The 72,089-nt window shown below is 38.8% G+C and overlaps 1 protein-coding gene across 8 annotated transcripts; it reads left to right on the top strand.

Moving 5' to 3' along the window:
• Window positions 1–18,791: 18,791 nt before the first annotated feature.
• LOC116234837 (polycomb group RING finger protein 3) lies at window positions 18,792–70,849 on the top strand. 8 transcript variants are annotated; one of them, XM_090130591.1, is made up of 11 exons: window positions 18,850–18,946; window positions 19,826–19,896; window positions 46,454–46,496; window positions 51,448–51,565; window positions 58,893–58,989; window positions 60,940–60,995; window positions 61,561–61,671; window positions 62,136–62,224; window positions 63,388–63,525; window positions 65,153–65,233; window positions 66,993–70,849. In XM_090130591.1, the coding sequence occupies exons 4-11, from the start codon at window positions 51,457–51,459 to the stop codon at window positions 67,038–67,040; spliced, it is 729 nt and encodes a 242-aa protein (XP_089986717.1). In that variant the 5' UTR covers window positions 18,850–18,946; window positions 19,826–19,896; window positions 46,454–46,496; window positions 51,448–51,456; the 3' UTR covers window positions 67,041–70,849. The 8 variants fall into 8 exon arrangements, with proteins under 8 accessions (XP_031458515.1, XP_089986716.1, XP_089986717.1 ...); XM_090130589.1 differs by lacking the exon at window positions 18,850–18,946 and adding an exon at window positions 18,976–19,304; XM_090130590.1 differs by lacking the exon at window positions 19,826–19,896 and having other exon boundaries at window positions 18,823–18,946.
• The last annotated feature ends 1,240 nt before the right edge of the window (window positions 70,850–72,089 follow it).

Below are 72,089 nucleotides of genomic sequence, written 5' to 3'. Positions count from 1 at the left end.
GGGTCAAGGAGACACCACCTTACTACAGCACTCTTCAGAGATGGAGCTGCAGTCCTTAGCAAACCAGGAGCCAGGGCATGAGAGCCAGGGCTTCACTGGTCTTTTGCTCCTAGTCCTGTCCAGAGAGTGCATGATACTGGAAGGATGGTTTCCACTCCTGCATGTGGTCACTGCAGGAGAGCTTCTAGAAACAACTTTCAGATCTCCAGGGCAGTAAGTTTTTTCCACTAAGACACTTTATTTATTTCTCCTGCACCACAGGGTTCTGTTACAGGACAGATATTACAGGTGTGAAGGAGACTTAAGAGGAGGTAGTTAACAAACATTATACAAGTTTTAGGATTTTCCAATATAAACTACTTTTGAAAAGTTATCTTAGTCATAAACCTGAAAGTACTACAGGGATTTTCACACAGAGCTGGGTAAAGGCTGAAGGCTACCTGTGGGCCCCAGCCTGGAGATTCCTTACACAAAGCTGTTTAAAAGAAATCTGGAAGGAGCTCAACACAGAAATCCCTGGGATTTACAGTGGCTGGCTTGTAGAATAAAGTCTACATGCCAAAATGCCCTTTCAGAGTTGGATGTAAATTTACAACATTGACTGAACCTTAGTGCAGTTCCTGCATGGAAGGCACAAGAGAAAACAGTACATTTGGGTTGGTTTGGAAATGTAATCCAAATTCCACAGGTAAAGTAGCAGCCTTGTGCCTTTGCCATACACTCTCCTTGGATCAAGCCTAAAAGAAGAGAGACCAACCACTGCATTATTACCTAATAAGTGTTAAAATGAGTTCAAGGAAGCAGTGTGTTTGCTATACAGATACCTAGAAGTGATAAATGGGGAACAAGCTTTTTTGTATAGGTACTACATTTTCTGTAAATCTTAAAAAACAAATACAAACCTTACGTCTCCTCCATCTTCCCTCTTCCTTCCCCTTTTTCCTTCCTACTTTCAGAACAGCTCTTCTTCTTCTCCGCAATATTCTTCTTTCCCTTAGTATTAATTTGTGCTTCCCCCCCTCCAGTGCCTTTATCTTTTTATTTGCCCTGCTTAGTTTGTCTCATGTATCCCAGGGTGCATGCATACCAGCCTCCCTTCCCTTTTGAACAGCCCATTGCTTGGTGCACAACTATACCTCTTAACTTCCTTCTTGTTAACAAATGCTTTTTATTTCCCAAGGAGAATCTCAGATCCAACCTACAGAGTTCTTCACCTGCATAAACATGACAAGGTTTTGGTAGCTGGGGGCTGCTAGTGTTAGAAAAGACCAGTGGTGTTCCTGCTTCAGATACCACCAGTTTCGTGGGCTCCAGAAGGGACCCTCTGGGAAAGCTGATTCCCCCAGCAATGCTTATGGCACTTCTGTCGTAACTTATTCAAGAAAAGGTTAAAACTACTGTGCAACAGCAGCTGGGGGACAGGGGTGATAAATGAAAGCAAAGTGGCCCTGTAGACACTGAGGTCAGTGCAGGAGAAGGTGCAACCAGCCTGCTGGCTGTATGACTATATTCCACTTTATTAAGCAGGCTGAATGTCTGTTCTTAAGCTGTAATTTACATGTAAATTTCCAGAACTTGAGTATTCGAATTTGTCATTTGAGATGTGCTATTGTCAGCTGAGCCTGTTAGTATGTCAGAACCTATTTTAGGATATGGTTTCTATTCCCTCTCAACCTTCTGCTTGGTTTAGCATATCATAACCTCAAACTTCCCCATTGGTTCTGGTTAAGTCTATTTTTCTGTGATCTTACTGATTTGTTATTTTTGTAGTGAGGCTCCTCACAGCTATCACTGGAAACATTGATGACTGTCTGCATGGTCACTGATAAATAGTAGAACAGAATAGAAAAGAAGCAGGAAGTCTTGTGGTTGTGGCAGCTTGTCTAAGTAGCCTAGGCTATGCAGTGGAGCTAAATTTCTTCATTAGCTTGAAGATTTGGAGAAACTTGCATTACTAGAACACCTGTTGCCAGTCAGCCTTGGAACTATAAGCAGTGAAGCTGGTGAGGGATCTGAAGCACAAGTCTGATGAGGAGTGGTCAAAGGAACTGCAATTGTTGAGACTCAGGGGAGACACCCTATCACTCTCTAAAATTGCCTGAAGGGATGTCATAGCAAGATGAATGTTGGCCTCTTCTTCCAGTTACCTAGTGATGGGATGAGAAGGAATGGCCTCAAGTTGCACCAGGGGAGATTCTGGATGGATGTTAGAAAAAATTTCTTTTCTGAAAGAGTGATCAGGTGCTGGAATGGGCTGCCCGGCGATGTGGTTGAATCCCTGGAAGTGTTCAAGAAACGGTTAGATGCACTAAGGGACATGATTTAGTGGGGAAATATTGGTGGTAGGTGGATGGTTGAACGAGTTGATCTTCAGTTGATCTGGAGGTCTTTTCCAACCTTAATGATTCTACGGTTCCATGACTCTATACAGCCCCTCATCTGGGGAAGTGTTTTGTGTTCTGAATTGTTTAAAGTCTCATTCAGAGTTGAGAGCTTACAAATTATTTTGATTTGCCTCATTCTTGTTGTCCTAAGGTTAATACCCCAGCCATTTCTGAGGGAAGCCCACCCTACAATTTTCATAGACAAACCTTTTCTCTTGAAATCCTTATCTATTTCACGTGGGACAAAGAAAGTCATTACTTTGCAAATGAGTAAACAAGCTTGGTAGTTACTTGCACTAGATGTAAACATGCACAAGGCACCTGGTTGGTACGTGTGACCAAGGCATTGTTGCATGGGTATAAAAGGTGGTAAGCACACACAATAAAGGTCTTCTTTCTGCACCAGCAACGAGTCCATGACTCTCCTGCCACAATCTGAAGAACTGCAAAGCCTGATCTGGTAGTGACTTGGAGAACAAAACCTCACAAAAATAGACATGTTCTTTTAAACTGAACTGTATACATTGAAATAGATGTCCTTGAAAGACAGTGAGGCTGAAAAACTTTAGCTTCTGTTCTGAGTAGGAATATTTTAAAAGCGTATCTTGTTAAAGCAGATAACTTATATAACTACTTGCCAGTGACCTAACGTGCTGACATTCATGCTCACATTCAAGATGATTAGCAAGTACTGACTTTCCACAACTGCTTCTAAGGCTGAAGCAGCCTTGAGGAGCACGTATGTTGGATGTAGTATATGTGAGTACAGTGGTGATGGAGGGCAGAGAGTGAAATGGAGGAAATTATTGCTGACTTAAAATAGGAACAGCTTAATGAAAGAAAAAAGAACCTCCTCCCAACCCCTCCCCCTAAAAAACAACAACAACAACAACAACAACAAAAAAAAAACCTCAAAAAACACCGAAGTTCACATAGAAGCAAAAAGAAAAAGGAATTATTTTCTACTTCCCATCAGCAAGTGAAGCCCAGCCATCTTCTGGGAGGCAGTGCCTCGTACATGTAGTGATCAGTCAGGAAGACAAAAATACCTTCATAATGATAGCCTCCTTCATTCCTCCAGCTTTTATTGAGTTCAACATCACATGGTATGGGATGTCCTGGTCAGTTAAGTTTTCTGGCATTGTTCCCTCCTGACCTCTTGCTCATCCAGACCTGCTGGTCCTCGGTGGCAGCTAGAAAGCCAATGACAGTGCTTGGCTGTAGGCTCAGCACTGCTCAGTAACAGTGATGTTCTGACTTCGAGCACAAGGCACAGCATTGCATGGGCTGACACAAGGAGGGTGACTCCAGCCCAGTTGGAGCCTGTACAACTTCCACCTCTTATTCATTATAATTTCATACCATCTTTCTAGTTTAGTCTATGGAAGACTTTTGTCACACTTCCTTTAGTATATTTGTATCCTCTGATCATCATAATATCCAATGTAACAGATTTATGCTTTCTCATTACCACTATACCCTGCTCCTTGACAGATACGTAGATATTGTCTGCCCGTTTCATGGGCTACTCCCATTTCCCAAACTGTCCATAAAAACTGTCAATTTTTAGGCCTCTCTTGTGGAGGTGGTCAGTCAGGCCAGGAGAAGCAGCACGCTGGATTGTTGGATGCCAGCTTAGCTTAGCTTGTTTATATTTGCTGCACTCACCCAGTTCCCCACGGAGTTGACTCCTGTTGGTCTGCAGTGCCTTTCCACAACATACATCTTAGATTATAGATTAGTTAAGGTTAAAATCTCCTTGAGACACAGAACTGATCTCCCCATCCTTCTGCATCACCCCCAAGTGCACAGGGGTCTTTAAGCAAAAACAATGCCATTAACAGGGTAATGCCTTTTCCCAGGAGAAAACCAACTCACTCTGCCTTCCCCTGCCATTTCCCTCTTCCCACAGTGTGTTGTTGTGGCTTTTTTTGGGCAGCATCAGGATGGCTGGCAGTTGCTCTGGTGTTAACTGTTCAAGTGGCTTCTTTAGATTCATAGAATTGTTCAGGTTGGAAAAGACCTCGAAGATCATCAGGTCCAACTGCAACCTAACCATACCACCCCAAGTCTAACAACCCCTCCACTAAATCATGTCCCTGAGCACCACATCCAAATGGTTTTTAAACACATCCAGGGATGGTGACTCAGCCACCTCCCTGGGGAGTCCATTCCAGTGCTTAACAACCTTTTCCAACCTAAACCTCCCCTGGTGCAATGCCATGCCCCAGCACCAAATGCCCCTCAGCATAGTTTATTATACCTCCAAACATTTCCAAATATTTATTGCTAATAGGGAATATGAAACATTCAGTCAACTCAATTATTTCTGAGGTACATGATGCCACAAAACTCACTTTTCAAGGTCCAAGATGGCATTTCAAGGGGTGACAAGGTATACTGGCTGTGCTTCCAGCCACCATGTAGTTGCTTCCAGCATAATGAGTATAGTATGTAGCACTTGACTGGTATATTCATGGTAGGGTTCAATGCAGTAAATTTGCCATGCATCACTGTATAAAAATCCTAGCCACCACATTGTATTCCAAAGAGACTTTACTTGCATACCTTGCTTGCTTGCAGCACACTTCACATTCATGGGTGACCTTTGCAATGGTCTGAATTACCAGGTCAACACCTCAACTATGAGCCTGTCTGTATATTGTCTCTCTTCCTAGATGTCTTAAAGTTTTGTGGGCTCACTGACCCACAGATATCTCACCCCTACCTTCCCAGACTGGGTCTACTTAAGCAATTTCTATTTTTGCAGTCTTATCTTCCTGCTCAATGTTTTGATGTGCTTTAGTAGTATATTTCTTGGGCATGCGATCATCTACATGACATATTTTAACATCAATATTTTCCTCCTGGGCTGTGATGGCTTGCCACATAGCAGCAGCCCAGATGAGCCTCTTTGCTGCCACTTGGTTTGCTTCCTCTGCTGTACCCATACCCACAGGGCATTTTCCACTATCGGTGAGTTGGTAGGTCATGCTACATTCAGGAAGACAAGCAAGTGCTGACTCTGCACAACCGTGTTTTGAGTCTGAGGCTGAAAAGTCCTTGAGGAGCATAAATTTTGGATGTAGTACATGTGGATGCAGTGGCAAATGCAACTTACAGAAGCCCTGGCTTCAACCAAACTATTAAGTAAACCCAGCTTTCCCTGGTTTTAGGGCACTGTACGTGTTTCAGTGAAAATACAGAGTGGACTACAAGCCTCCTCCAAAGCAAAATATAAGCATAAGAAGAACAGGGAAGAGCCAAGATGAAAGGAGAAGACAGAAGTTTGAAATAATTTTGAGGAAGAGTAGCATAAACATTGTTTTCTAGGTGTGCATTACTTAACATGGTGCTTGCCTGGTTTATAACATTGCATATTAGTGTTAAGGGAGTGTGGACCACATAACCATGACCTAGGTGGGGACCTACACTTCCAGTGTTGTAGGCAGAAAATGTATTCAATAATTTAAATGTGTTCAATAATTTAAACATAAAACCTGTCATTATTTTTGTTGCCTTGAGTAGTATCTCTCCAGAACTGACACCAACAAGCAGACAGCGCAGATGGCTCTGCCTAGGGCAAGGTTCTGCAAGTGGCAGCAAACACGTGGGAGTCTGGCTATGGGTGTATGCAGGTGAAATGGTGGCCATCCCTGCCTTCCAGCTGTCTGCCATGCTGCTCCAGCAGAGGTCATCTGCCCCTTAGTTGGGGTGGCTGAGGATGCCTGTTTAGTTCTGGCCTCCAATTTCTCTCTGTAGTAACCTAAACTAGAAAGCTGTTCAGTGGGTTGGAAATGTGTACTGCTCCCACTAGTTGTGACTAGGTGCCTATGTATAGTACACTTTAGTATAGAGCTCTTTGTTAGGAGAACAACTTTTTTTTTTTTGTGTGTGTGTGTATGTGTGTGGTTATGCATAACCTTGAGCCATCCTTGTCTCCTAGATACAGACAGAACTGTTATTTTTTATTATGTACTTAAATTTCTGAAGTAATACTATTAAGTAGAGTTCAGAGAGAATAAAAGGGGGCTAAACTGATACTAGCTTGAAAATCAGACTACAGTACCTGAAGTGTATTTGATACTTTTGAAAGCAACTCACTTTATGCTCTTTACAGCCATCAGTTGTTTAGTTTTATTGGTAGATTAGGTGGCAGATAAGAATGTCAATATGTGGTATTTCCCTGTGGTGGTCAGCTGTTTTCTGCTTTTTCCTGTTATTCATAGGAAGAAACATTTTGTGACTTATGAGAAAATTGAAATCCATTTTCAGGTCAGTCACATGTGAAGCTGGTGTTATTTCTACCTCTTGTCTGAGTTCAGAAGAAAATAATTTCTGATGCTTCTGCCAACCATTCTTCCAGAATGACACAAGACATTTGTGGAAAACACAGTTTCACCTTGGGTGTTCCTCAGTTGCTGACCTACTGTTTCTTTCCTCAGGAGAGATTATCCTCTTTCTGCCGCATACATGGCAGCTGGAGTCTGCTTGACACAGCAACCAGACAATATTAATATTAAAATATTAATAATCTCTGAACACAAAACAAAATGTCCTGCTTGTGCTAGGGGTGAAGGTTTTCTCTTTCTCCCTGCCTTCTTTGTTCCCTCAAGACAATAAATATATGGAGAAGGCTCAAATTCTGCAGGACCATATGTTGCAAATATGTTCATAGTTAGCTCCCACTTGTCCCTGTGTTTTCAGTTAATATTTTTCTTAACGAAAAAGTGAAAAATGCTGTTTCCATCTGCCATGAAGTAGCAGATGACAGTGAGGTGGAGGAACCAGGTGAAGACTTATGACTAGGTTCTATGGTAAGAAAGAGCAGTACAGACCAAATACTGTAAGTGAATATCTACAAGAGATTTGCCTTGATTTGAGGTGTCTAAAACCACTCTTAGCCAGTTCTGCATAAATACCAGCTTCAAGACCTATCCCAAATGCACACCACCTTTAGGGGTGGCTTATACGCACCACTATGCATACATTCTTTCATTTGGTCTCCGTCTCTTTCTTCTTCCTATGTGAAGTAGTAAGTACAGACTGTTCCTGCTGCAGAGGCAGGGACTGCACTTTAGTTTTCCTGTGGTGCATGACCACCAATATCAACCAAAAATAAATTGCCTTGCAACAAATTGTAATGCTCTGTCTTCATTAGGGGAAGGTAGAGTTATTTTTCATTGGGGTTTGTTAGTTAACTTGAGGTTAAACTGGAAAAAAAAAAAATCCTAGAAGTGGATATAGGTCTTGACAAGTCAATACAAAACTGGTTTAAGACATTTAGTTTCTCCTTCAGTAATAAATGTCTGAATCTGTTCCAGTCCTGGGAGCTTCTGCCCAAAACTGAGTGTCTTATATGCTCTTGTGGAGGCTGGTGATAATTAAGTGGTGATGTAAGCAGATCCCACTCCAAAAAAAGCTGAGAGACTCATCCTTGTGAGAAAGACTGATCAGTTACCTGGAATTGTCTAGATTAAATCCCCTATATTCTTTCACAAGTAAGATCTTCATTCACTGTACTCCTGAATACCTTTTGTCACTGGGGGAATTAACAGTCCAGCCCATCTAATCTGCTCCACTTCAGGACATAGCTTTCCATGCTTGCAGGTGCCAATGTAACAAGAGAAAATCAGATATTTTCATTTGAAAATTGTGCATTAAAAGATGTTATTAAAAACTGGAAACCAGTTTGACTTTAGAAATGGAGTAACATCCAGCAGATTAAGAATATAGTAAGGAGATAGAACTGGAATAAGATGATCAGATGAATACATAGAGAAAAATGTAGAATTAGAGTGGAAATATATAAGCAATTCCCTCTTCAGTGCAATGATTCACCCTAGACTATGAGAAATTCCAGTACGACCTATCATACTAAATATGAAGCTAAAATTGGACATTTGCAAAAAACAAATCAGAATGTAAAAATCAAACACAGCTGCTGCATCATCAGGAAGAGATGAAGAATTTGAATGGGAGCTGCTAAAGATTATCTCTTTGGTTTACTATGAAATGTCTGGAGGCTAACTAGTTTGAATTGTTCACTGAAAATACTTCATTCCCAGAAGTGCATGCTATAATTGCTAAACAGTTCCTGTATTTGAAATCTACATAGAAGTAGCTGGTGAATATATGAAGTTCACTTAAGGTGAAGTCTTGATGATGGCCCTTTCGAATCAGGACAATTTTAGAGGATATGCTGGAAGGTAGATTCCCAGAAGTAAAAGTAAGTCAAACAAACTACAAGGAAGCCTTCCCGTTTTTTTGGTTGTTTATTAATCTCTTAGGCGATTGGTTGCTTTTTTGTTTGTTGTGTGGGTTTTTTTTTGTTTTTTTTTTGCTTGTTTACTTTTTTGTTTGTTTGTTTGTTTTTTTACATATAGCTTTCCACGGCAACATCAGCTGGATGTACGGACATATTTGTTGTGAGCCTCTGGTAGATGCTTCCTTAGCCTCTTCCTGGCTATCCAAGATACTACACACGTTCTCTGCATCTTCATAGTTGGACAGTGGAAAAATATTTACCCAAGTATCTCAGAACTTTCAGCTATTTTTCACGTGTGTCCCTCAACTGCATTTAGACTAATTCCATTCTCCCCTAGTCATCTTAGATCATATCTTCTAGACCTGTTTATTTCTATGCTCTTCTTCACATTTCTTTCTTCATGTATGACATTTAATCAATAGAACCAACAACTGGAAAACCCGTATCACTGACTCGCAGACTGTGAAATGAGGTTTACTTTTTGCACGAATATAACATGGCATTTCCACCCACAAGATAAAATATTGGGTCCCATATCCTGCTGTCAACCCCTCTGAATCAAAGTTCCACCAGAGTTCAGGACAATGGGCTCTTCTCAGTGACAAAGGTAACAGGCTGGAGCCTGTTTCCCACGCTTCATATAGCCCAGACACTTGTTTGCTTCATAGATACCTCCAAGAATTTTCATCAAGACCAGGTCCAGCTTGAAATTCCCATAGGCAGGATCGACATTTCCACATTGGTCCTGTGTGGACCTGTTCTCCCTCTCCCCCTCCCTTTTTCTTGTCTTATTTAACTGAAGGATCTTTGTTGTCCAAAGAAGGAATGTATTTAATCACTTGGGACATCTCCAGATGATATTAGGAGTGATGTACCGCTTTGTCCTCCACTAATGGTGGTGCATTCCAGCTGGAGTGCTGTCTGAGCACATGCTGTACATAACTCTACTGAAACATATAATACACTGCATGCCTGCTTGCACTCTGCTTGATCTCCAAGATCCCTGATATTCCATTCAGTCAAATGAGTATCCTAAAGGGATACCTGAGTGCGCCTCTTGTCACTCTATCTTCATTAGACAATCCTTTTAGAACTGATGCCTGAAATTTCAGGCAAGATGCACAGAAATGCTAGTCATCAGTGAATAAGAGGTGACTGATACAGCTGACTAAGATAAATAATCAAATATAAAGCTGTAAGTACTTTTAGTATAAACAAACAGTTCACATGTTATGCTTTGTATAAAGGAGTATTTTTTTCTATTACAATATTAGATAGAGGAAAAAAAAAAGCAAATATTAAAAATATATGCAGGCAATATATTTGAACTGAAGACAAATGAATCTTCTCCTTCTCCTTTGTAATTTTAAAACTATGATCTGTCTGCTGATTGGCAGGTTTTATCCCAGACAAAAAAGGAAAAAAAAAAAAAGGAATGAAAAATGGAAATAAGTAGAGCTCTGTATTAGGTTGGTTTTGCTCAGCAGTTTTAGCCAATATCCAAGATATTTCTGCTTGGAAAAGCCCTGGTGAAAACTGATCATATACAGAAAAATAGTTGGAAGTAGCAGGTTGACCATGAATTGCACACTGGCCTATATCCAGTACTGTGACTTGCAACATATATGGATGGTTGAAGCTATGTATGGGACAACATAAACAAAGATGAATTTCAGCAGGGTAAATACATAGCCATGCAGGGCTGCACCCACTGTTTTAGCATGGTTTATAAGCCTGTTAGGCTTATGCATTTGTTTTGAAGCAACCTCTTGGAAAAAGAAGTCATTAACCTGAAGAGAGGTGAGACAAAAAGGACTTGTGTAAAGGGTGCTTTGGCTGATGTAAGTGAGTAATGTCAATGAAAGTGAAAATGAAATGACGTGATAATGAAATGAAAGTGAATTCTGTCAAGTTTCAAGAATCGTAGAATCACAGAGTGGCTTAGGCTGTAAAGGGCCTTAAAGATCATCCAGTTCCAACTTCCTGCAATGGACAGGGCTGCCACCCACCAGATCAGGCTGCCCAGGGCCCTACAACCTGGCCATGAACAGCTCCAGGGATGGGGCATCCACAGCATTTCTCAGCACAGTTTTTCACCACCTCCTGAGCAAAGAATTTCCTTTTAATATCCAATCTAAATGTTACCTGTTTTAGTTTAAAAACATTGCCACTTGTCTTGCCACAATCTACCCATGTAAAAAGTCAATCTCTGCCTTCTTTATTAGCTTCCTTAAAGTACAGAAAGGCTGTAATAATGTTTTCCTGCAGTCTTTTCTTCCTCAAGCTGAACAAGCCCATCTCCCTGAAATTTTCTGCATAGGAGAGGAGCTCCAGCCTTCTGATCATCTCTGTGGCCTTCCTCTTGATCCACTCCAACAGCACCTTACACTTGGCCCTGTTGAACCTCGTTAGTTTCTCAGGGGAGATGCAGATTGGACATTAGGAAATACTTCTTCTCTGAGAGAGTGGTCAGGCACTGGAATGAACTGGCCAGGGGGTGGTGGAGTCACTGTCCCTGTAAAAATGCTTAGCTGTGGTACAGAGGAATATGGTTTAGTGGAAAATATTGGTGGTAGGTGGATGGTTGGACTGGATGATCTTAGAGGTCTTTTCTAATCTTGGATGGATCATGATTCCATGATTCCATTTATCAACTGCTGCCATCACTCCATTATAGAATGCTACCAGATCAGGTGTGATCTACTCATGGTGAGGCTTTGACAACTATCATTGATCACCTCCTCATCTTGCATGCGCCTTAACATCTTCTCCAGGAGGATCTATTTCATGATCTTTCCTGGCACAGAGGTGAGGGTCACCAGCCTCTAATTTCCCAAGTCTTCTCTTTCCCTTTTTTAAAAAATGAGAGTGAAGTTTCCCTTTTTTGCAATCATGGGAGTCTTCACTAGACAGCCATGACTTTTAATATGATGGAGAATGGTTTGGCAGCTGTATCAACTAGTTCCGTTAGAACCCTGCGATGCCTGTCACTGATCCCCTTAGACTTGTACAAGTTCAGTTTCATTGGATGGCCTCAGACTTGCTCTTTGTAGAAGGAATTTTGTTCCACTAGCCCCTTCCTAGAGGTTCAGGGACATGAAAGGTATGAGAAGCCTGACTGTTGCTGAAGACTGAGGAAAAAAACTCATGGAATACCTCAGCATTTTCTGTGTCTGTTGTAGCCAGTCCTCCTTTCTCAGTTATCAGAAGGACTACACTTTCCTTAGCCTGTCTCTTCTGAGCAAAGTACCTGTAGAATTCTTTTCATTCTTCGCATGCCTTGCCAAGTTCAGTTCCATCTGTGCTTTGGCTTTCCTGGTACAATCCCTTCAGAACCAGATGTCAAGTTTCACTGTAGTGTCATTGAATCTTGCATCTCAGCATCATAGCAAAGCTTCAACTTAAATTAAAAGAAAGAAAACCCCGAGGGAAAGGGCATCATGTACTGCATTCTAATAGTCTGTATCCTTCCTGTTTAAGAGACCCTCGCTCCTGCAATTCATGAGTGGCACATGCAGTTAGGATCATTTCTGAAGATTTTTTCAGACTTTTTCTCAAATGTTCACATCCGCTTATAGCTTGCTCCTCTTTCCAATATTTACTTCTGATCTTTCTACCTCTGCTTCTCTGCTTTTGATTTTGTACAGTTTGTCTGGGAGTGCATCTGAAACTGAACTGATGGAATTAATGTGGTGGTGCTAGGGATAATGCATGTGAAGGCAATGAAGAACCTAACCAGTGTTTTGTGTGTGTATAGACTAGGGTGTTAGCGGCCAAATAATAATTGATGGTCATTAAAAATGTAACTCCCTCTACTGAACTGAACCAGTCATAGGGTAGCTTCCTCCTTGGGTTTAATGCAAAAACTACAGCTGAGAGTTGAAGGGTCAGCACAATGCCCTGCACTACGCAGTTGGTTGCAAATAGCCTTTCTCTTACTGGAGAGGCTACATGTTCTGAGAGGGAACAGTCTAGATGCAGAACTTCCAGGAAATGTGTTTAATGTCTATTTGTTTGTTTCTCAGTGTAAACCTCATCATTTGACAGTAAAAATATAGCCAAACTCATTTGTGTTTAAAAAATAAACCCTTGAGGGGAACTGAGCTGTGTGCATGTAATTAGTTAGTGGTAAGAAACAGATATTTTCTGAATCAACAGATCCCTTCTTAATTCCATTCTTCCATCTAATTCTCACTTTTGAGGGATTCTGAGGTCTTTTGGTGAGGAAGAATACATAATCAGAAGCTTCTAGTTGCTAGTTAATGGTTGCAGACATGGTCTGCCATTAGACTTAATCTCACCAGCAGGAATATTTGCAAACCTACAACTCTGTTAAGTGGTTAGTTAAAATCATGTGTTTCATCCTTTCCAAATGAATACTAAATCATCTTGTCTTCTGCAGTTGAGTGCATTTGGCTAAAGGGCTTAATGAACCTGATTTATTTGAATGTGACAACTGAGAGAAAATCAGGACCTGTTCTGCAATGGGAGACAGAGGAATTTAAAGGCAAACAACAGAGGGGACTGCAGAGCTCAGGTGTGTTGAAATGGCCGACAGTATAGTTAAATACACGTCTCTTGGGTTTAAATCCCTTGGAGCTTTATGGTATCCTTCAATCATCAAAAATGCTGCAGATCAGAACAGGGATAAAACTATTCAGCTAGAGGCTGTGACAACATGCCTTGTCAATTCTACAGCAGCGACATCAGGGAGAAAGGTTCAACTCATTAAAAAATAATAATAAAGATTGAAGGTTATTGAAAGAAACAGAAGTATCTTACTGCTCTACACATGATAGAGGTTAAATAACAGAGAGTAAATAACAGGTATGGATTGCATTTGCATTAAATTTATAACAAGATACTAATTAACACTTCAGATCATGTTTGAATTTGTGGAGAAGCAAACTTTCAAGTTCCCTCTGATTTACAGCTCCCCAGCGTAAGATTTGTATGGTAGACTTCCTTGTTTACTGTCATGTTTCTGGGACAGCATAGGTCCCAGGTTGGATCAGTTTTAACAAACAGAACAGTTTGTACATTAGTTAGAGTAAAGCATGTTATGGTTTTATGATTTTTCGTTATCGGTATTCCACATCATAACATCATGTGCACTGGGAGTTAGAGTTAATGCTGCAGTTCCGGGTATCTGTCCCAGAAGAGAAGAAGACCTACATACCCCAGAGGACTTTGTGTTTAGAGAGGAGATATAACCCCTGGCAAGGTCACCTGATGTCTTCCCTTTTCGATTGTCAGGTTCTCCTCCCTGCTGCTCACCCTGACCGCACGCCTCAGCATTAGTGTAAGGCTTTTCAGATTTTTTTGGACACACTTCCTCTCACTGTATTTGATTTAACAGTTCAAATTCTAATTGTATTGTATCATAGTGTGTTATCTTGCATTCCAATATCTTATTTAGTAAATTAGTTTGTTTCTCCTCTGATCATTGCTGCTGTTTAATTTTGGGGCCCATCTTTCTATCCTTTTCCCTCACCCCTTTCCCGGATGTGGATCTGCTGGTCCCTCTGCCCTATTAGCCATGGAACTGGGCCGAACCAGCCCATAAACCAATGATATTCTGTATGGTGAATAAACACCTTGGGTTTTCCTTTCTCCATTTCTTGAATATGAGAGTGATGTTCCCCTTATTTCAGTCACTGAAAATTTCACCTGACAGCCACAACTTTTCAAATGTGATGGATAATGGCTTGGTAACAACTTGGTATTTTGGTGAAACATCCTTGTTTTCACTGTCTGTATGTGTCCTTCTTATCCCTCAGTCAGTTCCTTCAGAACCATGTGTTGCATATCTTCCGTCCTCATAGACTTTTACACATTAAGTCTTACGAGGCGGTTTCAGCCTTGCTCTGCTCTTATAATGGGAGGGATTTTTCTTCCCTCGCTTTCACCATGAGGTTCAGGGATGTGAGATTCAGGAGTGTGAGAGATGCAAGAAGTCTGGCTGCCAGTGAAGATGGGGGCAAAGAACCTGCTCAGTACCTCAGCCTTCTCCATGTCTGTTGTACTCAGTTCTCTCTTTGCATGTATCAGAGGGTGTACACTCTCTACGGCCTGTCTCTTATCCTTTACTGTCATTTTTTACATCCCCTGCTGAGTGCAGTCTTGGCTTTCCTGATCCCTTCTCCGCATGTCCAGACAGCATTCCCGTATTCTTCCCAGATGAAACATCCTTGTTTTCACTGTCTGTATATGTCCTTCTTATTCCTCAGTTTGATCTGCAAGTCTTTGCCAAGCCATGTCAGTTTCTTGCTTCCTGTGCTTGTTTTTCTATACTGATCCATTAAATCTTTGACTTTTAATGAGAGGATTAATAGATTTCATCTCTGAAGCCGGAGTTCACTCGTAAAGGTGAAGTTCAGAACACAGTTCCCAATGGTTCTTGAGTAAGAATCAAACTATAATGCTGACATCCATACATTAGGATAATCACACCAAAATCTGCACTGTCAAAATGACAGTGTTTGATCTAGTTATAAATAGAGGAAGTAACAGAAGTAATATAACGCGCTCTAGTTGACTCTATATGAGCAGGGAGGCTGCTGAGTGTGATTTCCAGGCGTCCCTTCCATCCTCAACCAGTCTGTGACTCTGCTGTAAAAATGCTGTGCACCTTCTCTTTATTGTTAACAGACGTCAGTGGGAAAAAAGGAGGCTTATGGGGCAGAAAACACTACAAATTCAGTGAGAAATGCTGATGATGTCTTCTCAGAGTTTTTAAGAATCATGATTGTATTTCCAAAACATCATGACTGACTTTATGCTAGAACAGGACTTGTATAATTCTGGTGTTGTTAAATGAAGCACATTCAGATTTTCTAAGCATTTTCCTAAAGCAATATGACCTTCTACAAGTCTGTAAAAAAAATTTCAATTTTCTTGCATCTTGTATCTTCAAGAATGGAAACTTTAAATTAAATGCATGCCAGCTTTGCAAAAGTTGGTGGAGGGGGAATGTTTTTATACTCTTGATACACATATTCAGTGAAGTCTGTGAAGAAGAAACCTGATAATGTAAGAGGAAAAGGTGTAAAAGAGATGTCAAAATATGAGATCATATATGTATTTTAATATACATATACAAAATGTATATCAGCCAAGGTGAAGGGTGAATACAGAAAAAGTAGTCAACAGTTTATTGACAAAGTTTAGTCACCCAGGTCAATGAATTCACATGTCATCTAAGACACAATTTTGCTCTTGGGCAGATTGAGAAAGTTGCTGTCTTCCCAGAATGACTTAGCCAATTGAAGTACTCTTTCTTTTCTCTCTGTCTTCTTTTTTTTTTTTTTCAGTTAACCTGAATTTGCCAGGACATTTTTTATTTCTCTGCTTGACAATTAAAATGAGAATTATAGAAACATTCAGGTGGAGAAGTACACCCAGAGGTAAAACTTTTTTCTTAAAGTAGGGCTTTGCCCAGCTTTGTTTCAAAAACCTTGTAAGAGGTTCAAGTTTGTTCAAGTTTATCTGGGAAACCTCTTTGAAAGTTAAGCTGTCCTCAGAGAGATCTTTTTCACTTTCTGTCCCATCAGAATCTCCACTGATTCACTTTATGACCACTGTCTCTCATTCTCCTGCTGTTTATCTCACTAGAGATTATAGCTCTGCTTTTTGTATGTAACTCCCTTGTCAATGCTATTGCAGGTCTAACTGAAGCTCTCTCTTCTCAAGGCAGAACTAGTCTGGTTTCCTCAGCTTCTCCAGTTAGGACATGTTCTTCACACGCTCTCCTGTGTTGGTGGCCTCTGATGGGCTTGCTCAAGTTTATCAATAACTTTTTCACATTGATGCACCCAAAAATGATGTTCTGTGCCAGACTTGTTCTAACAAGTGACAAGTAAGAAGAAGCAATTGCAACTTCCTGTGTACTGACCTACTAATATATTCCAAGATGCTGTTGTTTCTCATCACTGCCAGGACATATTTGTGGCTCACATTTAGTCTGTTGTCTCATAAGAACTCATAAGGTATCTTCAACAGTCTTACTTTCCTGCAAGTCAGACAGACCTCAGCCTGTCCAGTGCAGGGAGTCTGCTTCAGGTGCAGGACTTTGTTCTGTTGAATTTTATTTCTACTGCCCATCTAGGCTCCCGTCATGGTTTTGGTTGAGACAGTTAATTTTAGAGATGCCAGTATGGCGTGGTGTTTTGGAGTTTTGATGAAAATAGCAGTGATAACAAGCAGATGTTTCAGTTACATAGGGTCAAGGACTTCTCTGCTTACACTGCCCTGCCAGTGAGGAGCTGCAGAAGGAGGGAGGGGACAGAGCCAGGTCAGCTGGCCCAAGAAGGCCAAAGGGATGTTGTCCACCACAACATATGGTGTATGGTGTAAAGAAGGAAGAAAGGGACATTTTTGGAGTGACGGCATTTGTCTTCCCAAGAAATCACTACATGTGATGAGCCCTGCTGTCCTGGAAGTGGCTGAACACCTGCCTGCCAATGGGAAGTAGCGATCAAATCCCTTTCTTTGCTTTGCTTGCTCTTGTGGCTTTGGCTTTGAGCAGTAAACTGTCCTTATCTCAATTCAGGAGTTCTCACACTTTTATCTTTTCATTTTTCTTCCTCATCCCACCTGGAGAGAGTGAGTGAGTGTCTGTGTAGGGCTCGGCTGCTTGCCGTTAAACGCACAGGTGCTTTTTGGCCCCACTGTGTGGCACAAAGGGTTGGAGGAGACAAGATTTGATTGGAGCATGGAGTGTGCTAGACTAAATTTATAGATATTATGGCTGTTTAGCTGCAAATTGGTAGGCTGCTGTGCTTGCCATGGGACTTGCTTGCTTTACTATATCTAAGAGTTCAGAGCTTGCTACTGGCTGCCTTCTGCTGTATTCCTTTGCTGTACTCCTTAGCATATTGTTTTGCTGTGCCTGGGATCACTTTGGTAACAGCCATGGCCATGTGCCTGGGCTGGTAGAGAGCCAAAGCACTGCTGCTGTTCCTGTACTGCTGTACTTGGCAGGCTGAAACTCCAGACTGAACTTGAGCTAGTGACTTGTGGATAAGTCCACACAGGAGAGTATAAACCCCAGTGCATTTGTGGCCATGGAAAAGTCTGCAATACAGCAGGTACGCCTTGCAGCATCCTTGTTTGCAGATAAGGCCATGCCCGAGTACCTTGGAGCATCTTGGCCAGGGATGAGACTGCAACACAGCAAGTATCTCAAAAGACTGTGGCCAATTAAAGCTGCTGTGCCAGGGCAGGTACACCTCCGAACAACAGCGGCTATGGATAAGTCCATGCTGCAGCAGGTACAAAGCTGTGGCCCATTAGTAAATCTGCACCTGAGTAGGCAGACCTTGAAGATGTGTGGCTGCGGATAGGTCCATGACACAGCTGGCAGATCTGAGGGGAGCGTGGATAAAGCTGTGCCACAGCAGATACACCTCTAAGGACTACAGCCAACTGGCCAGCTGGAGCAGGGGCGAGAGGAGTTTGCTGATATGCTGCACCTTCTACCCGGTTGGATTGTGACAGATACGCCTTTAAGCTGTTCAAACCCACGGTCTAAGCTGCATGCCATAGGAAGGTCTGCGGTAGGAACACAGGATAAGCCGCACAAGGAGCGGTGCGAGCGCAGCGCGGACCGCAGCTGAGCCGAATTTGGCACCAGGTCACACAACGCACAGTCTCCCTCACACATTCCCCTTTCTCTCCTCCTTCCACGCTTTCCGCACGCTCCACGATGCTTTTCTCCCTCAGCCTCGCATCTCCCGGGGCAACCGGGAGCGGTGACACCGAGGCGTGGCACGGCACGGCACGGCACGGCACGGCACGGCCAGCCCCGCCCCGCCCGACAACCGCCCCCCGGCACGGGGCCCCCCGGCACGCACGCGCGTGGGCCGCCCCTCTCCTCGGGGGAGGGAGCAGCGGGCTCCGAGCCCGGCGCATGCGCCCTGAGCGCGGCGCCCCCACTCGGCTCCTCTCGGGCCGCGCTCGGCTATTTCCGCCTCTTTGTTTTAAACTCCGGGCCGAGCCTTTTAATTTTAAACACCTCCCCCACACACCGTTTTTTTTTTAATTTTTTTTTAATTATTTTTTTTTTTTTAATTTTTCATTTTCCGCGAGGGGGAAGGGGAAGAGGGGCCGGTATCCCGCTCCCCCCCCCCCCCACCCTTTCCCCGCTTGCCCTCCCCTCCTCTCGCCCTCCCTCTCCCCACGAAGGACGGGCAGGGCAGGGCGCCGGCGGCTCGCGGAGCGGCGGACCCCCCCGGCGGCCGGAGACCGCGCCCCTCCCCGCACACGGACACGGCGCCGCCCCCCACCCCGGCAGGTCAGTGGGGCCGGGGCCTGCAGCGTCCCCGGGGCGGGGGGCGGCCTGTGCGTGGGGTTCGTGCGGCCCGCGGGGGGGTGGGAAGGGGCGAGGGAGCGGCCCCGACGCCTCCGTGTGCGTGGGGGCTGCGCGTCAACTTTGTGTGCGCCGTCGCGGGGTGGGGTGGGGTGCGGTGGGGGAAGGAGGGGGAGCGTAGGGCTTGCGTATGGTTATATTGGAACTGTGTGCTGCCATCCCCGCGCAGCCCTTCCCGTAGGCTGGGGGCAGGCAGGCAGGCGTGGGGGAGCCTGAAGCCCCGAGAAACGGGAAATAAAGTCGTGCTGCCGGCGCTGGAGTGGCTGGACGCGCGTAGTCCGAGGTGTGTGGGTGTGCGCGATTCGCGTGGTCAGCTTGCGGTGGTTTTCTGCAAGTTTTGGCGACTTGGGTTGGTTCCTTCAAGACCCAAAGCGAGGGGTGTTCGTTCCTTCGGAGCGAACGTGCCCTGAGCGGAACGAGGCGCGGTGGGGGGCTGCTGCTACCGCAGCCTGGGTCTTCTTTTGCTGCTTCGCAGGTATTTTTGGAAGTATGGAAGTATCGCTGTATGCAGGCTTTGTGTCGAAGCAGCTTAGCCATTTCCTGCCTTCTGCAGGAAATAGATGTGTCTGAGGAGCCAGGACTGAGAAATTCCATTTCATTGTCCCTGTACGCTCTTGAACATCCAAGAAAAACAGCAAATACTTCCAGTATTTCTCCAGATTGCCTTTCACAGTTGCCTTCTGGAGTCTCAGCTAAGGTTGTGGGTGAAAAAATTTGCATTTTGAAACAGAGAAGGAGGGGGGGAGAAAAGTTGAGCTGCTTTTCAAACATAGGTTCATCTTAACTACTTCGTCTCATCCATAGATTGATCTTCTAATGTAAACTGATTCCCTCTCTGAAGCCTGCTAAATTGTTACAGGTCTTCTTGCTACCAGGTACTGTGGCTTTTTTTGTTGTTGTTTTGCTCTTTCTGAACTGTTGTTGCCATTTGGTAGGGCACGTGTGAACTTTACATTTATTTTATTTTATTTTTAGTGGCAGGTCAGATAGGAGTCTGTACTGTGAAGCTCACTGTGTGTGTGTTAATGGATGGTGTGCTGTTTACACAGCCCTTTGGTTGGTGACAAAATGAATAGAAATAGAAGCCTTGCACCCTTCCACTAGTTTTATTCAGCTTGGAGAAGAGAAGGCTCAGGAGAGACCTGATAGTGGCGTTCCAATACTGAAAGAGCTCTTAAGAGGAAAATCAACTTTTTGTACAAGCAGATTGTGATAGGAGAAAGGACGACAGCTTTAAACTAAAAGAGGGGAGATTCAGGTGTTAGGCAGAAACTGTTTACCCAGAGGGCAGTGAGGCCCTGGCACAGCTGCCCAGAGAAGCTGTGGTGCCCCATCCCTGGAGGTGCTCTAGGCTGGGTCGGATGGGGCCCTGGGCAGCTGAGCTGGTTGGGGAGCAGCCCTGCCCATGGCAGAGGACTTGGAAGTAGGTGATACTTGAGGTCCTTAGTAACCCGAACCATTCTATGATTCCTTCAATTTAAGTTGTTCTTACAGCTATCTTACGGTGTCTTTATGAGAATACAGAACTGATCAGAGTAGAACTGAAGGTACTCGGTGAGACCATGTGCCTAGTTAGGAAAACACCTGTCCCTTTTCTAAAGAGATGTGTAAGGATACTGCAGCTGGAAGCTTGGAAGGATGCAGCTTTCAAAGCATTATGTAAAATGTTATATGATGGAAATCTGTTTCAGTTCTGTATGTGGGTTTACGCAGCCAACCTGGTCTGGCGGCTCTAATGTCAGCATAGACAATGAACACAGAATGTTTTTAAAATGTTGTGTTAAAGCCAACTTGTATCAATGTAAGCATAATAACTTCTGCCATTCCAGGTATTGGTAATTACCACGCCTTGAAAGATTTCTGCTCTTAAAAGGCTGTGAAGTACCATCTCCTGAACTTGCTAGTATGGAATTGAATCATAAAATCATGGAATTGTTTGAGTTGTAAGGGATTAAAGGTCTAGTCCAACTCCCCTGCAATGAATACGGACACTTAAAGCTCAGTCAGGTGCTCAGAACCCCGTCCAGCCTGACCTCAAGTGTCACCAGAGGCAGGGGTCATATTTTGTGGCCCTCCTCTGGATACACTCCAACAGGTCCATGTCTCTCCTGTACTGAGGACTCCCTATCTGGATGCAGTACTCCAGGTGAGGCCTCACCAGCACAGAGCAGAGAGGCAGGATCACCTCCCTCACCCTTCTGACCACAGTGGTTTTGGTGCAGCCTATCATACGGTCGGCTTTCTGGGTTGTGAGGGCACATTGCTGGCTCACATCCAGCTTACCTCCACCAATATTCCCAAGTCTTCTGTAGTTGCTGCAGTTGCCCAGCCTACTCACACTAACTATGTAGAATCATTAAGGAAAGGTCACCTCTCAACTTTATATTTGAGACTTAGGTAAAGTTTTTATATTTGCTTCAACAGCTTCCACTTATTTATTTACTTTTTTTTCCCCCCCAAATGACTGTTTATCTAGATTAGCCTTTTTAGATTTTGTCTTTCGTATTGTTTTTTTTTTTTTTCTTACATCTGGGAGATCTCCCAAGACTGAAATAGTTCCAGAATAAAACACTGACTTGTCTGTAAGAAGTAGTGGAAGCACTTCCATTAAAGCTCTCTGGGCTAGATATAACTTGCAAAGTCGTTGTGAATGTAATGTTTTGAAAAGTATGCTTGTTGGTAGCATTTCACTTCTTAGCTACTGTCTTGAGTGACGTTGGCTTACAAATGTAAGGAAAATATAATGATATTCTTCATATGTATTAAACATTTTCTTTGTGATTTTGTTGTTTTGGAAATATTGTCTAGTTGACACACAATGGGAAGTGGAGGTACTAAATAAAAGCTTGTGCTGATAATGGTGCTTGAAGATGCAAAAGAATGTAGTCAGTAGTCTTGACTAGTTCAGTGATTTGAACATGGTTTTGTTTTGTTATTGCTAGTAAGGAGCATAATGATGTTTCAAACCACTCCAACCTGCTAGGTTAGGCACACTGTTGGGTTTAAAGAAAATGCAGAGAGAACTTAGTCAGGACAGCTTGACTGAAGTAAGTTAAAAGCCAGGAAGAAGCTGCCCGTGTCTGGGATCTTTTAATTATGCAAGACATCTTTTGAAGCTCTGTCTTGGAGTAAGTTTATAGTTTCATATTCTTCACACCTGCCTCTTTGAAAACACAAGTTTTGTGTATTAGACTGTAAGTTTAGTTGATACATGGAAGTAAGTGTAATAAAAAGGAGACAAAAGGATTATTCTGCATCAAAAGCAGTCCTTGTTGTTATGATACATAGCACTGCTTCATGTCTGAATGAAGATGTGCTGTAAACACTGGTTTGCTCTGTAATTTACTCTAAGTGGCCAAGAGAAAGATTGCTACTTTTCTCTGAATTAGATTCATGAATTAGTTTTACTGGATATAAGTGCTTCTATATTTGTATCAACAGACTGAAAACAAAATACACAGTGTGGTGAGACCATGTGAGATTGAAAGCCTTATTTGCTACTGAAAGTTTGATTGAAGTTTGTTTCTTCATAGACCTGGAAGTCTTGCAGTCATATTGCAGCATTGTAGGAAGGAATAAAACAGCAGTGGCATATGATCAATGATATTGTTTCTCCACTTTTTTTTTTTTTTTTAATCAGAACAAGTGCTTCAAAATTACGGTGTAGCACAGGTGATCCAAAAGTAGAGGGAGTGACAAACTGGTGAGCTCGAGTTACCTGTTCTTTGTGCTGAAAAGATGACTACTTAACATGTTAATGACTGCCTCTCATTCAAATAGCAGTTAGAAACTGACAGAGCTTGTGGGGGAAAGTGTGTAGGGGAGGTGTGTGTGTGTGTGTGTGTGCATCATCACTGTGCAAGCGAGACTGTAAGGAAGAAATAGGCAAGTGCAACTGGTTCTACCATTACTTTCCCCATCTCTTTAAAATGACAAGAAACAGATATCTTATTATCCCTGTAGACATGTATTTAGGCTATCATTATCAGATACCTACTTCATGTTCTGCCTTTGTGATTGACAGTAATTTAAAATTTTGTCTACGTTAAAAGGGCTTGTGTTTTGGTGGCCATAACCATCCATAATGTTTACAAGTGAGGATGGCCTTGCTTTTGGAATAGCATCATTTCATTTCTGTTTAAGGTGGGAAGCATTCTGTGTGCAATGATATGCTGTGCTGTACTTAATTAAGTAGAGGAAGGTTATATTTTCAGGTCACTGTGATGAATGTCATGTTATTTGCTGACTTGCAAGTGGTCATCAAGTTTTTCTGTTTTACTTAAGAACTCTTCACTCCGTGCATAATCGGACAGTCAGTGCATGATACTATATTCAGAAAATTATTATGTGATTATTACCACTTTACAGATAAAATGCAGATCTTGAGTGCTCAACTAAGAATGACATTATACTTCAGCAGGTCATCTCTGCTATGTTTTCCCATAATGTTCATAAAATGTAACCACAAAAATTGTTTACTGGTGAAAATATATGAGTATGACCAGTGCAGTGTTTGCAGATTTTTTTTTCTACTTTCTCATGTATCATTTTTTTTTTCTTTCCCTAGTTTGTCACCTGAAAGAGCAAACTGAAAGCTACAATACAGCAGACTGACTTCTAAATTCTTTACATATGGAGAATTGGCTCTTACGTTTCCTGGTGTACCTCAACTATCTGTTAATTTAAGTACCTAGACTGACATGATGACTGCTAGAGCTCAGTTGATTACTTACTTGAAGGACAATGCTAAATTTATTTTAACTTACTAGACAACTTGAAAAGTTTATTTTGTTCTACCAAATTTGTTAGTTGTGCTTAACAACGGCTATTAGCAAGCTTTATCTGAAGATTTTTTTATTTTTATTTTTTAAACACAGTGGCAAATTTGCTTCATTCAGAGTGGCTTTGCATGAAAATCATTTGGACACAGAGAAGTTGGAGGTCTAAGTTATGTTCTTTGGATTGAGATCATAACAGCCTGAGATCTTATCTAAATTCCCATATTTCTTATTACTCCCTTTGTGCTGTTCCAGATGTAATAATAACGGAATCAGGCTTACGATCTTTCTTCTTTGATCCTTGCAATAATTCTCTTTGCATCCCTGAGTTATTTCTTCCATTTTGTTTGCATGATCAGTTCTGACTGTGCTTATGAAAGCCACCCAGTTCCACAGTTAGCGACTCCAGTAGTCTTGTCTCACTGTACTGGTTGGTTGATTGTTTACAGACTTGCACATCTTTTCCTATGTACAGTTTTTTGAGCTTAGCTGACTCTCCTTCTCTGGTAAAATCAAGCATAATACTACCACTTGTTGAATGCTAGCTTAGAATTCCTTCCACAAGTGCACGTTGTTCTGGTTCTATGCAAAAGTTTGCATATGAGAAGTTGTTCTTTTTTGTTAGTGTGGAAACAGTATGGTCGGTAATTGTACTCCGTTAAATAAATGCACCAGGTTTAGAGATGAAAGTTTACTCTTCAGAAACAGTTGCATGAATGTATTTCATCTGTTAAGCGAATGACATAACTAAACCACCTTTTCCTGTAACAGTTTCCTAAGACTGACTGCAAAGCTGTCCTGTATCTTTAAACAATTTAAGCTTCATGATCATGCTTTTTGTATTTGATTGCATTAGATGAGAATTTAGACATACCTAGTTAAAACCTTGGTGAAAAAAAGGTCTTTCTGCTATGCTTATATACTATGCCTGTCCTGTTCTGACATTTTTTTTTTCTTCTGGAAAATCCATATATACATTTTTTTTTTCTTCCCAACCCTCTTTTCCTAATGAGTTTGGACCTGATAAAATGGCATTACTTTAATTTGAATCTGCACTTTTAAGGTTTAAATTTTATTGCTACAATCCACATCTATTCCTGCAGTGAAGTACCAAATCTAGCCTATTCAAAATACTGTTCCAATAACTTATTTTACCAAAAATTTGGATCTAACTATTGATCAGGAATAGTTTAACTGTAAGGCATTTTTTAAAAATAACATTTATCTTTGTTAAATATTCTTGGTGGCACCAAATCAAATATTTTGTATACATTCCAATCTATCTTGCCCTTCTAATCTTGTTCATTTTGTTCATATTTTTTCTTCACCAGTTAGAGTGCGGTAGGTGTCACTCCCAAGATCAGTTTATTCCATAATAATTTCACAGAAGGCTTAAGTTTTATATTCCTAAAATGCATTATTCAGGCATCTTATCTTGACCATTGTCCACAAGAAAATGACTGTATGTCCCTATAAGCTGATTTCTAAAGTAGTGTAAAAGGTGCCTGATCATATGAAAAGCTTCTGGATAGCTAGTGAAGCTAATTTTAGTTTACTTTCCTGCACTTCAGATTCTCTAATTTGACAGAAGTCACCAGAAGTCATCTTTGCCTACTGATCCACGTGGTGTTAAGTGATTCTTAGCACCTGGAGGTTTCATTCTTCGAATATCTTGAAACTGGTGGGTGTGGAAAGTTCTGTATTAGTTGCAGTCAGTTTTTTAATGTTATCTTTGAGGCACAAGCATAAATGCTGCCACCAGAAATTGTTTATTAGGAGTATGTTTCCTCTAATATGTAACAGTCAAATTCTGAAAGCGTTACTGTGGCCATGGGTTGTGTAGTTAAGACCTGAAAATGGCTTAAATTTAGAAGTGTCACAGATTCAGAGAGAATATTATTTTGTTTTGCTTTTGTGTTTTGAAAACAAATAAACAAAAACAAAAAACCCATAGCATTTTACCCTAGATTTTTTTTTTTTTTTTTTTTTAAACTGGAATTATTGCAGTGGGACCTAAGTAAGTATTTGGCCAAACTGTATTGTTATAAGCCATTCTGTAATTCAGTACGTAAATAGATTATGGTCTTTAAATGAAGTAGTTTTTGCAGTTTATGTCTGGGAAGCACAAGAAGACATTTTATACCAGTGTTCCATGTCCTCCTTCCATTTCTCCACAGAACGGTTCAAATGACTTGCCTAGTGGAGATAGACTTCTTAAATCACCACTCTGTTAGAGTCCTTATTCAACAGTCACAAACAGAAGTAGTATGAATTGAATTTTTGGAAGTGAATGGAAAGACTCATTGAGATTTGTCTTTAAGATGTAGAAATAAGAAGTATAAGCGTAAGTGTAAATACTTCAGATTCTTCTTCTGTAGCCACCGTTATTAGCTTATTTTCCCCCAGATTCCCTAGCCACGTACTGCTTCCCATGATGAGTAGCCTTTGAGTTAGTCATCTGTTATTACCATCTGCAGAGATTTGGCAGTTTTAACATGCAAACAGTGGGGGGGAGTCGGCTCTCTCCTCTCTTAGCTTTAGCGTAAAGTCAAAGCAATGCACTCATCTTTCCTCAGGAGTTACTTTTTCAAATGGCTGTAATGTACAAAGAGATCTGCATCTGGTGAATCCTGAGACAAAACCTGCTCAGCACTTACAGTGTAGGGATCTGTCGTGAGCACGCTGTGAAGCGGTGTCCCTTCTGTCCTTGTCAGCCCAGCTTTTAGTGTTATGTGTTTCCTATGAGGTATTTCATTAAATTGTGTTCTGAGGAATGGGAGGAGAGAATATCGGTGCAGGTGTCCTGTATTAAACAATTGAGGTGTATTTAATAACTTTAGTAAATTGTTTTGATCGTTCCGTATGCTGTAGTTCAGACTCCAAAAGTAAATCTTGGTGAAGTGCTGATAGGAGCCAAATGCAAGTCTGTAAGTATTGGTGGGATGTTGCAGTAGTTACCATGTTGCATTTAGATACTGTTTCTTCCATTTTTCTACTGTATAGGTCACATACTTGTCTTGTGTTTGAAACATACGGTAGGAAGCAATAATATGATATTAAAATAATTTTGCATTTAAAAGTTCCTGGAGGAGACTTGAGGAATACCTGGAATCTAATTATGATGGCACAGTGAGAACAGTGGTGTTTATTTATTTACTTGATAATATTCCTTGCATGAGATGTTCCTGGTACAGAACATTTTCACAGGGTATTTTCTTCCTGAACTGTTTGAATAGTATGTGTCAACATGTGGCTGTAGACTTCTGTTGATAAAGCCATCGCTCTGAATTTCTTTTACCCATCAATTCTGATAATTCTGAAAGTTAATGATATTTTTATGATGGATAGCTGACAGTTACTCATGTAGAATGAATAAAGGACTGATGTAAAAATGTGAGTCTGTCAGCTAAAACTTTTTACAGGTGCTTTCTTCTTAACTTGTTGCTGTTCAATCTGCTGTTGTGAACTGGAAAGGTTCTGCAGTATATGCACTGTTAAAGTCCACATGAAATGGTGCCGTGCTCCTGACAGCATAACAGCCATTCAGTGATTATTTGCTTTCATACTATTTTCCCACATGACTGTCTCTTTTACTATATTTACTATATATATTTATATATGTTTACTGTGTATATATATATATGTATATATACAGTCCAATTTATATATATATATATATGCTGATCTAGTTTTCTACTGATTTTTGTTTTTTTTTTTTATTAAGCCTGTTATTTTATTTCAGCTGGCTGTTTATGCTGTCTTTGTTGTGCTATCATATATACTTAAAGCCGCAAAGAGATAACCAATAGCTTCACAGCTAGGCATGTGTAAATTTCTTTTTTCACCAGCATTCATCACTTATGTGTGTAAGCTGGCATATGTGCCTTATTGTAAGGGATTCTGAGGAATTTTCTGCAGTGATCTCAGTGCAGAGCATATCTTAAATCATTGATGGACTAAAACTACCCTACCCTAGAACCTGCAGTGTACCAACACCGTGACAAGGTAAGGATGAACAACTTGTGGCTTGTTTTCTAACAAATTGGATTTAAGTATGTGATGCAATAACTATATGGAGCTGAGAAAGGAAATTTCAGGAGGTGGTTAATTCTTTTGCTAGCTGCAGTACGTGAAACTTACTTTAACTGCAACTAGTGCTGAGTAGGGTGTGATAAAGGAAATTTGTTTTATTTTATTTTATTTTTTTAGCCTGAGATTGGGCTAAGCTGTTGGTATTGGGCAATTTAGAAAACATTTTCATGACTACTCTGTTGAAGTGTAAATCTTAATGAGCATAAGTCAGGAAGGGAAATACTGGCTACCGTCTTTGGAGATCTTATATATGCCATTGAAGCATCTGGAGTGTAAGAACAGCCCTAGGGAGTTGTGGCTAACAGGAAGCTGGGGGATCTAGCCCTTATTCCACCTGCATTTTTCTGAAGTTTCCATTTGTTCTTCTGCTACTTTCAGCTTATATTGACAGGCTTAAGGCTGTCTTCATCACTGCGTTGTGCTAGTGCTCTGTACTAGCACAACACAGTAATTAAAATAAGCACCTAAATGATGTGTTAGGATTTTTTTGCCTCAAGGTGGCCTTCTCTAGCAAGGAGTGGGCACTAACTGCCAGTAATTTCTAAAACAGCAGAAAAGCAGCTGCCATATGAAACCAGTCTTCTGTGGAGACACTTTAATTTGTTGCTGTAATGACCTTCAGCTCTTCTGGCTACTCTTAAGCATTAGCTCACTGCATAGCAAAACTTTGCTGCTGTTATTCAAAACAAAACAAGATTCAGGGATTGGGTCATAGAAAAAAATCTGTTTTGTAAGTGTTGAATCCTCTTGTGCCACTGTTTTGCACTGGATTTTTCTGTAAGGACTATGTTTCTTAAACTGGTGTCACATTGCAGTGTTAGGGCTGACAGACAAGATGGTTGTAATGTGATGGTGTTGCTCTTTTCTGTAGTCTGTCTTTCAACATTTGTTGTTGTTGTTGTTGTTTTTAACAGAATTTGCAAAACTACCTGTTGATAATCTCTTTAACACCAAGCTTGGAATGAGTGAATGGTGGTTCATATGTTACATGAAATTCTCTTCGACTGTAACGCATTATTAGATTATGCAGTGAAAAAATGCCTTGACAGTTAACTTTTGGCAATCCTTGCTTGCTGCAAGATGGCCAGGAAAAATAAATGCAGAGCAGTTTGATAATTGCAGACATCCTTCTTTGTGAAATGTTATTTATTTGTGGAAAATAAAGCATGTTTTCAGACTGCTGGACCTTGACCCTCCTCTCCCCCTTCTCTCTCTCATGCAAAACAGTATACCTAACAGTATTCCTTCCTAATAAGGAAATGAAAATCATTGTGATGGCTTTAAGGGTAAAATTCTAATCACGAATGTAAGTTTTCAAGCACTGTTACTCTGCTTATAATGTGAGCTTCTTTGCATAGCAAGATTGAAGAATTTTTTTACTGTTGTGGAAAAAAAAAAAAGGATGTTGAAAGGGAAATTGAAAAAGGTGATTGTTTTCAATCCTTTCAATCCCCCAGAAAAAGGGGGGAAATAAGTAAAATTGCTAAGGTCTTTTATCAGACAGATACGAATGTTGACTTCTATGTCAAAAAGCAGTACTCACTTTACACAAATACATATATCTCTTTATGATTCTTTTAATTTGCTATCAAGCTGGTATAACTGCAATGATTCCATTAAGCCTGCCAAAAGCCTGAGGTACCTTTCCTTTGAGCAATGTGACCAATTCTCAGAACAAACAGTGTGGTATGTCCCCAACTCATGGCCAACTTATGAGGAGCAGGCAGATAAGATGAAATGTAGTTACAAATGTCTTGTGTGCTATGGTAAAAAACAAACAAACAAAAAAATCAACAAAAAAACCTTTAAAATGTCTGTGCTGTTTGCTACATATAGTGATGCACTGAATTGCTGAAAAGCTGTGAAGATGAAAATCTGTTAAAGCGGTTGGGCCAGAATATCAGCAACTCAGGATGCTTTTCATGTTCTCTTTAGTATTTTAATACAACTAAGCCAGTATTGTTAGCATGTCTAATAAGACAACAGCTGGTAAAACTAAAATTAGTGTAGGGACAGAATAGCACTGGACTAAATTTCTTGTGCACTTTGCATGAATGTAGGGATTTTTCTGTTCTTTATTGTTTATGCCATTTTGAGTGCAAAGATTAAAAACAAAACAGAAACAAAACAAAAAACCCCAAACCAAAACAACACAGTAAACCAGATTCCATTTCAGTCTTAAATGATCTCTTTTTCTCCTGGAGAGTAATTTTGTTTCCCTACCTCTTTTTTTTTCACAGAAATCATAGGGGTTGGAAGGGACCTCTGGAGATCATGAAATCCAAACCCTGGCTGGCTAAAGCAGGTTCCCTACAGTATGTTATGTAGGAAAGTGTCCAAGCAGGTTTTGATTATCTTCGGAGAAGGGAACTTCACAGCCTCTCTGAGCAGCCTGTTCCAGTGCTCTGTCACCCTCACAGTAAAGAAGTTTTTTCCCCATGTTCAGAAGGAACATCCTGTGTTCCAGTTTGTGCCCATTGCCTCTTGTCCTGTTACTGGACTCTGTTGAAAAGAGCCTGGCCCTGTCTACTTGACAGCTGTCCTTTAAATATGTGTAAGTACTGATAAGGTCCCCTCTCAGCCTTCTCTTCTCCAGGCTGAACAGTCCCAGGTCTCCCAGCCATTTCTCACACAGGAGATGCTCCAGGCCCCTCGCCCTCTATACAGCTCTCTACTGGATTCTCTCTAGAAGTTTCCTGTTTTTCTTTAACTGGGGAGCCCAGAACTTGTCACAGTACTACAGATGTAAACTCACCAGGGCAGAGCAGAGAGGAGGATCGCCTCCCTCAGCCTGCTGGCCACACTCTTCTTAATGCACCAGCCTTACTATTTCTTTCCTAATTCCTTCAACTGTTTGTTCTCCTACTACAAATATATGTGCTTTTATCACTCAAGTGCCAGTCTTTGGTTTAGGTACTGTTTATGTGGTAGGCTGTTCTCAGTAAGTCTGACTGCAGCTTCACAGGACAGCTGCAGGGTGGGAGTTCAGCTGAGCACTCTGGCTCTGCCCCAGCTGTGCATCCATTTCTGCTCTCCTGGGGATGGCAGGCACTTGCTTATTTTCTTTGCTCTCTACTGGGTAGATAGCCTGCAGACTTCTTTGCCCTGCCATGGGATAGAACATTTTTAGGAGGAAAGCATCATTGCATCTGAATTGAAGAAGACTGAATTGATTACTTCAGATATTGTGCCCTACTCTTCCTGCTTATTGAAAATAATCAAGCCTTTTGCAGGTAAAACACTTTGAATAACAAAACTTATGTTATGCTGGTAGGCAGCCGTGTTACTGCACAGCTGCTTGATCTCTTTCCCCTACTTAGCAAGGTGGGTGGAAATGAGATAAAGGGGAAAAAAGTGAGTTTTTTAGTTTTGCTGCTTAATGAAAAGAAAGTAAAATCCATACAGAACTAAAAGGAGAAAAGTTATTCTCTACTTCCTATCAGCAGATGATGCCCAGCCACCTATCCTGTGAGCCATGGCCTCATGCATGTAGCAGATGTTTGGGAAAACACATCTTCATAGAGGGCATTGCAGCTCCTTCTTCTCTCGTTGCTGAGCATGGCATCACACAGGATGAGGTGTCCCTCTGGTCACTTTATCAGCTGTTGTACCTGTGTTCCCACTGTTCCTGGCCTGCTGGTCTGGAGACACCTGGAGGGCTGAGTGCTGTGCCACACTGCCTGCTGCTCTTGCTTCAAGCACAGGTACTGTGTGGGCTGCTGGAGAAAAGGTAACTCCAGCCCAGCTGGACCCAGTACAGAAGGTTGTCTTGACTTGTGCCATCAGTGTTAGCAAGGAGAAGTAAAATTGTAGTGATGTTTTTTTTTATCATTTGATTAAGTTTTCTGCACATCAGGGTTTCAAGGCAAATACTTATGTCTTGGCATAGTTTTGGACAAAGTCAGTTCTTCAGTGTGGCTCAGTTTGTGCTGAAACCATTGTTTTCTTATTTTTTTCTTGTTTCTTTTTCTTTCTTTCTTTTTTTTTTTTTTTTTTTTTTCAAGAAAGGGGCAGAGAGCAGGGATGCAGGAGGTCAGAACTGAATGACTGTAGGCTGTTGTCTGATTCCTCAGTCAGGCTAGTGGAACTCAGGAAGCAGTCTGCTATAGACTTAAGCACAAGTGCTTTGGCTAGTGTGCTGGAAATAAAAAACTAATAAGGACTTGTCTGGAAAACCGGTGTTACTCAGGCTTTGAAGTGTCCTAAGTGGTGTCAGTGTCACAGCTTTTCCTCCCCTTTTCTTCCGCTGCTGTACTTAAGGTCTTACAGCACTGAGAAGTAGTTACAACAGTTTCCTGTGAGACTTTGAATATGGTCACGGGAAAAAAAAAAATTCTCTGTTTGCATCAACATCTATTAAAAATAAATGTGGTGTATGCTTTGCATTATAATGCCCGAATTCCCTGCTATTTATACTCCCTGTACTTTGTATCTTCTAAACATAAAGTACCTGCAGAACACTGACTGCTGTGAAATTAACAGCAGTATCAGAATTTGGTACAGTGCCTAAAACAAAAAAGACTTTCATGTTAAGAATAGACTCAATTTAAGTAGTGAAGACTCATTCCTGACTGTCATTCTTCAGTTCATGATATGTTGCAGTGCAAACTTGTTTATACTGAACAAAATGAAATGTTCTCAGAGATAATGAGTGGAGATCGCTTAAGTACTTGAAAAACATTCCACAACAGCAAAGTAAAGTAGTAAATTTTAGATGATGAATGCAGCCCTTTGCAGCGTGTGTTGACAGAGAAATAAATACAAGCTATTGGGATGAACTTCGGAGGCTATGAGTTCTTTTTCTCACTGACAGTGACTGACAAGTGTACTTAAACTGTTAATGGGATGATGTATTACTGAAACAGTTGTATGTCACTGTGTTAAGAAAGAAAGCTTTTAGTAACACGTTATTCTGTATTTTTAACAAGGAGAAATCTTTCTGTCCTTGAAGGTGACATGCACAGTCCTCTGTTGCTTTTGTTCTATTGCAGCAGCTGCAAGTCCCACCTTAGATGGTCCTGAATTTCTGCACTTACTGCCTTGATATCTTTCACTCTAACAACTGTATTTCTTTTGGGTCTTAAGTTAATAAACTTGGGTATTTTTTATTTTTTAAAAAGATGAAGCATCTTTCCAAAACTGATGTTTCAAGACTTGAAGTTAAGAATTACCTTGTTAAATACTGAAAGATAAAGAAGGCTGACTCGATGTTGGTGGAAAGGAAGTAGCTTTTCTGCTCTGTTGGTTAAAATTCAGCTGTATAATTTCATGTCAAGGAAATAATGTGTTTTCTGCACATGAAGTCAAACATGAGAGTCGTTTTAATATATGCAGTCACTTGGAAGGTCAGGAGTGTGTCTGCATTAAGTAATCTGCAGCAGTAAGCATTCAAAGGAGAGTCAGTAACTATAAAATGGATGCTACAATTTACTTCTGAAAGAGGTGAATGAGAGCAGAGCACGTTTGTCTATATATCGAGTATCTACTTGTATGTAAGTTACTACGTGTACAGATGAATCCAGGAAAAACACAGAAATACCTGCCATCCATCTTAGTAATCTAGGGACAATTCTAGTAACATTACTCATCTTCATAGCAGCTCAAAGATGATTGTTAGACAGATCAGTGAAGCTGAAAGTTTTGATAAATGAAATTGTTTAGACAAAAGGCATGAATATATAATTTTATCACGTTCTTCCAAATCTTTGTTTGGATTACTTAATGGTTAAGTGCTGTAATCTAGGTTTTATTAAATAACATGAGAACATTAAAAAGAAAAATGGTTGCTTATAAAATGTTTATTTAGTTAAATTGCAGTACCTTCCTATTTCACACCTGCTAGTAACTTCTTGTCACAGATTTCATCCTAAAAGATTGAGTCAAGGACTGAAAACCTGGATTCCTAAAGGCCTTTTACTGAATATCAAATGGAATTTTTTTCAGTTCCTCTATGAAGGAACTTTGTCCTCTCCTTCTTAAAAACAGGCAATATTTGCATGAGATTGGCACACTTGTTTCTAGTAGAGCATGATAACTGCTTTGGATAAAAGGCTTAAAAATACGTTTTTGGGTTACCCAGCAATTACTAACTAGTGATAAACCCTTTCTTTGTCTTTGTTAATAAGTGGTTGGTTTCAGTATTTTAGAAACACACACAACATTACATATAAACTGGATATTTCACTGATACCTAGAATTAAGACCTTTCTACAAAGTAAGTTAAGTTAAGGCTATAAAGAGAAGGAGAAAGGGCAAAATTTTTAAACAATCATCAAAACATAATGTGGTTTGGCTTTTTTTTTTTGGGGGGGGGGGGGGGTTAATGACATGGTCCATTAAGCTTCTTCTGGCTTCACCGTGATGGACTTCTCAAGTTCCTTTCAAGCCTTTATTAGCTCCCACATATAGAGGGAGTTACAGGGCAATCCATGAAAATGCAGCATCAATTCAAGTGACAGCTAAAGATGTTGGTGTTGTAAGTTACTCATTTGTTCTGAAGAGGGCACAATATGAAGATTAAAATCTGTTTCAACTGTGGTTAAGTCATAAATTGCTTTCTCCCATATGCATGGATTTAAAACGTTACAAAAAAGTGATATGTGTTCAGGTGCTCTCTTGTACAGTCTGACTGAAGTTTTTGCTTTGGATCCATGAGATCTGAATGGAAATGAAGTGCCTTTTCAATTGTTTTTGGATCTAAATTTTCAACAAGGTTGTAGTGGTATTCATTAATAAAAGCAAGCTAGTTCCTGACATAATGCTGTGGTTTTTATAGTATTTTTACAGTCTTTAAGGACTTTGATATTTTAAGGCCTCTTCCAAGTTTTATAAGAGATTCTAATGGGCATTGATCAGAAATGACCTTGTACCCTTAGCACTAAATAAAGGAAAAAGCAGAACATAAAGAAGAATTTGTATGTAATTAAGGCAGTGATTCTTTGTCAGAAATGTAAAATTGGTTAGGTAGAATCAAATCTAGCCAGTCAGTGGTTCTTGTACAGAACCAGAAAGGCTGGAAAAGACTTCTAAGATCATCCAGTCCAACTTGGGACGTTGCCCGGTGTTACTGTGGCCAAAGTGTAGGACTCGGCACTTGGTCTTGTTAAACTTCATTCCACTGGCTTCAGCACAGCTATCCAGCCTATCCAGATCACTCTGTAGGGCCTTACTACCCTCAGCAGGATCGACAGTTCCTCCGAAGTTGGTGTCATCTGCAAACTTATTGAGGGTGCCCTCAATCCCCTTGGCTACGTCATCAGTATAGATATTAAGCAGGACTAGCCCCAGTACTGGTTCTTGGGGAACACCATTAGTGACCAATTGCCAAAGGAAAATCACACTTTTCACTGTGCACTACAGACTCTTCCCTTGAGTGCCCCAACTCTCTTTTAACCTTCCCATGAATAAATGGATTTCACCATCCAGCAGAACATTCTATACAGGCTCATGAGTCACTTTCAATGTGTCCCAAAGCCCTGAAGCAACACCATCTACTGTGGAAGGTGCTGTTTTAGGGAGATTCCATTAAGAACTTTGAACAATGTAATTACGAAGTTCTGGAGTTCTGTAGTCAAGAAAGCTAGATATAACAGATCAGGCTAAATATGTTCTTCAAAAGTAGCAGCTTTCAGAAGTTTTTTCTTGCAAGAAAATGTATGGAAGATTGACTTTGTAAGGTTGTAATCGATAAAAAGATGTTCTAAACAAAAGTTTAACTAAAGTTCACTGTAATCATATGCTTCAGTAATCTGCATGAAAGGCTAGTGCATATGCAGACTTCAACAATAAACCATGTATTCAGGCTAGCAAGTCTATCTGATTTAAAAAAAAAAAAATTCTCAAAAGTTAAAAGTAATTTTGATATTGTGGAGCTTTTGAGACATTAAAGCACCTCCTCTAATGGGATTATGTCACTTCTTCAGGTTATCTAGTACCAAATGAAGTCTCTGCTTATGCTGCAGCTGCTCAGAGATGCTTGCTGTTAGTATTTGCATACTTTTACAACTCTCAAAAGCAGTGAAAGCAGTATTGTGGAAGTGGTTTATTGTGGAGAGGAAGGTACTGGCTAAGATAAAATGTAAGCCTGTTGTTTCTGTGATGGTCAGGTATCACTGCATTATCTGTTAACCAATGAGTGCAGAAATTACAAATGATGCTTACATTTCCTATTTTTACTTAATAGTGGTTGTTTTTTGTCGGAGATAGAACTGAATCAACTGGGGTATGTCAAAAGAAGACAGAAAATTCGTAGGTAAGAACTGCAACCTAGCTTTCTCTGAATGGGCTTAACATTACTGCAGTAGATTGCAACATAGCTTAAGTACCACATCTCTAATCTCAGTACAGTTCAGTGTGAGCACAACAGAAATGAGTGCAAGACACCACTCTCTGAAAGAGTTCTGACATTTCCAAAGCCTCCTTGTCTTGCTTTTTCTCTCCCCTAGTCTTTCTGTAGCTGAATCTTATTCTGCCCGTTGTATCACTTGTTTCAGGGTCAAAAGTAATTGGGAAGGGTGGAGTTGGAGGTGAGAAGATGCTGTTTTCCTTTAGCAGCTGGTGCTACAAGAAAAGGAAAACCTACAGTTTTAATGCTGTTGCGTAGGCCAGCTCATATGCTTTTAGCCTGCAAGTCTCCAGAGGCACTGCTGTTCAGTGCAGAGCTTTTTGCAAAGCCATTTTTCCTGCTATGTCTGAAGAATGTCAGTAGAGGATTTGGAAGTTCTGACCCCTGTGGTGGGACCTCCTAATGTCCAGTGTGAGCAGGAAATGTTTACTAACTTTGCCTTGCCTTAAATCACAGAAATTCACAAAATGTCTCAGTATTTTTGTGGTAGTGTTTTATGTGTTCACAGGCTGGCTTTATAATAGTAGGGCACATGACAATGATGCAGTTTAGGAACACTGATTGTAGTGTGTTGCTTTTGAAATGGCTATAATATTTGAAAAATTTGTGTCCTAATACACCTCAAGAAAAGACTAAAAACAGCAGTCATTTTTAACCACTCTGTCCTCTTAGAATTGGATTCATCTTTTGTTTTGTACATTTTTGGTCAATTACATGAATGCATGATTTTTGTTACTGTTGTTTCTTCCTATGAGTGCTCTTGACAGTGGTCAGCTCTTTTTACTTTTTTACTTAGTACACTTTTATAATTTTTTTTCTTGTTTTGTAATATGGAAGTAGTTTCTAAGGATTGTAGCAATGATTTGTGAGTACTGACTTTCAAGATAATGCATCCTTATACAAGGAGATCGTTGCAATCTGTAAGCTCACTGTAAATACACTTAAGGTAGCTTCTGAAAAGAAACTTAAAATTCATATTAAAAAAAGAAAATAATTCATCATGCATACTTTTTCATTCATGATCATGTTTTATTTCTGATAGGAGATACCTGCCATCTGTTGACACTTGAGAAACCTCTTCTTGCTCAATTATAAGAATATGATTCCTTCCATAATTACATTTGCCTACATGTCTTTGAATGTAATACATATTTATCTGTTTTCTGATTGTAAAAAGAGTTAAGGTAGTGGGAAGACTGAGGGAGGACAGATACACGGTATGACACTGGGGCTGGCAGTTGTGATGGGAGGTAGGAAGGAGAAAGGTAGACCGAGTTGCACTTACTGTGTGTATATATATTTTCTGTACTTAAAAATCTGCCTTTCTCTTACTTTTTACTTCTTGTATATAAGTATTATATACTTATTGTTCCTCTTCCTAAACAGATTCCTTTAAAATGCTGTCTTTGATTTAATATTGATTCTTTATCCATATTCATTTGAGGCTATTTTCAATCCTCGTTGTAGATAAGAAGACTTTAGTCTTGTATCTTATCACGCTGTTTGCTTTCACCTTCAGAGCTAAAGTAATTCAATGCTAAAATCTTCCACTGGCTTTTATAGGAGCAGAGTACTTAATTTCTGTGCTCTTTCAAATTACCATTTGTACAGTTTAAGTGTTCTTTCATTCTCTTTCTCTCCCTTCATATGCATGCATCAACATAGACGAATATGTGTACATATATGTGTACACCTGCAAGAATGTTCTGTAGGGTGCTTCATAAAGAAAGATTTAAAGATGCTGAAATGAAATTGAATGTGAATACTATTCTTCTGCAATAATAACATTTTTATAGCATTTAATATGTTGTGAATTTTCTAAAAATGTTAATTACTACAGCAGTTCTGATGTGGTATTTGTTCCTTTTTCCTTTGTATAAAATGAAATGAAAAATGCATTACTGAAGTTTGTGTCAAAGGATACGGGATTCAGTTACAAGTCTTTAACTTGTCTTCAGCAGTATTGCTATTTCTTCTACCTTACTTGAATTCCTTTTTTTTTTCCCCCATGTTGTGTGATTTAACAGTACAGCGCAAGGCAGAAAGTTAGACTGTCATCTCTGTTATGTTGACAACTTATACCAGGGTGTAACTTATTTTGCGTAATCAAAAGCAAATATTTTATGGTAAAGTAAGAAACAGCTTCATCTCTGATTGTAACATGAAGTCTGATAAGTGTGCCAGGTGAATAGGTAGCTTCAGTTCTATGTCCTGATTATTATTTTTCTACATCTCAAACATTTGTTTTACTTTCTACATGTAATTTACTTGCAGTGGGGCCTGGGCAAGTAGTGGATAAACCACAGGGCTGTGCTGCCATCCAGAGGGACCTGGGCAGGCTAGTGAAGAACCAAGCAGAGTTCAACAAGGGGAAATGGTGAAGTCTTGCATCAAGATAAATCCCAGGCACCAGACCTGACTGGAAGGCAACTATGCAGAAAAGTGCCCGGGGGGTCTTGGTGGACACCAAAGTAAACATGATGCAGCACAGTGACCTTGAATGCATCTGAAGGGTGTAAGTCAGGTGGGTGAGGCCAGGTTCCTTTTAGCGGTGTTCAGCAACAGGGCAAGCATCAGTAGACACATATGATGTTCCATCTGAATATGAGAAAAATCTTCTTTACTCTGACGGTGACAGAGCACTGGATCAGGCTGCCCAGAGGGGCTGTGGAGTCTTCCTCTCTGGAGATGCTCAGAACCTCCCTGGATGTTTTCCTGTGCGTTCCTGTAGGGAACCTGCTTTAGCAGGAGGATGGACTTAATCTCCAGAGGTCTCTTTCAACACCTGTGATTATCTGATTCTTTGAGACAAATGTATAAAAAGCAAATGTGTTTCACTGTAGGGTGTACACATCTTAGCCATCTGTGTGCAACTATTAGTAATGGTGCAACTACACCCCAGGTAGTTTCCCTTTACCCTGTTAGTCAGGTCTCCTTAGAAAAGACCAAAGTATATTCTGTTCTCAAGTCTCTATAGTAGATCAAAGAAGTGAATAAAACATAGACTCTAGAAGATACTTTCCAGAAAATGATGTGGTTATCTTTCCCCCCCCTTTTTTAATAATTATCTAATAGCTTACATTAGCATGAGCGTATCATGGTATTTTAGAAAATTTAAATCATGATTCTTTCAAGCAAGTTATCTAAAGCTCATATTTATACTTCGGTTTTTGTGGTCATCTGCTACTCTCTGATTCTTCTTTATATCTTAATTGTTTAAAATTAAGAGTAATGTGAAATGATTAATGAATAGTAAGAATTTCTGACTTAAAAATGTGTTTAGAATAAAACCTACCACTATAATACTGAGAGTAATTTTGAAGATCAGCTTGTGCTTATTCCACAGAGGCAGTTTTACCTCTGAAATATTCAGGCATAGCTTGTTGTGATTGCAGGAAGTTAAAGGAAAAACATTTCACCCATCACTTATGGAAACAAGACAACAGATGAAAGAAAAAAAAAAAATCAGCAGCAAACAAGATCTCTAAATGATAGACTCGCGTAACCAGTTTAAAACTGGGCTCATTTTCTTCCCTCTTCTTATAGAGCTACTTGTGTTTATACATTAATTGAAAATTTCTGGATATCTGTCTTGAAGGGGCTTTTGCTTGCTGACTACAAAATAAGTTTTATTGTTGTTGTTTTTTGCTGGTTCTTCATAAGAACTATTATTTCAGTGCTAGTAGGCTAACGGTTTTGGTTCCGTTGTAGTTGTTCTTCTTTTTCTGCTGTTTTTTACTTAATTATATGACTGGCTTTGTGAATGTCTTCTGTACAGAAAGTATTTTGAAACTGTATTTCTGACACAAACATCAGATAATATTAGATTCTGGGAAGAAATCAGGAACTTGCCTGCAACATAGAAAATTACACCTTCTAAGGAAGGTTTCTGATTGATTAGGGAACAATGAAATGTCTCAAAAATTAAACCCCTAAACCTCTGATGTACTGAAATATGTAAAAGCAAAACTAAATACTGACACTTGATTTTGCTGAGAAAGCTAGCACAATAGCTTTCTGGTCTTTTTGTGAAATTCTTAAAATATAGCTTTATATCTTGCAAGTGAAACTAATTTAAGCCTCTGTTTTAAAGTAGTGATTCTGGAGGAATGGAGATCTGATTGTAATTGGTTTCAAAATGAAATTGTAGAGACCTTTGTGTTAGTTGAAGAAGTCAAGCTGTCAACGTAGTTGTGGGCAGGCAAGTCACGTATGCATCACAAACACATGGGTTGAGGTTGGAAGGGACTTCTGAAGGTCATCTAGTCTGACCAGATCTGGTACCAGATCTGAAAATTAGTGGTCCTGACTGCAGCAGAGGGGTTGGAACTTGATGATCCTTGGGGTGTCTTCCAACCCGAACCATTCTCTGATTCTGTAATTCATTGACCTGCCTCGTTCCAGTGGAGTCAGGACAGATTGCACGGGAACACATCCAGGGAGGTTTTGACTCTCTCTAGAGAGGAAGTGACCACAGTCTCCGGGCAGCTTACTTCAACTTCTCTGTCACCCTCACAGCAGAAAAGCTTTTCTTAAAGCTTATTCCTTAAAAGAATCATAGAGACTATGGATTATCTAATAATTAAGTGCCTGGTGATATGTAATTGGAATCATTAGCTGGTTAAAGTTTGTTTTTCTTCTCATTTCTGAACTGCAGCTCAGGTGTATGCATAGTTGCCACAACTTTACTTTGGTTTAGCATTTATACTCTTCATAAACAGCTGTAAGAGACCTAAGGAGGAAGAAGTATTTCATACTGCTGAGTGGAATGCCTTGTAATGATAGGTCTTGTGTGGAGAAAATACTGCTTGTGAAGAATCCTTGGCCACCTAGGAAATAACTTACTGGAAGAAGATCAGTACTCAGTGACGGTCTGTCCTGTGTTCTGCACCCTCAGTTTCAGTAATACCCTTTTAGAACAGCATTACTTTGCTTCTGTGAACATATTTAATGAGATTTGTTAGGTTGCATGGTATGGCTCATGTCAAGTGGCATTCTTTGGGGAAGCATTGTAACGATGGATTATAGAATCATTTAAAACCATTCTCTAGGATCAATTACATATGAATTTTTGTAGTGTGGTAGCAGCATAGCAGCAGGGCAGATACTCAGAAAAGTGAAGCAAATAGCATCCAATTCTTGCAGGCCATTTTTATCTTTGAGATGCTGAAAAGCATATAGTCCAGTTTCTAATGGAACTCAAGACTCTTGACCTGTCAGGTAGCTTACGTTTGTCCTCAGCAAGTTGCTCAGCATAAAACTGCATACTTCATTTGTGCTCAGTGGTTATTTATTTTGGGAAAGCAGAAACAACAGATCTGTAAGGCGGGGGGAGCTTTTACTTGCTTGTTTTATTTTAGGCATGTCCAACCAGTGGCCTGGCACGGCTCACACTGCCGCTTGCCCTGCATCATCATGGCAGTAACTCTTCCCCTCCACATGGCCTGGCCCAGCCCCTGGATGTGGGGAGAGCACAGAACTCTGCTTCTTGCACCCCTTGTACCCACTCAGTCACACTGAAACCTGTGTGTGTTACTTGTGACGTGCGCTTGTGCTGTTTGCTGAGTAAAACACAGTGATTGCCGTACTTCAGACTGCATATGGGCATCACAGAAGAAAACAGAACCCTCACAAAAGAAGAGTCGTGGATGAAGGAAGAGTGTTCAAGGAAAAATGGACAGATGGGTACTACTTTGTCAAGACAATAATATGGTACTATGCTTAATTTGCAAGGAAATTGTGTCAGTTTTCAAAGATTAGAGTTTACATTATATGCAGAAACATGCTGCCAAATGCAATGTGTATCAAGGAATGTTTCATAAAGACAAAATAGCAGAACTGAAAAAAGTCTGTCATCTTAGTGATATCTTTTTTAAAACTCTAAAATATTCTGTTTTTAAAAACTAGTTATGTGGTAGCAAATCTAATTGCAAAAAAATAAAAAACATTAACTGATGGTGACTTTATTAAGCAATGAATGGAAAGCATGGCAAATATAATGTGTCCTGATTAAAAAAAAAAACAAAAAAAACCCATATTTTTCTAAAATCAGTTTGTGTCACCAGACGGTAGCCAGGTGAGCTGAAGAAATGGGAACATCTGTTGAAAGAAATTTGGAGACTAAAGCTGCTAATTTCAAAATTTTTTGCTTTGGTAATAGATGAAAGTACTGACGCTGCAGATATGGCTCAACTTGCCATTTTCATTAGAGATAATAAAGAAAATGGCTTCTTTGGTGCCATTAAAAGCCACAATAAATAGCTTGATTTGTATGAAGCAGTAAAAAAATATGCTAAAGTGATTTTCTTCAACCTTTGTCAACATGTCTGGTATAGCTAATGATGGTGCCCCAGTGATGGCTGGGAAAAAAGGACTTACAAAATTAATAGAAGAAGATGCAATTGCCACTGACAACTCACATTTGATGAAATATCACTGTGTCATACATCATGAAAATTTATGTGTGAAAGCCTTAAAAATGGATAATGTCATGCAAATCATCATCAAAGCTGTGAATTTTGTAAAATCCAGTGGGTTGAATCATCGCCAATTCCAGGAGTTCCTTAAAAATACGGATGTTGATTATGCAGACACCCATTTACTTTTTTGAAGGAAGGTGGCTAAGTCAGGATAAAATACTAAAAAAAGTCATGATATGCAAATTGAAATCAAGTCCTTTTTGGAGTCAAAATGGAAACTTGTGCCAAAAATGGCTCACAGGTTTAGCATTTTTGGTGGGTTTGACTGCCCATTGAAATGTGCTAAACGTATGTCTTCACGGTGAAAATCAGCTTAATCTGTGCTGTGTTTCAAAGCATGATAGTGTTTGAAATAAAACTTGAATTATAGCAAGCTCAAGTTACAGCAAATAATTTCATACATGAATTAGCTAAACATGGTCCTGTGAAGAGCAAAAAATGTGCAGCCCTGTTTTGTAATTTGATAAAGGGGTTTGAGAATAGGTTTCGGGATTTCCAGAGTCATAAATATTTTTGGTGTATTTGTGACTCCATTTTCAGGTGACATAAATACATTACCTTTGATTTTCCAAATTGAATGTATAGGGTTGCAATCAGATGTTCAACTCAAAAATTTGGTCGTGTCTCTTTACAGGACTTTCATAAAAGAAAAATATCCCATGCTTCACAGTCATGCCTTAATAACATCATCACTTTTTTGGCAGTACATACATTTTTGAACGATTATTGTCAAGGATAAAGTAGAGAAAGAGCAATATTTCATTAAAGATCTGATGAAGGCCTTGAGAGCTCACTAGGAACCGTGGCTACTTCAGTTGAACCAGGCACGGTGCGGACCAGGCAAGCTGAAAGGTTGGGCACTGGTGTTTTATATCCTCAGTGCTGAAGCTAGCAGCAGGTGGACCTGCTCTACGAAGTTAGGGAACCAGTGCCATCTGCTGGTGCTGATGCATTTCTTAAAAGAGGAAAAATGACTTGCCAGGAGACGTGAGGAATTTCTGGCATTATACTAAAAGGAGTGCTTGTACGCATTTGTTACTTTAACATTTAATTATGTGGATAAACTAAGTAATAAAAAAGCTTCTTATCATGTTTATCAGAAGTTGGCTTGCTAAAGCAGATGCGAGCATTGGGCCTGCTTAAGAAAAACATTTGTTTCTGGTAGGTTCTTTTATTAAATAGTGCTTGGCAAATACAACACAAAGAATTTTGTTTACGTCTACAATATTTTATAACTCAGTTTTGAAGAATCTTTTCTACTATCTATGCATTTTTACTAAACTCAGAACCTTCTCACTTCCACTATATCTGCGGATATAGTGGCAGATAAATTGTTTGACATTAAATACTCAATAATAATAAAACTTGAAAACAGTTGAAGCAAATGACTGATATCTGAAGCGAAGACATCTACAAATGCTCTGTTTACTCTGTTTACCAAGGAATGGAATGTCCTTCCATTCCTTGAAGAAAGGTGTCCTGCACCTGAAGTTGTTTACCTGAGGTAATAACCCTGTTACTCTCCAGAGCTCTGTACAGGCTTTTACAATAGCTCTTTGGTCATGCCTGTTCTCCTGCAATAAATGTCTGACTCATAAAATATCTTGTCCTGTGATGGAAACGTTTGTAGAAGTGAAGATGATTAATATTAAACTGGTGTTTTGTCTTCTAAAATTTAAGTGATACTCTTAGAAATAATCTTAGAAAATATCTTTTGTGTGCGTACTGTATTTCATCCTCATGCAGTTTCTAACAAAGCTACTGCAGACTTAAATTTGGAACATTTCTTTACTAAGTTCTGGGTCTGCACAAAGTTCCTTCAATTTAATATTTTGTTCTTACAGCTGTGACTTTCACTTTAATGCCACAGTCCTTGTAACTGAGGTATACCTGCCATTGTTTTCTTTCTGCTTCCAGTGCTATATAACCTTAATGCCTTTCAGTAATTATTCTGCAAAATTAGTAACATCTGCTGTGTACAGCTGCTTCTCGCCAAGCTCTCCACTGTGAGCTCTGTTTTTTCTGCTTTTTAATGAAGTAACATTATGCTATATTTCAGCAGAAGAAAAACAAAATGCTTATGCTTTAAATAGAGTGATGCTGTAATGACTTGTGAATCCTTCAGGCATTCACTTCAGTTTGTAGCTGGTCAAAGCAACTACCTGTTTTGCCTTAAGTGCTGAGTGATATAAAAGAGAATTACGGTTAGATAAACTGTCAAGTTATCAAGAATAGCAGTAGCAGTTTGAAGAAACCTTTAAATAAAACCTTTCTGGAGTAGTAGTGCTCTGTTCTAACACGTTGGTGTCCAGGATCAGCAGATGAGTCTGCCTTCCCAGTTCTCAATGAGTATCTCTAAATGTATGGATGTTCTCTGTATTAAGCATTTGTAGTGCATCACTGTCATTGTGCTACCAGCATCGGAAGCATATGATGGAGTTTTAGGACAAACTTGTCTGCTGGCTCTGCCCATACCACTTACGTACCACTTTCTTCTTCCAGCTTAACTCAGGTATGACCTTGTTCTCTCCTAGCAGCTGTGAGGGAAGGAGGGAAGGTGCACGGCAGTTTCTTTGGAAGACCGTGTTCTTCACAAGTTCATGTTGTTGTGTGCTGTTAGACTGCTGTTAAACCTCTAAGTCCATCTTTAGCAGCTGCGTAGTTGGCTGCAGTGTTCTCCATGTTGTGCTGCAAAGTAAATCTTGCGGCAGATCACAGATACCTCTTTGTTTCTCCTCCTGTCCATATAAGGCTTCTTATTTCTTCTGTGATGATCTTTTTTGTGGGTTGCAATGAAGTAGCATCTGATGCAGCCTTGCCTTGTTTTCAGTTAGCAGTATTTTTTTCTCTGAATGCAGTAAAAGCACCTCATGGTACAATTGTGAAGAGTTTCGTATTTGTTTTGCATCATTGTTTGTGCCTTATGCTACTGTAAATATTTTGTGTCATGGTATTTGTAATTCCTTTAGCAATGTCACACTAAAACCAGCATCTGCAGGCTGTGCTTTGATTTGTGGAACAGGAGGATGGAAGCAGTAGTACTCATTACCTCTCTCTTAACATCTGAGTTTTCCTTGTGTGAATCACTTCATAAGGAAAACTTCCTTCTTTTCTCATACTGTGATATATGTATGAGATTATCCTCTCTCTGGAAGGTGACACAAACATCTTTTTTCTAAATATTTTCCAAAATAAAATTATAGAGATTCTGGAAATATAAAGTATCTCCTCTACAGTATTTTTAGATATTACAGATTACTTGTAAATGCAGCTTGAAAGCTGACAATAATTCTTATCTGGCTGTGGACCACAAATCCAAAATCTTTTTTTTTTTTTCTTTTTCTTTTTTCCAAACTGATCACTATCTAAGTAAGCCATACATTGTGGATCCTTCTGTTTGTTTGTTTTTCCTTCTGTCATTTGTGAAGATAATGTATTTCTCTATATTTTGCCTTCACATGGCAAAAGCTGGACTTTTGTGGTTCCCACAGTATCTGTGTCCTTTTGTGGGACACTGACATCTTCTTCTTTTTAAGTTCCTTTTCCATCTTTCTAATTCTGATAGTCTTTTCCTGCTTTCTTGATCAGATACGAATCATGTGCTCCCCCCCAGCTTGCTATTATCTTAAATTAATTAGGAACTTCTAGTTGAATTTGGTAAGCTAGGTATTTCTACGTGGCAGCTGGATTTTGAGGAACTTTGGATGTTAACTTTCAGACTATTTTTCTGTCTTTTCAGGTCTCTGGATGGCAAACTCTGAAAAGAAATGCTGGTTTGAGAGGTATGCCTCATGTAGGCCCAAATATTCCTGACTAGTATATATACTAATGATAAGGCCAAACTTCTAAGGAATTTCTTTGCATATCCTCTCTTTGAACTTGAGTTAGTATTCGTTTTCAGTGCTGCAATGTCTCTGAAAGGTAAAAGCATATACAAGGGCATTTGGCCATGTTGGAGAGACAGTTTCTGTAATACACTGCCTGATCATCTTAATGGAAAGCTGCCTTAGTGGATGAAACACTAAAGTATCTAAAACCACTTGACTGACACATGCATATTCACTGCCAGCATCTCCTGATTGTGTTCATTTTTGTTTGTTTATATTTATTAATACTAAATAGAAATATAGTGTAGATGTCTTTGTAATTGTCTTCATGTGTTTCCTCCCGTCATGATGTGGTACTTACCAGATAGTCAGAGGCTGATGATGATCTGACAATCTGGTGTCAAATAATGTTAATTGGAACTAAGAGGAAACATGATTCTTGGTTCAAGTGATCTTTTTGGTATGTTGGCAGGATGTATGGAACTTTTTGCTTCACGGAGTCCATGTTCCAGAGCAGTAGACTGCTGCTTCTCTCTCTGTTGTAGATAGGCTGCTTCTAAATAATTCATTAATAATTCATTGTTGCACAGCTGCTAGGAAAGCAATCTCCTCAAAATTGATTTGGATAGCACTCTTATCCATTTCAGGATTCATCAATGGCATATTTTAGGAAAGCAGATTTTGTTAGTTTTTCACAGAGAAAATTCATCTAGCCCAGATTTTTTTGGGGCCCTCATTTTCTTTTCTTTCTTTTTTCTTTTAATCCTGTTTCAGCTTGAACAGAGTTGATTTTCATAGTGGTTTCTACTGTGATGCTGTGTTTTGGCTTTGGAAGAAAAGCAATGTTGGTTACACCATAATGTTTCAGGTGCTGCTGAACAATGCTGCACAGAGCCAAGGACGTTTCAGTGTTTCAACTTCTTGTACTGCCCTGCCAGTGAAGGTGCTGTATGGGGGGAGCACAGAGAGCTGGGAGGGGACAGAACCAGGACAGCTAACCTGATCTGGCCAAAAGGATGTTCTATACCATATGACATCATGTGAAAAAAAAAATATAAAACTGAGGGGAGTTGGCCCAGGGAGCAGCCACTGCTTAGGGACTGGCTGGGGATAAGTTGGTGGGTGATGAGCAATTGCTCGTGCATCACTTGGCTTTGTATATATATGTAATTATGCATACACATTATGATAATTACTGATATTTCTCTCTACGTTTTCTACCTTAATGAATAGTTTTTATCTCATTCCGTGAGTTCTGCTTCTTTCACTTTAGTGAGTGAATGGCTTTGTGGTGTTTAGCTGCCTGCTGGGTTAAACCACAGCGCTTTAAAACAAGACTTCTTTCAAGAATTGATTCAGGTCTCTCAAACTTCAGGTTTCCTATTTCTTTAAATCAGTACACTTCCAATTAATTTTGTCCCGACTCAAAAATATTTTCCAGTGCAAAGTACTAAATATTTGGGTTAACAGTGGTTCTTTGCTATCGTCTGAGATACTGGTGTTGCTGCTTTTATATGCTGTGCGGACAAAGGTTCTAAGTTTTTTGGTTTTTTTTTTCCAAAGTGTAAAGGAAGATGGTGCTGCTATCTTCATATGCTTACGGACAGTAATCAAGAAAATGGAGCCACTCTGTTATCAGAGGTGCACACTGTTGGGATGAGAGGAATTGCACACAAATTACAGTGCAGGACCATTCAATGCCATTAAATAATTGGAGCACTTTTTTGGCAATGACAATTGGTCAGAATTTGGAACAGGTTGCCTAGAGAGACTGTGGAGTATCCATTCCTGGATATGTTCGAATGCAGCAGGACTGTGCCCAGGAGTAATTCACTTTTAAACTGTGTGACTTTGAGTGCAAAGTGGGATTAGAGCTTTTGGGAAGTTACTTCCAATCAGCATGATCCTGTGAATCTTTGTAGCCTGCTGAGTGATCATTTCTCTGTATATTATGTTTCCTGTAAAAGCAGGTGAGATTCAGATTATTAGGAAGCATCTGTTGTTCAGAGTGTTTTGTGATTCTAGGATTGATAACTGTGACTTCTTTCTGTTCCAGCGACAAGATTTTGAGGAAGGAGCATTGTATTTTGATCCTAATGTTCACTTGTTTGCTAGGTGAGGAGTGAAAAGCTTCAATTTTAGATCAAATGTCACTGTTCAGTCTACAGAGGCTCAGGAAGATATTTACACTTCCTTCAGATTGAGATTACTTGCTCTAGTATGTTACAATTTAAGAAGATAACTGTAGGAGAACAACTGAAGCACTGTATTGTACAGATTTGCTTTGTTAATTTTTACAGCAACCTAATATTTGCAGTGTTAAACTGTGAAAAAGCGCTGCTACGTTCTGAGAATGGTGTTTAAAAAATTCAGATTCTGCTCTGTGCTCTGAAATTACAAGATTTCATGTCAGATGATAACTTTCTTTAACATTTCAGTTCATGAGTTTGCCAGATAGGCATGCTTTGGATTCTATTGCACGTGTATTTTTTTGCTTCCCATCCAGTCAGTGGAGTATGTTTCATCCTTTTTTTTTTTTTTTTCCTGGTAAAATTGACTTTATTACACTTTGTAGCATTTTTACCTTTTCTCTGTATGGTTTGTTTGTTGTTTTCTTAATATTTTGTCCCATCTCATTTGGTTTACATTTGCTGCAGGTTTTTTCTAGTGCTGTGTCATGTGATTCATGTAATAACATTGCTTGTCTCTTCTGTAGTGGCAGAAAAGGTTGCATCTAGCTTTTGCTAGAAAATAATTTTTTTTGCTTCAATTTTCCCTGTAACATCTTTGACTTTTCTGCCTCTTTAATGGTTGGAGTCAATCTATGGTAATCCTGAACGCTTCGTTCTGCATTCCTGTCTGTATAAGTAGGGTTGTATTAGTAATGCCTAAGTATACTTGTAGCTTAACTTCTCTTCTACGCATTGTGAATTGATATTACGAAGTGCTCTCTACATGAACAGTCGTTTAAACCCATCTCCTGAACTGTTTGTAAGAATGATGCTAAAAACCTTTTTCCCCGAGTATTAGAAATGTTAAGTAATTCATGGAGTAGCTTCTTTATCTGGATACCTCATAGGCTAGATTTTAAGTGCTGAGTATACACCTACTTTTGAAATAGTTAGAATCAAAACTATAAATTAAGATTTAAAAAAGTAATTAAGTTCGTAGAATAGATGGGTTGGGGTTCTGGAGTTCGTGCTTGTCATTCTTCTGTCAGAAGCTAGTTGCTACCTTAATTAAGAAATCTCAGATGCCATAAAACAAGCTTGATACCTGTCTTTACTTAACCACTGGAATTCTTCCTAGTGCGTTTTGTATAGGACAGTACAGAACTTCATGAGCTTGTGATAAATTATGTGCTTTTCCAATGTTATAATGGAGCATAAAGTACTTTGTCAACTCTAGGTTAGATCAGATTGGTATGGAGGTTTGCTTTATGATGTATAGTCCTTTCTGCTTAATACCACTTCAATAAACAAAGGAAAAAAGATACGATAAACTGAGTTAAAGGTAAAACAAGCTTGTTGAAATATTTCATTGTGAAATTTGGGGAAAATGAGTTACCATAAAAATTCTGAAATGCATTCCCTACTAAACTAGATGAAAACTATTAGTGTTTATGAGCCATGGACTATTACCATAATGGAGAGCAATGTAATAATGTGGTCATATCCGAAGTGCAGGAGGCAAATCTACTGAGTTATAAACCAGTTTAGCCTCCATTAATTGATGCTGTCAACTTATGGTGACAATAAATTCTCTTAGTTTTCTTCTCAGCATATTGAGAAGAACATATATATATATATATGTGTGTGTGTGTGTGTATGTATGTTCTATATCTAGTATATGTGTATGTTCTCTCTATATATAGATTAGATAAAGATACATATGTATATATTTTAAAGGTAACAATGTGCTTCTTAAATAATAGGTTTTGTAAACTGTTTTCCCAGAGCAACTGAGGTTGCTGCCAAATAAGTTAATGAGCTGTTTAATTCTTCATTTTTGCCTGTTTTATAGTAGTTATGCTCTCCTTTGTATTGAAGAGTGAAAAGCTTTCTAGTTCACATTTCTTAGTACAACAAACTGCAGTTCTGCCAAGGTGAAACAGTTTTAATTTGGAACATGTTCTTCTATTAATCCCCATTTAAATAAAATGAAATTCTGGGTTTACTTTTTAGCTGTTACTGAGGTGACTTCAAGATTATGCTTTAATACAGTGAATAAAGGCAGGCGTTAAGTGTAGTTGAACATACTATGCCAAGTCAGAATTTTTTAAAATTCTCAGTTTTAAAAGTACTTTCTAATTGTTCTGAGGATTTTCTCTCTCTTTCTCTCTCTCTCTCTCTCTCTCTCTCTCTTTTTTTTTTAATGGTGAAATTTCTCCTGTGACTAGTGATTGCTTAGATCACAGAATCACAGAATGGCCAGGGTTGGTAGGGACCTCAAGGATCATGAAGCTCCAACCCCCCTGCCACATGCAGGGCCACCACCCTCCTCATTTAATGCTAGACCAGGGCCCCATCCAATCTGGCCTTGAACACTTACAGGGATGGGGCATCCAGATCAGCAGAATGATAGGATTTCACCTTAAATCCAAGTCCTGTGGGCAGTGATGGGTTTATTAATAGTGCGGTAGAAAGACTATTTTTTATGCTAGAGAAACTTTGAAATAATGTGAAATCACCAGTATTTCACACCTTGTATTTCTGTGAAGTTTTCTAAAAGTTAGTGCTGTCATTGTGCGTGTGTATGTACATGCATGTGTGTATACATATAGAGTGTATGAGAACCTTAAGTTGTGTAAACATATCTTTAAGATGAATTCTAGTTAGTAATTTATCACCAAATTACCTTTACTTCATCACTGCAACTGTGTTTCTGTATGATTTCTTTTCTGTAGACACCAAAGATGCTAACAAGAAAGATTAAGCTTTGGGACATTAATGCCCATATAACCTGTCGTCTGTGCAATGGATACCTGATTGATGCTACCACTGTAACAGAATGCTTACATACATGTAAGTATGATTATATTATATTCAAGAGGTTGTTTTTTTTTCCTTGATGTGCAACATGATGTAACAATTTCTAGATGAAATTCAAAAGTCTGTTGTGCAGCAGCCAGAAAAATACGTGCTTTTCTAGACTGGTCTTTTTTTTAAATTAACAATTAAAAAGATGATGATGTTTTTTTTTACAAAGTGAGAGAAGAGAGGATGTTAAAGCTGTAATGCATGAACTTGAAGCCATATAGAAGTGGTAATATGCATATTCAAAAATGCAGCCTGATTTCATGCTGAAAGAATGTGGTATGCATAGTTCTCTCTTCTGTGACATTTGACACAGCGTATGTTCTCTACCTGCAGCCTCCTTGCTCGTGCTCTCCTGTCCCTATGAAGAGAGCAGGCATGTTTGATGAAGAATAAGTAAATTATCTTCTACTCTATAAATAAGTTTTTGTTCTGGAACATTTTACTGAGATTGTTATGTTGCTCTGTGAATTTCAAGTTTCACATCAGTGAATTAGGTCTTAGAACATCACAAAGCCTTAGATTTAAAACAAACAAACAAATAAGGCCACAACAAAAACAAGTAGCAACAACAGAAACCGAAGAGTTTCTCTTGAAGTTATAAATTCATCCCTATATCTTTGTTGCTGACATAATAGGATATAGAGGTGATGAGGTTTGAAAAATGGTGATGAATAAAGGTCCAGAAAGACTCAACACAAATCATTCCTTCTGTGGAGGAGTTTAGTTCAAAGTGGCAGTGCCAGAACTGTTATTTGTTTTGAATCAGAGTTTCCTTTGCCAAGGTAGGTATCATCTGAGGAATTAACCTTCCAATCAAAAGACTCATGGGTAGTAGTTTTAAATGTCCTTTGTAGCTGCCTCATGATGTGTGGAAATCAAACCCTATAGCCTGTAAGGATATAGGGAAGGTATGTTTTATCAGCAGTTGCTCAAAAACCCTGGTGCAAGGGGGATAATTCCTCCAAGCTTGCACACCATCTGGAGAAATTGTGCTACAGATATAGCCAAACTAACACGTAATCAATAGCTTTCTTGGAATTCGGATACATACTCGTTACACCCCCAAGAGTTCATTAGCATGCAGACCCTCCCCTCTTGCATGTGCATAGTGGGTTGTGGGATGAAGATTTGTTGTCTTCCTCACAAAGGCTTCTGACCTTCCTCGTTGTAAACTTCTGACCTTTCAGGGGGGCATCCCCTCAAAACAGTTTCTTCTTGCTCTGCGGACATCTAATCATCTCTCTGCCAAATGTCCCTGGGTTGTTCTCAAACCCTTATCTGTATGGCCTTCATCTCCCTCACTATCTAAGACCCAGTGTCTGCCATCCCTTCTTTTGTAACAAGCTCTACATTCTTGCTTTTGTAAACTATTTCTAACTGTTCCCTTTCGCTCCCTTTATTCTCAGTCACTGTGAAGCCTTCTTGCCTTTTTACTTTCACTTATGGGGACCTTCTCACCTTTCAATTCACCCCTTTTCTTTAGTCTAGCAGGATTTCCACTTGCTAGATTTCTCTTCTTTAGCTGTAAATAGATTTAATGCCATACTGTTTTGGAGTACCACTTTGGACAAAGAGAATACCTCCTCTTGGATTGCTCGTAGTGTGTTTGTTGTGGCATTTTCTACTATTTCTAGAATTGCAGAGATACTCATTATAGCTTTTTCCAGCTGAGCTACTCCTAAGACCAGGATAAGTGCTCTCACGAAGCTATGGTATCCTGTATTATACCTTATCACTTGGTTATTTACCCTTCTAACCCTCCTTGGATTTTGATACTGGCTCCAAATAGTTCTTACTGTGCCTGGTGGGTGAGCTCTCTCATCTCTGCATAGCCACCAGAAACCTTTACCAAATGACACCTGCTCATTGCATTACTTCCTGTATGATGTTCATGTCCACTAATGAAAATGTTATTACTTTAGTTAATAGCAGTATCTGTTAAGTATAGAAAAGTAATGTATTTAATTGATCCCAAAAAGTAAGCCTTTTCTTGTTGGGCATTAGTTCCTGCTACTGTTACAAATTCATTTACAGGTGGTAAGAGCCACTCATATCCACCAAAAGATAATCCTCTCTATTCTGTTCCCCTAGCTGCAATTTAACCAGTGGATCTGCGAGGGTAAAGTTCCCAGGTTCCAATCCTTCAGCTTTGCAACCAGAGACAGTTCCCTCTTTTCTCTGCATACTGCTTTCGTTCCAGGGGCATAGCCCTCCCTGGGCTCTTTCAGACCCCCACCTCTCTCTGGATCTCTGGGTCCTACAGCCCTGCTCTAGTGCCACAACAGTAACAGCTGCTGTTATTCCCAATTTCCTTACTATCTCTGTTTCTCACTCAGTTTTTTTGTTTGTTTTTCCTTCATGTCTCTCACCTCCCTTCAGTCCTGACATCCCTGTCACACCCTGCTGATCTCTGCCTTCCTCAGCCTGTGTCCTTCCCAAACTTTTCACTTTCCAAACTCTCGTCATTATATCAACTACTGACATCATATTTCAGTTTTACCTCCTCCTTTCCAGAGGCTCCCAGTGCTAACACTGGGATTTTGGGTTTCCTAGATCTCTGCAGATGAAGGCTATTCTCACTTCCAGTGCGCTATCCTCTCTACCTCCCCCTTTGCAAGTAATGCTGCTTACAGCAGCAGTCTCCATCCCCGGCTCACTCTCTCACACCAAGTTCTGCTCGGGGTGGAACGGAGCAGGGGGGTTGCTTTCATGCCAGCACAGATAAACTCACTTTTTCTTTAACCCTTTTTCCTTTGTATGTTATTCCACTATTTGTACCCTCAGTTACACTTCCATATACTCAATTCTACTTCCGTATACCATTAACACACTTTCTTATACCATCGAAACAGTTTGTCCTATTTCCTTTCCCAATCCACTTCAGTATTTTACAACTACTAAGATAATAACAACATTTAACGAGACAATTAACGAAACAGATAACAAGACAAAGACAGACTATCGCTTTGTGTGTCCCCGTCCGTTCCCCTCATGGGACAACGGAAGCGCGGGTCGGGACTCCACTCTTACCCCATAGCTTTGCTACGTCTCACTCACACCACGCTCATTCAGGACACGCAAGACTGGTCTTAGCCAAGTTCAAAATTCCTTAGAGGATATTTTGGTGGTACTAATACAATGACTTGTTCAAATACACGGTACCGAATATAGCAACAGATGGTAAATGAGCACACAAACCCAAAACTCCTGCTACCACAGCAAGGAGAGCCCAGGCAACCTTTCAACAGAATACCCACTATATCCTGTCACCAACCAACCAGCCTACGGCGGAGCGATAGCTCTCTTCCTTGCGTACGACTCACAGGTTCCCTTTCCCAATCACATACCTGGTCCGCTGATGGTCCTTGTCTGCTCCCGCAGTGATTGGGTGAGAAAAGGGAGTCCTTCTGAGAAATCTTGGGGCGCGCCAAAGGCGTCCCCTCTCTCAGCTGGTCCTGCAGCCGAACAGAGCGGGTCCCATCTGGGTCGCCAGATTGACGTGTGGAAATCAAACCCTATAGCCTGTAAGGATACAGGGAAGGTATGTTTTATCAGCAGTTGCACAAAGACATCCCCTGGATGCAGGGGGGATAATTCCTCCAAGCTTGCACACCGTCTGGAAAAATGCTACAGTGCTACAGATATAGGACAAACTAATACATAATCAATAGTTTTCCCAGAATTCAGACACATATTCATTACACACCCGAGAGTTCATTAGCATGCAGACCCTCCCCTCTTGCGCGTGCGTAGTGGGTTGTGGGATGAAGATTTGTTGTCTTCCTCACAAAGGCTTCTGACCTTCCTCATTGTAAACTTCTGACCTTTCAGGGGGGCATCCCCTCAAAACAGTTTCTTCTTGCTCTGCGGACATCTAATCATCTCTCTGCCAAATGTCCCTGGGTTGTTCTCAAACCCTTATCTGTATGGCCTTCATCTCCCTCACTATCTAAGACCCAGTGTCTGCCATCCCTTCTTTTATAACAAGCTCTACGTTCTTGCTTCTGTAAACTATCTCTAACTGTTCCCCTTCACTCCCTTTATTCTCAGTCACTGTGAAGCCTTCTTGCCTTTTTACTTTCACTTATGGGGCCCTTCTCACCTTTCACTCAAAGATATCTTTATATTACAGAGCTTTAGCAAAAGTATTTTTTTGAGCTGTGTCTTCAGAATCTCTTCAGTTAATCAACACATTTATGTAAGCTGGGCCCTATCTTTGTCTGCTTTTATCTGCTAGGGGCTTAGAACATCATTAGTTTTGTTCATGTAGACCTGTATTAGTCTATTTAGTAGTACCTGCCATGCAACTTCAGAATCCATTTTAAAATGCATCTGTCATAGTATATTACACTGATAAAATTAGTATGTTGTTTGAATAGCTTCACTGTCCTAAGCTTTCTTGGAATAGAATTAATCATTTAATTGCAATGGCTTCATCTCCACTGAAAGTTTTTGTTTAACTTGTTTTATTTACCACCTAAAATTTGCTAGAAAGGTTAAGTAATCTCAGCTAAGATTACATTTTCCATTTTATTTCATTTCTAAGTTTATCAGTTTTAATAAGTTTATTGTTGTTGTCACACTTCCATGCCATTCTGTTTATTCTTATGTCCCTTTTTACTAATGCTTCTTACCATAATTTCCATAGTGTACTTCCTGGAGTGTAAGGAGACAGCTCCTTAAACGTGGCTTCTGCTTAATTTTTTTTTTAACTACTGCTATTAATTGGATTACATATAAAAACAGGATTGTGCAAAGTCACATGGCTGACTTAGAGCTACAGATACCTTTTTTGTTCTTTCACAAGCACAAACAACCCTTTCTCTCTGTTGACATAATCTACGGTGTTTCTCACATTCACTTATGAAGTAAGTCTTTATTAATCCATAATACTTTCTCCAAAAGCCAGGGAATACCACTTGCTAGCTGCCTTGCTTTTATTTTTTCACCCATTCTGTGGTTTTTGCTGCCCTTAATCTGTTTTTATTTTCAGAATACTAACTCCAAGTGTGTCCAGTAGCATTGGATTTTTTTTATTTCTTTTTTTTTTTGACAGGAATTACAGCTTTGTATTAAAAACAAACAAACAAAAACCATTTTCTACAAGTTGGCATTATTTATGTTGTATATGTTAATACTAATGATACGCACTCCTGAAAAAGTATCCTTGCAGAGTCTACCCTGAAAGTGTCTTGCCTGTTGAGATAATGAATTCCCTGCTGAGTTGTAATTTTCTTTCTGCTTCTACTCATAACTACGCAGTTACCTCATTATTCTTCATATTCCTCTCCTCAGACGTTTGTAGACTTTTTGGCAGTAAAGGGGAATACTTGAAACCTGTGGTGAGAATCTTCTTGAGGAAAACACACTTTTCCACTTCCTTTTATACTTCATCTCTAAATTGTTGCTGACAGGCAGGCCTCTAAATGAGTAGGTAAAACATTCAATAGTAGAAATTCATTATTAAATCTTCCTAGTGTACTTCTGTCTCTTGGTGGGAGTTCTAGGTTGTCAGATACACGTCTTTATAAACTTCCATATTTTCAATTTGATATTCATTGATGTTTATGTGTAAGCAATATTTTGAAATGAGAAACAGAAGGTAGTATTCTGTGAGTTCTGGAGGATGGTGAACAACAACTGTTTGTTGAACTAGATATAGAATGGAAATTGTCAAGAAGAGTGAAGCTGCACAAATAAACAATCAACCTCCCTATTCTTTTTCTAGTGCATGTTCTTGGATATGCTTGAGTGTACTGTGAAAGCAAGCAGAAAGTATACTCAGTTTAGGGCTACAATCCAACTATCTGGATAAATGAAGATGGGATTCTTTGAAAGCCCACTTAATCAAAATTCTCTAGTAATACTATTGTTTCAGACTCCAGAATATTTTGCATATTATCTGTCCTGTATTTCTAGGACTTCCATGTTCAGGAGAGTTTATTAAACCCAACTTTATCTTGAGAAGAAAACAAAACAAAAAATCAATCTATAAGACTGCAGAACTCTTGATAAGCCATCTAATTGCATTTATTTAGTTGCTGTGGGTGGACTAAAAAGCCTATCAGAATCTAGGCTGACTTGCACTGAGTTCTGTTTAGTAGGAATTGATGCACACTTCTTCCAGACTGGAAGATTGATTGAAATAGGGAAACAGAACTGCTGCTGTGGTATTCCACTGCCACATATTGCTATGGAAGGTCTGTGCTTTCTGTTCAAAGCTATGAGTCTTGACATGACCATAACCTCTACCAGCTGTGGTACTGTCACTATGAATGTGTAAATACAATATAAAGTACAAAGTCCTTATGCCTGCTTTGGTGCTGTGTAATTTTCTTGATATTACCAGCTGTTTATTGAAATGTACCATCTTCCTGTCTGAGAGCTAGATGGCACTGTAGTTACAGAAATTCTTTTACATTGTGTAATGAGTGCATTAATACCAAAATTAAATGAACTGGTGTTGCCTAAGAGAAAGGTAAATTGCTTTTTTTTTTTTTTTTTTTTTTTGCCTTAACATATAAAGTTGGAGTTTTGTTTAGAGCTTCAAGTGAGTCAGGAAATCGTGTAGTGGTATATATTACCAATACTGTTTCTTAATGAATAGTTTATTTTGAACCAGGTGCAGATGAGCGTGCATGTGCAGCTGGAAAACATTTCAATGGCATTCAGCTCTATAACGTAGCTTTCACCAACTCTTTTTATGAATACTGAAGATCTGTCCCCATTTCATTATTTTTTTGAGAGAAGTTTAACTGTCATGTAGTCTGTGAAAGTTAGAAGTGAAATAACCACCGGATATCCAGTTTTGGAGTTTTCTATTCTTAAAAAAGAAAAAAAAAAAAGAAAAAAGAAAAAAATACTACTTAAAATAATTTCTTTGTCCTAGTTTCATTTCCACACATACCTTACTTCTGTATGCAGCCATGGTTAAAGCAAATTGGCTTAGTACCTTAATGGCATACAGTGCCTGTAATATCATTTGTGCAAACTGGATGCTGCGAGCTGACCTGATAGAAATAGCTGTTCTAGTAAGTTCCAAAATTGGATTGTGTGTTGTGTGCTGTATTAGGCAGACTCTGTCCATGTAAAGGTGCTTTGATTCTAAGTGCAGCACTTCTCTGTATCAAGAGACTTTGTGAAAAATGTTGAAAGCTGCTTTTTGCATGGTTAGACATGCTTGTATGATGGAAAAAATCACCCTTATGTATATTTCAGTAACAAGCATTTTTTGATGATATAAAAACAAGCTTTTCTGTTTTTCAGTATGCCTGTTTTATTTCTTTTTAATTATGAATGTCCTTTTTATCAGTCTGTAGAAGCTGCCTGGTGAAATATTTGGAAGAAAACAACACCTGTCCGACATGTAGAATTGTTATACATCAGAGCCACCCTTTGCAGTATATTGGGTAAGTATGAAAGAAGAAATGCAATTAGTTTCACTCTAGGTTGTTTTAAACTCTTTAATACAGGACAGCTTTCTCCTGAAATGTCTTATGTGCTGATCAGCAGGCTATAAATTTAAATGTAAGGTTGAATGAAATTATATGAGGAGATACAAGATCAGACTTTCCTATGAATTTTCAACTCCTTGACATCTGTTAGGATTTTTAAGGCTTAGAATGTGCAAACTATGAACTTTCCTGTTTAATTTTTGAGCAAGTTTTAATGGATCATAGAAGCTACATAAATGAAACATGTATAGAAATAATATTTTTACTAAATCAGCAAAACTATTTTTAGCATCTGATGCATGTATACATATGATAGTATATGATACATAAGTGTCAGGTATTATCACTGTATGCTTTGAATGCACAGGTAGATGCTAACAGGAAGGAAGGAATTTATGTGGCTCAAGACAGCATCTTCATCTACTGTAAAGCTACAGGAATGCAATACCTTGGCTTAGAAGTTTGTTTTCAGAGCCAAAAGGGGCCAGGAAGCAGAGCATCAAATTGAGAAAATATAGAAAGGAATTCACAAATTGTTTTTGGTCACAGAATACTTTAAAGGGAATATTCTACCTGTAGTAATTGTAAAGTGCTGCCCCTTTGAGACTAAAACAGTCTGCCTAGCCTACTTTTGTCTTATTTATTTATTTATTTATTTATTCATTCATTTATTGGATAAATAATTGTTAGTCAAAAGTTTCACTGTATGTGTTAGAACATGAATTCTTTACTTGTATTCATCTCCCTTGTCTGAAGAACCTATAAACCAAATGTGTTTTCTCTTTTACAATCCTTAATGATGTTAAATGCTCACTTCTGACGTTGAGGTGATGGTAATTTCACCCACTTCTGTTGGAATATTTTTGGAGATGTTGCCAAAACATCCATGTGGCACCTGAAAATCCAAGCCAGTATAAATGGGATTGCTTTTGCTTGAAATTATATGAATTTTAGGATTAATGATATTTTGGTTCTCCATGTAGTCCTACTTCAAGAGATACATAATCATCCATTACACTCTTCGAATTGTTACCATTTCTGTAATTGTTCACTGATCTCCACTGCTGTGAAGTGCACGTGAGGTGATGAGAAACCCGAGACTACTCTTGTAAGCCCGTTGTCTTATTTAAGTCAGATCCAGGATTTCATATTGCAAGGTCTACTGAGGTAATGACCTTGCAGCAGCTGAGACAGATACTTAAATTGTTTCTGATTTCATTTATGAATTAGAATTTAGGATAATACTGTATTTCTTTCAGACTGTGACTTATTTTAGACTAATGTAGAAGTTGCAGGTAAATAGTAAGTATATTATGATTTAGAACAGAGATTTATATTTGTGAGCTTGATATTGAGGTTTAGAATTTCAATCAGTTCTGGCATGTATGAGCTTCTAACGCTTCTTTCATTTGGGGCTTATTTTCCATATGGGCTTCATAGATAAAAGCATGGCTTAAGAGCAAAATCAAATTTTCTTTATGTTGTTGTCTTTTATCTTTTCTTTTGTGTGTGTGTGTTATTTTCTTTCATTTTGATAATGCAGGAAGATGAGAGATGAATCTGTAAATACAAAAAACATACTATCTGTGATTCTTTTCTACTAAAAATGTGTTTACCTTAAAGTTTAAAGGAATTTTGAGATTACTGGTGACATATGCCTGACTGCTGAAGGGAAAAGCCTAATTCTTCTTCTTACTTTCACAGGCCTTCTATCTTAGTCTTTATCTCAGTTACTTTCTAACTACTCTCATCTCTTATTTTATGTAAAGCTTGAGAATTGAAATTCTTTTTTAACAGATTTAGAGCTTTTAAATCATTTTAGCACTGAGACTTGTTTAGCACATATGTTTTGAAACAAGATAGTTGAGTTAAACTTCTGATTCTGTTTTTTTTCCCCCTTGATAGTCATGACAGAACAATGCAAGATATTGTTTACAAACTTGTGCCAGGCCTCCAAGAAGGTAAGCTGTAGTATGATCCTTTTTTTAGACACAGTTTTGCACATACTTCTGTAACAGTTAAAAAAAAAAAAAAAACAAGCAAAAAAAAACCCCACAACCAAATAAACAATCTCACAGTTTCAAGTGACGAAGTACAGAAGGGAGGGGAAATTGAGGAGAAATAAAATATACAGCATAAAATTTGTTCTTTCATTAGTTCTATTTCTTGTGATTGATTTGGCTTCATATCTGTACTACCAGTAATTTTATGGAGAGGAAAAAAAAATGCAAGATGGAATATTTAATCAAAAAGTACTAAACCACAACTATTACTAAACCACAATATTAGTTCAGCTTTTACACACTGGCACAATGCAGCTGCCATTTTTTTTTCTTTGTAAGCTGTGGACATAGACCTATTATGCCATGACTTGATGCAGTAGCAAAGCTGGAGGATTAAGTGGTGACAACATCACTACTTGTTGGCAGTCTTGTTCCACCTGCGAAGAGAGAGATTTGGAATAACTTCAGAAATACTGTATTAGAACTTCATTACAGGGGTTAATATTTACAATTTTTTAAACAGCGGAAATGAAAAAGCAAAGGGAGTTTTATCACAAACTGGGCATGGAAGTTCCAGGAGACATCAAAGGGGAGACATGTTCTGCAAAGCAGCATCTGGATTCTCATCGAAATGGTAGATGTTTTTATTTATTTATTCTTTCTTGGGTAGAGTGCTGCTCATAACTGTCAAACAGGTCTGCCAGAGGTATGTGTCCAGTTGGTTTTTAAGAATTTCTTCATCATGCTGTACAACACAGTGCATGTAGGCTGGTTTTGCCTCTTATTTGTTCATGTAACCTTTATTTTTAGCTTCTCCTTCACTCTTGGTGAAGGCAGTCTCCAGAGTAGTACTCCAGAGCATGGGGACTCAGTGAAACTACTCAACTCCTGCACTGCAAGCAGTTGAACTGAATACTAGGCTGTATACTGGTTCTGCTCTTTTATATGTGGGTCTGTTGGCAGCTTGTGTTGCTAAACAAAATAATTACTGTCTGGGAAGTTATTCTGTATTGCAGTCATGAACTCTGCTGTTTGAATCACGTTAACATGAGAATCTTCTGACAAGTGTTATCTCACATATCTGCTTTCTTACCTAAGGTGAAACTAAAACAGATGAAAATTCAAACAAAGAAACTTCTGAGGAAAAACAGGAAGAAGATAATGACTACCACCGAAGTGATGAACAGGTGGGCTCATAGGTCATGTTTTATTTTTATCTGGAGTTTTAGCTTTAGGGCTTTGTTAAATTAATAAAGAAAAGCAACTGTTTCAAGCTATTTTTTTTTTTGTTGTTCTATGCCAAAAACAAGATGCATTGTTACACGATGATTTTGTGTAAGTATCAGTTAATCAATGGGATACAGCAGGAATGGATAATATTTTAAAGGCACTTTTGTTAAAACCTGGTATTTCTATTATTTTACTGAGTTTCAAACTGTTTATTGGCTTTCAGATTAATACAGATTCAGCTTATTTGAGTCCCTTCATGAATGAGTGTATCTCAGTGTTATTCTGATACACTGAACTGAATGTGTATCAATAATAATGAATAAAACCTGGTTCTCTTTTCTGAACAGTGATAGTTCTATGCCATCAAAATAGTATGAAAGCTGGAAAGTCCACCATCAAGTTGTAAATACAGTGCACATTTTAAAGTGAAATCTCTTGCTAGGATATACCAGCCATGCCTTTTATATTTTTCTCTTATGTCTCCAGTGTTAATTTAACTTGGATTAATTTTCAATTATAAAACAAGAGAACTTCCAAAGGGATTGTACCTAATACTAGATCCTCTTAGCACATAAAGCACAGAGCTTAAACTAAATAACAAATTGGTGGATGAGAAAAGTGACAATTGAAGCGTAGAAATGAAATAAACTTTATTTTGATGCTCATCCTTAGAATTTTATAAGTATGTTGCATCATTTTTGTCCATTCTTTTTAAATTTGCTATTTTTTTTTTTAAATTTACATTAAAATTCTCTGGAATTAGCAGTCGCATTAAAAGCAAGGAGTTACAGTAGAAGCAATTGTTAAGAATTGAAAACAATTTTCTTATTATATTTCGGACTCTTTTTAGATGTAGGGCCCTCATGAGTTTTTGGCAGCCTGTGAATATGCACTGACACATATTTTTTCCATCATTAAGAAAAGAATTTAGTCAAGCATGCTTATCACTAAATGACAGGTTCTTAGGAAATGTTTTCCTTAGTTGGATTACATGCATTTCACTTTAAGGAATATTAGTATTTTTCGCTTCATTGTATTAACATGAACTGCCTAGGGAATACATAATGAGAACTGCAGTAACTTCTTGCACCCAGCCCTTACTGCTTGCTTTTTCCTGAAGGTAAGCATCTGCTTGGAATGCAATAGCAGCAAACTGCGTGGATTAAAACGAAAATGGATTCGCTGTTCAGCACAAGCAACAGTCCTGCATCTAAAGAAGTTCATTGCCAAAAAACTAAACCTTTCTTCTTTTAATGAGGTAATATTTTAATCTTCAAATATAATTCTGTGCATAAAAAGTTCTGTGGAAAAGTGTGGGATCATTCTTTTTCAAAGCAACATCTTATTTTACTTTCTGAAAGTAGCAGCAAATGCAGTGTCTTAAATTGTATCTGTATAGTCATTTTTGTAATCTAAAAAGGTGAATTTAAACAAGTTATTTTTCTACAAATGCAATATTTTTTTCACTTTCAGTTTTGGATTTATGGTCTTATTTCCTGCGGATTTTCCTTCTTCTATCACCTCCTTATCCTAAATGTTACAATTAAAATGTAGTTTGGGTTTATAATGGATTTGCATATTAGTTTGCACTGCATCTTTTCATGTCCATACTTGGACCAAATGGCTTTGTTATGAGCTACATGCACTGAAACAGACTTTTTAAGGAGCTTATTTCATACATTATATTCAGGTGCATTTAGGGCTGTTTCCTATACATGGCCCTTGCAGAGGTTTCACATTCACTGCAGGGGACAGTCAGTAACAAATAATTAAGCATTACTGATGTTGACCTTAAGGGAAAGCAGCATGAATATTTTGTTCTTTTCTGTGCTGTCAGTGAAGTCACTGCCTACCATAAGCAAAGTGCTCTATCCTTCCTTTCCAAAGGAATACTTGGAATCATGTAAAGTAGTTACAGTGAACTGTACCAAAAGAAAGACAATTTTTCACACTTCTCCCATTTCAGATTCCAAATTAACACTTAAGGCAAACATGTAATGCAGCTACTGTTGACCACTTCTCTGGGTCTTGCTCACAGACTCTTTTAATCTCAAACATTTGCTTTCCAGTCTGGAGTGTCAACACCTTTCTACTCAAACTTCTCAGCAGCTGGTTTGTATCTGTACCGTTTTTGCATTCCAACTTCTCTAATTTCACACCACTCTTTTAGTGTCCCCAGACTTACCTAGGCTTCCTGAAACAAAACTGGAGCATCTTCTTTCTTGTCCTCATCTGGTTTATAAGCTGTTGAATTGTGGCTGGAACAGTAGCATCACTGTTTCAAAAGGGGATTTTTTTTCCCCTTTAAATTAGACATTTTTTTTTAAGACAGAGCTTTGATTTTGTGTTTAAGGCCCCATGCCAGTAGTCTCTGATGTAACAGCCTATTATCCTTCCTAATGAAGGAACAAACTGTAACAGGTACTGTTTATTCTTCTGCCACCGGTCCCACTTTCTTACAGGATATATAAATTGTGGTGCAGTTAGTGTATTAATGCCAGGAAACTGATTTGTAGTAGCAAGTGTTAAGTTTTAGGCATTTGCTTACTGCAAGTTATTCAAGGTCTGACTTATTGCTAGATTTTTAGAATGCCCAATAAAGTGATGTAAAGCGTTTGGGAAGAGGGCATTAGCACTGCCTGAGAAGGTAAATCAAACAGTTAAGTCCAGTTCATGCAGTGTATTAGAGATAGGTACAGCACTTCTATGTTGAGAAAAGACATTGTTTTCTTTTTTTAAACTACTTTTGTCTGCAGAGCAACTGCAGGATGAATAGTTCCATAGTCTTTGGAGAAAAGAAATCATGTCTAACATTTGTAGTATTGTTTGAAACACATTTCACAGATTGTGTCTCAACACATTAACTGTCGTCTTTGTTTTGTCAGCTGGACATATTATGCAATGAAGAGATTCTTGGCAAGGACCACACGCTCAAGTTTGTAGTTGTTACAAGATGGAGATTTAAGGTATGACATAGCACTTTCAAATAAATCATAAAATATCTAGATTAAGAATGTTTTCAAAATGTGTGGCACTCACAGTTACAAAGCAATAACTGCAAGCACGTAGCTATCTAATGCAGCATTTTTAAACAGTAAATATTAAATTTGATTAAATATAACAAACAAGGGAAAATGATATGTTGCATCAGCTGTCAAACTGTGTTCAACTCTGAAAAATTAATTGGAAGCTACAAGAAAGTATTAATTTTAGTTGTGATAGGTGAAACTGATTATACTCTGTGTAGGTGGGGAAAGGAACTGTGATGCAGGAAAGGCAGAAATATTCAAAACAGTTCTTTCCTGTAGCTGAACAGGACAACTTTATTTTTCAGGGAGAAAGAGTAATTGCAATGCTTGCCTGCCTTAGTTAAGGAGAATTCCAACAGTGTTTAGTAGCCATAAACATGGCATGTTAAATGTGCTTGAGTACATCTTTAACTTACTGATTGTTGTTTCTCTGCACAACCCCTTTGCAGCTGAATAATAAAGTGGAGCATTTAAGTGTTAGTTATCACATTAATAATAGCATCTCAAGTGAAATAGATGTAAGAATGAATTGCAAAGTTGGGCACTTACGAATCATCACACCTACAGATTCACTGTATGTGTATTTGATGCGCTTTGAAATAAGAGGTGGAATAGTGGACAACAGACACAACCCAAGCTTACAGTGTATGAGATAGAACCACCTAGTGGCTGTGGATGACCGTCTGAAGGATGTGCAGCTGTGTAGTAAAACAGGTTTTTTTCTACATACAGATGCATAGCAGATACAGATAGAAGGCAGAGGTCAGCCTCTGATTGGCAGAGAGGTCATAATTAGAATCCTACTATAATTTGTTCCTGAGTGATCAGGAAAGAGGTTTGAAAATGCAGTAATAGCTCAGTAACAATACTATGGCTATTTGGGATAGGAAAGTCAGATTAATCATGAAGGATTTAAGAAAGCCTTTACAGTTCTTTGTGATTAGAGATTGATGGATGATGCCTCAAGTTCAGTGTATGTTACTGGGGATAACACTGTGCTGAATTTTAAACAATGGCGAATTGTAAGCTAACTGAATTTGTGAGGATTTAAATCCTAATGTAAGAAAAAAATGCTAGGAATTTTTACGAAAAATATATTATTGAACAAGAGCATCAAATTGATCTACTATTCATCTTTATCATGGAGATTTGTGTACTTTTGAATCAAATGGAAAAGGCAACTGTGTACTGATATCTTAAGTGAAAGAGGTGGGGAGCGTAAGATGAAAACTCATAGAGGCTCCAGAACAAATGGAAATGATTCTTTGCAGGGTGAGCTACTCCTTGATGTGACATGTTGTAGATGTTAGAAGTTTACAAGTTTACCTATGTAGAAAAGGAAACAGTAGGTATATTCATAGAAGAGGAATTGAACTACTAAATATATGATGTACTGTGTGCTCTTACACTGAATTCTAGGCATTTGCATTTCTCTCTTAGTAGGTTTCCTGAGTTAAACAGTCTTGATAGAACTGATCGTAAGGTGATCGATGTATTCCTGACAAAAGGGAATGGATTCTCCATTTGATTTGAGTTTCACAGATGAAATTCCTTCTTGTCTTGATGCAGTTTTGATTGATCAGACAGCTATTCTGATAGTTTGTTTAAGCCTTGGTTTATGAAACAAAAGTTTTGTCTACTGGAAAGATGAATTCTGGCTTTGTTTCTTAACTTAGCTTATATTTCTATCTTGCAGAAAGCACCTCTACTGCTACATTACAGACCCAAAATGGACTTGCTGTAAGAGAACTTTATTGTCCTTCTGGACAGAGCTTTTTGCAGAGACTATCATCTGGCACCTTCTTAGTGCATCACTAATCACATGATATGAATCAGCCGAATAATTTTGGAAGACTGTAGTGCTTTCATAGCTGACTGTCCTTCTGAATATTTCTCCTGGGGATGTGTTATCTGGATTTCTGGACAGAAAATATTTATACTTATTTTATATGAAAGAAATCAAAACTCAACAAGACACTACCAGCACTAGGTTTACAGATATTGAAAACACTTCACAGTTCCATGTAGCTCAGCCTGACTCATCTCTTACAGTTACACAGAAATAAGTTAGAATGTTGTGGGGTGATTTTAAAATGTTGCTTTTGACACCAAGTTGCATTTAGTTACTTTTCACATTCTGAATATTTAAAAATATATTTTTGCAAAGTGTTCTTGTCTTATATAGTATGCCTGATTGCATTGGCTTTAATCAAGTTCTGTAGGTCATTGAACATAACTAATGATATAGTGACTGGTGATATTTATTATGCTGCATTGAAAACTTTTGAAAATCTGGGAAAACAATGGGTTTATTTGTTGGTTTTATCCAGTTGTTGCTCTCCCTCAGTTTCTGTTTTAGTAAAGTTTTAATGCCTTTTTGCATGGTGATTTGGTAAGATTAATAGTAATCTCTGCAGCTGATTTTAATGTGCCCTGATATTTTGCTGTGGCATATATTGCACCACATAATGATAAATACTCAAAAGTGCTAGATTTATGAACTTTAAATATATATATATATATATATATAAATAAACATTTCTTATGTAGCTGTAGCTTGCAGAAATCAGTTTTTACTGTAAAGAGAATTTATTCTCTCTGGCTAATGAAACACTGGCTCTTGGACAACATTGGGTGATATTGCACAATTTTCACTGATTAAAAATTCCTCAGAAAGTAGAAGCAGCTTTATATTTTAGTAACAGCTTTGTATTTTCTTCACCTATTTTCTTGTGAAACTGTTCTGTTTTCTTTAGTACTTTTTGGGGGGGTCAGACAAGATTATTTTCACACCTTCTGGCCTTAATTGATAACAGTACTTGCATCAGCCCTAACAGATGCAAGGTAACATAAATACCATGTATGTGTGTACATATATCTCCACACACATATAACTGTTTGTGTTATGGAATGCACCCTCAATAGCACTTAGCAGTGTTCACTGCATTGTAAGGCTTTTTGAAATTGTCACCTTTTTAAATACAGAGTTGAAAGTGATTTCTGCAAGCTGTATACTGTATAGCACATATAGGACAAGAGCGTTTGGCTGCCAGCGTGTCGAGTTATGTAGAACTCCAAACATACTATTAATATCTGAAAACAGCTAACCTTCTAACTTTTGGAAGGGTTTTCCAATCAGCTGAAAATGCTAGCTGCTATACATATTATTTTTTATAAACTGCCTTTGGATAAGAAAGTAAGCTTGCTTGTAGCTGCCCTGCTTTGTCTGTCTGTGCTTATTCCTCTCTTCAGCAAGAAAGTATAATTTATTACTGATAACAGGAAGCTGATAGTGCAAGAGGTATATCTCAGCATTTTAAGTCATCTTCTTGAGCTTTCAAAGCACCACATTCCTTAGCATATCTCCTGCACTTTCATTCTTTGGAGTCTTCAGCCCTCCTTTCTTAGCTGTGCTGCCGCAGAAGGGATGCTCCATTTTCTATTTATCTTTGCAAAGATAAAATATCTTTCTCATTTTTATTTATAGTCACAGATGTGAATGGGAAGTAAATCAAAAGGTGTGCAGGCAGAGAAAGAAAGGGAGCCTACTGAAATATGGGGATGTAAAGGAGGTGCAAATGCTAAAAAAGACTGCAGATATGAGGGCAAGATGATAGGCAAACTGAATGCTTGCATTAGGCAGAACTCCATATCCGTTGGTGTGAGCACGCATGCACCTATGAGCAATGGAATCGGAACTCAGCTCCAATTTTGTGCTGCCGTTTCCAGCTCAAACCTGTTTCAGCTTTTACCTTTGGTTAACACGAATTAGCAGATGAGATCACGAGTCTATCTTTTTACAATCTTTAATGAAAACACTGAAAGCAGGTGTTAAAAATGCATATGCAGAATGACATACCGGGCCCTCCTGGAGCTGTTCATGCCATTAGCATTCCCTTGTAAATAAGGGACCGGCTGTAGCTAGTGAGGAACTGAGAGTACAAACAGGGCTATAAATGGGCCACTCCCTGCACCTGATGTAGACATAGAATTAAAGCTCACGGAGAGTATGTTAATTAAGGTGATTTTTGTATTTGTATCTGTGTGGATATATACACGCTAACCCACACTCTTTATGTATACACATACTTCCTGAGTGAGATCTGCCTACCTTGGAAGGAGTGTACTGCGGAAAGCTTTTGTACATCTAGACTCTGAAGCAGTGCTTATAAAGCGTGCTAGGATTTTAGCACTTTCCACCGCAGTTGGAACAGTACTAATTTGTACTCAGTTGTACAGCTGAAACTCAGCTGCAAAAAAGCAAATTCAGAAGCCTTTCAAATCTTTCTCTTGCTATAATAATCTGCAGTACAAAATGTATATTTGGAAGTTTGTAGCTCTCTTTAGAATCACTTGAATATATAATGGTGCTACCAGTACGTTGAAAATTTTGTTGATAACTATATAGATAGGTAAATTCAAGGCAGTATTAATACCTACAAATGCTTTTTTGTTTTGTTTTGGTTTGGTTTGTTTGTTTGTTTGTTTCCTCATTTGTGTGCAACTGCTTTTGCAATGTCTTTAATTTGATAAAGCCTCTTCAGTAAAAAGAAAAGGAAAAATATAAGAGAAATCCCAGTTATTTTTCTAAATCATATGTCATAGCATCATTGCTATAGATGTTCTTTCCCTCAGGAGGGGTTGGGATTGTGTCTGGACCACATATTTATTTACTCTAGCCTTACTAGAAGACAACAATGCAATTGAATTGAACTGAGAGGGAGGCCTCCTTTGGGTCAGAGATCTGTTTCACTTCTGCGAAGCTTAAGAGACAGTTAATTTATACCAAGATTATATAGGAACCGGGGTTCTGTTCAAACCTGAACAGAAAGTTGGACTCAGCATAGATATCTCTCTGTCCTAGTGAGAACATATTCAGTTTATTTTGGATTTTGTCAAGATGGCACTACTGTGAAGTAGTTTTCACAATTGCTTACGCTGGTAAATAATTTCAGTAAAGAAGTATCTTGTAACGTTACCCTCAGCAGCAATGAGACTGATGAATCACCCATGCTCAGAGTCTCATTAAATATAGTTTCATTAAAAACAGAGAATTCAGATAGAATATATGATATTAAATTTAAATAAGATTTGGAATGTTAAAAGTTAACTCTATAAAATTATTTATTCTATTTTAAACCTTCTGTCTTATTTTGCCATCCAAGTATTATTGGTTTCAATGGTCCAACCTTATGTACTGGCATATAAAATGAAATTGTAAGATGTTTTTACAAGCTTCTTCCTTTTACATTGAGTTTAATTAGCTTTTGTTTGTATGTTTTTGTTTTGTGTGGATAAAGAACATTACTTATGTTTTTGTGCAATAGGTTTGAAACATGCATTTATTAGGCATATGCTTAAGTTGTATATGTAGCATCTACTTACCGTTAAAAAGGAACGTAGATGGAAGTTTTATTTGGGATTGTTATCTGGGAAGGTTGTTTTTTGATTTGTTCTTTATTTTATTTTAAGAGTGAAGTGCGGGATTTAAATTTGTCTGAGTACAAGAACTGTCTGTCAGCAATATTCTAAAATAAATGATCTTGCAAGAAATCCTAATGTGAACTGTGGAAGCAATCGGCAAGACTTGCAGCCTATCTGAAAATGTTTTGTGCCATTGTTATGTCTGGTATCTTTGTGTACCATCAAATCTGAAGTTTTTTGGTTTTTTTTTTTTTTTTTTTTGGTCGTGCAATAGTGTACACAACACTATAATCTCTGGGGATATGGGACCATAAAAAATATCAGACTACAACTATGATGGTGCTATTTTTTCCAATAGGCTATGAGCCTTTGAAAGCTTATCTGGCTCTTTTGTCTTCATAACAACATAATTAGTTGTAAGAGATGGATTTATTATTTTTTTTTTCCCGACTGGATGGTTAAATGTAACCATACAACTAGCCTGTTTTACTGCATGATGCATCTTACCATTGAGCTAAATATAATAGGAAAAAGCCAACCAGTCTGTACATCAGCAGGTGAATATTAGTAGGCTTGTACTCTCAACAATACTTAAGATGCATTTTGTTCAGAAGGCTGGACTGTACAGAAAAATCTAGTTTCTCAACTTCCTCAGGTGATAACTTCAGTTTGGATATTTCACTGGAGATGCTAATGCTTCAGTTCCTTTGGATAAAGTTAATAAGAGGAGAAAAATAATCTGTGCGTAAGATATAATTAAGTGTAACTGAGAGGTCTTGGCATCTGTTACTGAAGTAAAAACCTATAGAGAGAACATTATGGAAGATGGGAACAATACTTCAATCTCTGCTTTCATGAAAACCTGCAATCAGTATAAACACTTTCTAGAAACTTGCTTTCTATGGCAAGCTAATAGTAATATTTTATCCTGGATTTATGATTTATTTGTATGCAAATTAAAGCTCCAGTCTTGCTATGTGATCCTGTTTCATCTGTGGAGCTTCCTGAAAATCTTTCAAAGCCACAGTGGCCTACCCACTGAGTAGTAAGTTGAGTGGTAAGAAGGTGGGAACTAAATGTCCAATTCCATGAGTGCTTATATTGCTAACTTTGCATATAGCCTGAATGATTCTGCAGAAACCAGAGGGTTCGTTCAGGTGATGGTAGCTGTGGCTGGAGGATGGAGTCTTGATTTTTAAAGGCTGGAATGATGTTCCAGTATTATTAATTTTTATTTGAAACTGAAAACGTAGGTTTACTAGAACCTTAAATTCAAGTTACTTAAAGAAAGGAGAGTTTGTTCTTTCCTTCTGCAACAAGATTCTTTTACAGTTGAGGGACAATAAGCCAGTGCAACCACTAAGCCTTT

The sequence above is a fragment of the Phasianus colchicus genome, chromosome Z (assembly GCF_987193195.1).
Source record: "Phasianus colchicus chromosome Z, bPhaCol1.hap1.1, whole genome shotgun sequence".
Lineage (NCBI taxonomy): Eukaryota > Metazoa > Chordata > Aves > Galliformes > Phasianidae > Phasianus > Phasianus colchicus.
The sequence above is the reverse complement of the archived record's forward strand: the minus strand, read 5'-3'. Positions and strand labels throughout refer to the sequence as shown.

Coding starts and splice junctions, on each gene's coding strand:
- LOC116234837 (XM_031602655.2), top strand. CDS start 51,457: ATGCTAACAAGAAAGATTAAGCTTTGGGACATTAATGCCCATATAACC. Junction 58,990..60,939: donor CACCCTTTGCAGTATATTGG/GTAAGTATGAAA, acceptor CCCCCTTGATAG/TCATGACAGAACAATGCAAG. Junction 61,672..62,135: donor TCTGGATTCTCATCGAAATG/GTAGATGTTTTT, acceptor TTCTTACCTAAG/GTGAAACTAAAACAGATGAA.